Below are 72089 nucleotides of genomic sequence, written 5' to 3'. Positions count from 1 at the left end.
AAGCAGCTTAGGCTGATAACATAAATCATCCCCGGCCTTCTATGACCACAGGAGGAAAAGGTCTAACAGGTCTCTTTAGCACGGGTGAATATAATCTCCATAAAATAATTTGTCTCCTGCATGCAAGGTACAATTTTGCCACTTAAGATTGCTGCACCCAATTGAGTGATATAATATTAACCGCTTATTGTCACAAGTTGGCTTCAATTAAATTACTGTGAAAAGCCCCTCGTCGCCACATTCCGGTGCGTGGTCAAGGAGGCCGGTACAGGAATTGAACCCGCGCTGCTGGCATTGTTTTGCATTGCAAGCCAGCTATTTAGCCCACTGTGCTAAACCAGCCCCAGACACGCCAAAAGGCAAAGCTCATGAAATCTGGAACAAAAATCTAGTGGATCACTGAGATGAAGGGTCATTCTGACTTTCTAAATGAACAGCACTTCAATGGAAACTATGTATTGAATACAAGCAGCTCAGCTGGCAGCAAACAGTCGGACTTAAGGGGAGTGCAGAGGGGCGATAGCACTAGAATAATAACCCTGGTTTCCTGTTCCCTTCTGACACAGCTCCCCACAGGAGAGGGAAACGCAGAATGACATTGTGCACATCCCATCTGACAGCTGCAGAATGCTGGCTGACAGACTTGTAAAAGCTGTTCAGCTACTATACACCACGTACTTCCAATCACACGGTGCCGGAAATGTTGTGCCAACAAAGTCAGAGGTCGAAAGCAAAATACTGCGGATGGTGAAAATCTGAAATCAAAAACAGAAAACACTGGAAAAATCAGCAGACCTGGCAGCGTCTGTGGAGGGAGAAACAATAAAGTTTCAAGTCCAACATGACTTCTTCAGATAAAAGCAAATTACTGCGGATGCTGGGATCTGAAACAAAAACAGAATATACTGGACAATCTCAGCAGGTCTGACAGCATCTGTGGAGAGAAAAGGGAGCCAACGTATCGAGTCTGGATGACGCTTTGCCAAAGTCCATGTTGTGGAAATTTCAAATGGTAGAGTTCTGAATGGAGTCGTGCGAACTCAAAACATTAGGAACAGTGGGGGAGATTTACTGGGTGGGTCACTGACTGGTTGTGTTGATTATATTTCTTGTTTGGTGATTAATCTTGGTTTGCCAATGTGATGTGGAAATTTCAAATGATCTTTGACAACTGGAAAGGGGACTATATCCTTCTGTGGCTTTCCCACAGCTGACAGTCACATCGAGGCAAGTCTGTTTTTACTGGGTCATCCTGTTTGTTGCTCATCTTAACAAAACTTGTAGCTATACTGCTAAAGCAGCAGAGGAACAGTGAGTATAAAAGACTTAAAACAAACCCATTTCAACCAGTTCACCTTCTACACTTCGGGTTTTTGACTCATTAACATCAACTTTTGTGCTTTTCATTGTATATGTCAAAAGAGTTGTGCGAATCAGTATATACAGTCTGATTAACAACCGGCCTGATGAATGTTCCTTTCATGGCCATAATCATCTTTGTGGCAGCCAACTGCATGGTTTACCCCACGCAGCAGGGGTAGAGGAGGAACAGGAGGTAAGAGATTGGGAGGAATTGGAGGGGGAGGGAGACAATATAGAGAGCTTGCCCCTGTTGCATAAAGAGATGACCTCCAGATACCCTCCAGGAAGTGGACCTCCTTCCTCTCCCTCACATCCTTTAACATTAGGTCCTGGTCGGCATTGATGAAGCGAGGAGTTGCCCTACCCCAGTGCCAGGCCGTCAGCTCTCCTTTGACTTCTCTCACTTCTCTCTGGTGAAGTAAAAAGCCTTAGCAAAATCAGCAACTCCCTCAGGATAACGAGCAGCCTCCATGGTGACTGCAGTGGAAAGTCAACATGTAGTCGCGCACATGCAAAAAGCTCTTGTTGTGGACAAGTTTGACATTAAAGGAATGGACGCTCTTTCCATTGATGGATCTCACTGGCCAGTTCCTTGATGGTCACATGGGTGCAGTTGATGATGTCATGTGCCTGGGGAATCCAGTGATGCGCCTGAATCCCAACCCATTCTCTCGCTGCAAGGCTGGGCCTGTCCTTAAATGGATGAGCTCCACTTCTGACAAGGAGACCATCAGTGACCAGTGAGTGGTGGACAGCAATGTTTGTGATTCCACTAAGATCCTCAACTGATTCTTGGAAGGAGGCAGAAGCGAAGAAGTTCAAAGTCACAGAATGGCGATTAGTGCTGTAAGATGGGATGTCTTTGGCGTCAATGTCTCAGGGGAGCCCCAGAAATTCAGCCCCAAAGTTTTCTCACTCAATTTACCTGGCCTTGCTGATCTAAATTGGCTCCTGTCCCACCAATTTCCTCAAATCTCTTCATGGCCTCACTGCCCCCTATCTCTGTAATGTTCTCAAGCCAACAGCTTTCTACCCTACCAGCTCTAGTAACTCTGGCATTTTGTGCTTCCTTGTTCTTCACTCAATCATTCATGACTGTACTTTCAGCCATCTTACCATCCTATGTATAGAGTATATATAGAGAATATATCACCCATCCTTTTTGGAACAAAGATAGGGGCCGGGATTCACCGATATAGCGGCCAAGTGTTGACGCTGGCATCAAAAACGGCGTGAGCGACGCCGCTGTCAACAGGCCTCCAGGCCCAGTAATTCTCCTGTTTTTCGGGGGCTCGAACGACGCCAGAGTGCTGTGCGCTGCTCAGGCGCTGAAAGCCGGCCCTGCACGGCCGGCGCTGGTCTGTGCATGCATGCATCAGCCGTCTCCACGCTGGCGCATGCGCGTGGTTGCCGTCGCCACGCTGGCGCGGAACGACATGTCGGCAACCGAATAGCGGGCCCACGCGGCAGGAGGTAGGTCCCCTCCAGATCGTGACAGCCCACCGATCGGAAGCCCCCGATCATGGGCCTGGACCCCGTGGAGCCCACCCACCCGGAATCAGATCCCCCCCACCCCCAACCAGGACATCCACATCGGCCGCAGGTCCGGGCTCCCGCTGGGTGGTACCAGGTCTGAACCACGGCGGCGGAACTCGGCTGGAGTTCGACATGTCGCGCACGGATAATCGCCGCAGGGGCCTACTTCAGCGGCCCTCAACGGGCGCTGCGGCAACCGCGCGGGCGCGTTTGCTGCCGATTCTGAGGGGGGGTGGTGGGATTATCACGTCCCCCCCCCCCCCCCCCCCCCGCGATTCTCTGACCCTTGGAGAATCCCGCCAGGGTATATAGATCCCACCCTATATGGAGAGTATTATAGCTCCCACCCTATATATAGGGTCTATAGCTCCTATTCCATATATAGAGTATTTAGCATCCATTTATATACAAGGCATATCGCTCCCATCCTATATATAGTGTATATAGCTCCCATCCTGTATATAAATTATATATAGTGTATCTAGCTCCCATCATATATATAGGGTATATAACTCACGTCCTATATATAGAGTAAAAAGCTCTAATTATATAGTTTCCATCCTACATCCTACATTTAGAGTATATAGGGAACATAACTCCCATCCCATATGTACAATTTATAGGGTATATAGCTCCTATACAATATATGGGATACATAGGGTATATAGCTCCCATCCTACACATATATATCTCCAATCCTACATATAGAGCACATGGCTCCCAACCTATATATCGGGTACATAGCTTAATCCTATATAAAGGGTAAATAGCTCACATCCTGTCAATTTTAACCACTCACAGTTTGAGAAAGTTTTTCCTCATGTTGCTCATTGTTCCTTTGCCAATCAACTCAATTATGTGGCCTCTGGTTATCGACCATTCAACCATGAGAAACTGTTTCACATTACTCTATCTAAACCATTTTATACATTTCTATCAAAGTTCCTGTTTGTCTTTTCTAATGAAAACACCTTCTCCAGTCTGGCCATGTAACTGTAATCCTTCATCCCTGCAATTATTTCAGTGAACTTCTTCTGTGTCAATGTCTCAGCAATTATATTGTTACATTTTGTTAATGTCACCTATATTGCTAAGAGAAACAGGTGATGTTTTTTAAAAGTCATTTCCAGGATTCTGAAATGCCACCTCATCCCCATAACCCCATGCATTGATCATAGTCAATCTACCTCACTTGGGTCAATCTACCTCACTTGGGTCAATCTACCTCACTGGTTTGGCCAATGTTTATTGGCCATCCATTGTCGCCCTTGGGAAGTTGGTGGTGAGCTATGTTCTTGAACTCCTGGAGTCCCTGAGGCATAGGTTCACCCATAGTGCTGTTCATAGAATCATAGAATCATAGAATTTACAGTGCAGAAGGAGGCCATTCGGCCCATCGAGTCTGCACCGGCCCTTGGAAAGAGCACCCCACTTAAGCCCACAAGTCCAACTTTTCCCCGTAACCCAGTAATCCTACCTAACCTTTTTGGACACGAAGGACAATTTAGCATGGGCAATCCACCTAACCTGCACGTTTTTGGACTGTGGGAGGAAACCGGAGCACTCGGAGGAAACCCACGCAGACACGGAGAGAACGTACAGACTCCGCACAGACAGTGACCCAAGCCTGAATTGAACCTGGGACCCTGGAGCAGAGAAGCAATTGTGCTAACCACTATGCTACCTCCAACTGCTGTTCGGGAGGGCGTTCCAGGATTTTGACCCAGCGACAGCGAAGGAACGGTGATGTATTTCCAAGTCAGGGTGTTGAGTGACTTGGAGGGGAACCTCCAGGTGGTGAAATTCCCAGGTATCTGCTGCTTTTGTCCTCCCAGATGGTAGCAGTCATGAGTTTGGAAGGTGCTTCCTAAGGAACCTTGGAGAATTCCTGCAGTGCATCTTGTAGACAGTACACGTTGTTCGTCGGTAGTGGAGGGAGTGAATGTTTGTGGAAGTGGTATCAATCCACGAATGTTATTTGCCACTTGTCAGCCCAAGCCTGGATATTGTTCAGGCCTTGTTGCATTTGAACATGGACTGCTTCATTATCCGAGGAGTTACGAATGGCACTGAACATTGTCATCAGTGAGCACCCTACTTCTGACCTTATGATGGAAGGATGTTCATTGATAAAACATGGATTTTTGGGTCCAACATAGTACCCTGAGGAACAGTGATGTTGATATCCTGGAGCTGAGGTGATTGACCTCCAACCACCATAATTATCTTCCCTTGTGCCAGGTATGCCTCCAACCAGTGGAGTCCCCCAATTCCCATTGACTCCAGTTTTGCTGGAACTCCTTGATGTCACACACTGTCAAATTGTGTCTTGATGTGAAGGGCAGTCACCTTCACCTCTGGCGTTTAACTCTTTTGCCCACTCTTGAACCAAGGCTGTGATGAGGTCTGGAGCTGTGTGACCCTGGCAGAACGCAAACTGTGTTCCTGAACGGGTTATTGCTGAGTTAGTGTCACCTGATAGTGCAATTGATGACTCCTTCATCACGTTACTGATGATCGAGAGTAGACTAATGGGACGGTAATTGGTCGGGTTGGCAGCACAGTGTTGAGCTTTGCTGCGGCACAGCACCAGGGACCCGGGGTTGACCTTGGGTGACTATCTGTGTGGAGTCTGTACTTCTCCCCGTGTCTGCAGGGGTTTCCTCCGGGTGCCCCAGCTCCCTCCTGCAGTCCAAAGGTGTGCAGGTGAGGTAGATTGACTATGATCAATGCATGGGGTTATGGGGATGAGGTGGCATTTCAGAATGTCAGTGCAAACTTGATGGGCCAAATGGCCTCCTTCTGCACTGTAGGAATTCTATGGTTGGATGTGTCCTGTTTCTTGTGTACAGATGGGATTCAAACCCGGATCCTTACCCTGGGTCTCTGGATTACTAGTCACCAACAATATCACTGCGCCGCAACCTCCCTATGTATTTGAAGACAGATGAATAGGGGAAGATCTATGCCCATGCCAGTTTGAAACTGTTTCATCTTGTTTGATCTTAATAGCGAATTAACTGAAGAGCCAGGCCTTAAAGGGGCAGACTTGGCACCAACAGTGCTTGGATGGGAGAATATCAGATGCAGATAGCCTTTGCTACCAGCAGAGGCCGCTCACATCATCATTCTCCACATTCACTCTGCTCCACAATGGATGCACAACCTTGCCCCCTTCAGGCCTGGCTCTTCAGTTAATTGGTTTAATTGATTATCTGACTTACTCAAAAGAATCAAAATAGGGGATGGCTGAGACACTGGATGCATGTCTGAAAATACTTGATCACACCTGACCTCTGACGCTAAGCAAACTCTGGTCTGTTTAGCACTAGGGTGGGAGATTGCCGATACTGGAATACTGGGTACAACCGGCTTTTACCCCTCTAAGGGTCTGTTCCCTTGTCAATTAGTTTGTTTGATTTGCTTTTCTGTTGTTTTTAAAAGAGTGACACTGGGTGTGAGTGAGGAATGTTGACACTGAACAAAGTCATTAATCCCTCTCAACAAGGGAATTCTCTGTGTCTTTGGGAGCAGTCTAACGGAAAAGCTAGGGGGAAATGCCGGGTTTTACCCAGCGAGGCCGTCACTGGTATCTAACGTTAATTAGGGCACTTAATGATGCCCCACAGGCTTCACACCGTAAATGATGGTCCTGCCGGCTGATTCACCGGGATCGTGCTCGGCAGCTCCCCGCTAATGAGGGGAGAAACACTTAAACCAATCCTGCAGAGCAAACCCAAGACAAGTATGCAGCCATGCCACAGCGCAGACCAGCTCCACAATTCGGCGATGCCGACCTGGCCAGGCTCTGGACACAGTGGAGTCGAGAAGGAACACCCTGGCTGGATTCTCCAAAAATGGGGTTATGCCCCCAAGCCGGTGGAAAAACCCTGGCGTTGCACTCCCGAGTGTCCTGGAAAAAAAACAACCCGATTCACTTACCTTCAGGGGCCTAGCAGGGACCTGGGAAGATTCACTCAGCTTTGGCTGCAGATACGGGCCCCCTCCATGGCAGATTCGGACTGCAGACCAACACAAACAAAATAGGTCTCCCCGATCGGCCGCGCGCTGCTGCATTAGAGCAGCCCGATCGCTGCCCCGGCCGCCCATAAGGCCCCCCCCCCCCCGGTGCTCGTTCCCCCCACCCTCTACCAGGGCGGCCATGGAATGAGTCCGCAGCTGCCGCGCGAGAGTCCCGATCGGCCATACCATATTAGTTCCACTCCGTCGGGAACTTGGCTGGTCTGGAGCAGAGGATCGCTGGGAGGGCCTCTGACAATGGCTCCCCCAGCTGCGCGAGCGAGTTGGCATCGGCCCCTTGGCACAGGTCCCGCCTGCTGCCCCCGGAAGCCATCACCCCCCCCCCCCCCCCCATCGACCCTGCAACTGCACAATACCACAACATGCCCCAGCACTCCCCAGCATCCACCATCACACCCTGCCCATGCCCAGCACCCACCTGTCCCCCACCAGGCTCCCCTCCCCCGCACCCATGATGCATGAAGCGTGCGGCTCACAATTCTCCCTCTAAGTCCCGCAGGAGAAGAATGGCTCACAACAGATGGCAAAGGGCCCAAACTGGCAGCGGGATGCTGGACCTCAGGGTCCTTACCCCCGCAAAGGAACGCGCCCTGGAGGTCACAGGCATGGCTGAGGACAGAATGGTCACTGCCGTAGAGATTGGCCTACGCTGCAGAGGTGAGTATCCAGCTGCCCCCCACCCAGATGACCTGTCACATGTAGTTGTTCATGCCAGGATGACGATCCTTCCCTCCGACTGACCACATTTCCATTCTCCCACAGGATTTCCATCCGATGATGGCGGTCCATGAGGAATAGCCACACCCCCGCCAGCACCCTAGTGAACAGCTCGGAGGAAAGCTCTGAGGATGCCACCATCAATGTGTCATGGCTGTCATCCCCACCCTCCACCAGTTCAGAGACACATGCCTCGGTGGGCAAAAATAGTAGGCAGACTTCTGGGGCTCATTCTGGTGAGCAACACACAGTTGCAGATGCACAACAGGTGGAAGCAGGAATGTCCAGGCGAGGCAGCAGTGGGAGGTCTGCAGGATCTCTGGACCCTCTGAGCCCCGGTCAGATGCTGAGCCTCTGGACCAGTCTATCCCACAGCTGGTGCGGCCGTGAGATTCAGAGGGGATGTCGGTGACACTCCAGCAATCTATAGATGGGAGGAGTCCGAAAGGCAATGGGCGCAGGAGATTGCGCCAGCAAAGCATGGCACCGAAGCCAACATTACGAAGGTGGCAACCGCAGTGGAGAACCTGGAGCACGATATCAGCAGCATGAGTGCTGATGTTGAAGACGTAGCTCAGACAGTGAGGGCCACAGCTGAGTGCCTCAACAGCACGTCTGAGTCACTGGGGGATGTGTCCCCGAGCCAGGTGGACCTTTCTGAGGTGCTGCAGAGCATGTCTCAGTCTCAGGTGGGTATTGCTGAGTCGCTGCGGAGCACTTCCCTGTCTTTGGAGGAACATGTCTCAGTATCAGGCGGACCTTCCTGGGATGCTGCGGAGCATGTCCCAGTCTCAGGTGGGCATTGCTGAGGTGATCCAGAGCATATCCCAGTCACTGAGGATCATGTCTCAGATGCAGGTGGACATTGGCAACGCACCGCAGAGCATGGCGTGCTTACAGAGGGGCATCACTGAGGGTGTCAACACCATGCTGCAGACATTGGGGAATCACCAGGGCTGGCAGAGCCAGATGGCGCAGGGGCATCCAGGGTTTAATCCAGCTGCCCCTCCGTCCTGAGATGACCACCAGGGCCCAGATGGTGAGGGGGGATCACTGCTGGCCAGCGCAGAGCCACCCTCAGCATGACGACCTTGTATATTAGCCCACTAACAATGCCGACACAGACCCATCACTGGAGTGATGTAAGACAGATCCTGGGAGGGCAAAACAAGGCAATTAGGTGGAGGGGGGTGGGGGTGCAATGGGTGGGTCGGGAATGGTCGGGTGGGAAAGGGAGGAGGTAGGGTGAGGCAGACCAGGTGGGTGGGGTGGCACAGATCGGAGGGGGTGGGGCAATGGGTGGGAAGGGGAGAGGGGGTGAGATGACAGATGAAGCCACATCCTATGAGAAGCAGGCGAGGATGAGGGCCTTCCTGGTTCTCCGGGCATTCTGGACCCTTGCCACACTGCCTGTCCTACATGCTCAACACGTGTCGCTGCTCCTCCCCAGGCTTGTCCTCCAGCTCCTCTTGGGCCTGCTTCTCCTCAAAAGTGGTCACATGTTCCTCCTCATCCACTTCCAGCACGTTGCCCCGCTGCTGTGCCGAGTTGTGGAGGGCACAGCAGACCACCACAAAGCAGGTGACCCTCCGGGGGTGATGTGTTATGTACTCTGAGATAACACAGGCTGCAACAAGATGCAGCTTTGACCAAAAGATACTCCAGACTTTGAAGTAAGTTCAATGTGATTTATTGAACCATTAGCACAGTTCTCTATGAGTTCGACTCTCCTGCTAATCTTGCTATAGTAACTCAGTCTAACTAACCAGTCTGCCCTAAGCCACATGGTGGGTGTGATACTTCTGATCTGCCCCTGTCCTTCTCTCAAAGTGTCACCTGTGGAAAGAGACAGAGCATGTGTGCCCTGTCCTTATATATATAGGCTGCCCCCTTGTGGTAGTGTCTTGATGGACTTGGCCCAGGTTAAAGTTTATGTAGTCTACTGCCTGGGCAAACAGGGCATCCGTGACTTCACAGAAGCACTTGTGGGCTGTTGGCTGGCATATGCCACACAAGTCCCCACTCCAGTCCTGGAATGACCCTGAGATGTAGACATTCAGGGCTGCAGTGACCTTGATGGCCACCTGGAGTGGGTATCGTCCTCCTCCATGTGGTGCCAAGTCTGCAAGGACATGACACAGATGCCGCACCATCTCCTTGTTGAGGCAGAGCCTCCTGCGGCACATGCTGTCCGTCATCTGTTCGAAACACCAGCAACGCCTGCACCACTTGGGCCATCGCTGGCCTCCCCATCTGGGTCGCTCCCTAGCCTGCTGGGTGACCGTATCCTCATGGTGTGGGCTGGGCCCTAGACATGGGACACTCCCTCAAGCCTATTTCAATGCTGCTGCCACCACTTCTCCAGCCGCCTAGCCTGCCAACGCTACTGTGGGGGCAGCTTCACGGGTCCAAGATATCATTCATAATGTAATATCTGTAAGGAGTTGGAGAGGGTGTAAGAATGAAGATCAGTTATGGCTGCCACCCTGGTACCCTTGGATCCCATGAGCATCCCCCACTCTCACTTCCCCTGCCATCCCACAGGGTGCCATCCAACACACCCTGCACATGCACGCCTGGCTGCAGCAGTATCTCCTGGGCACCGGACCCCAGACCCTGTACCCCAGATGCCCGCAGGAAAGGTGACATGGACCAGGCACTGGTTCCCTCCCTGGTGCACAAACCTACCCTCTGGTCATAGTGATGTCCCCAGTGCTGAGGCCCAGTTGTTGGGTGTTCTAATATTGGCTGCTGTCTCTGTGGTGTTGATGAAATCTGGAGTTCAGTCAAAGTGTCCAGGCCTCACAACCTGATTGGGATGCTAGGCAGTAACAACCGCCTGGTCATGGGAAGTGTACTCACTGAGATTCGCTCGGGAGCTGTGAAGTGCTTGCATCACTAGAACTGCCAATTGCCCATCATCAATAACCTTCAGCTGTGCGGCCAGTGCCTGTCACGGTCAGTGGGAGTAAAAGTGACCATCACCATATTCCCACAGGCAGGACTCTGTCATGGGGGTGTTTGGTGGGACAGGCATCAGCTGGAGCTGTCCCAGTTATAGGCATACTCGACCCAGGGGTGGCATTGCTGACCTCCTAGCCTGGGGTCGACCCCATCCCCTCCTGCTCAGCCCCCTCTCCCCCCTAGCATTGGTGCCCTCGTGACCGATCGCTGGCGAGGTAGTTAGATCATGGGAGGCCGTTTGATAGGTTCCCATTATTGGGATGGAGATCGGTCTTAATTGGTGGTTGTTGGATTCTCACCATGCCACGATGGGATCCAGATCTCGCCAACGGAGCGAAACCAATCGGCGCCTGGCGTGGTTCACCATTTTGACGTCTCCCGCTATCTAACTGGCGCCCAGTACGATGTTTTCGCGCCCAGAACAATGCGGCTAGTAGATCGTGCCCTTAATTTTTACTTCACCAAATGCCATGAATCCTGTTAACTTTCTGGAGTATAACTCCTGTTGCCTTGAACAACCAACAGTTTTCTTCATTGAACTTCAATCTATGCACTGGACCACCTGTCATCAAAATGAATGGAGCATCCCAAGTATATATCTTGAATCTATCACATGCTGCTATGTTGGGCCACGGTGATAATACTGCATCGATTTGGTAATCCTACAGTAATTCCTTTAAAAAGGGCCAAGAGTATGTTAGCTAAATAATGGTGTCGGTGTTTTAATGTCATGATAATTAATTAATAATCTTTATCTTTATTCTCACAAGAAGGCTTACATTAACACTGCAATGAAGTTACTGTGAAAATCCCCTAATCGCCGCATTCCAGGGCCTGTTTGGGTACATGGAGGGAGAATTGCGGCTGTCCAAATTACCTAACGACACATCTTTCGGGACTTGTGGGAGGAAACTGGAGTGCCCGGAAGAAACCCTCGCAGACAAGGGAGAACGTGTCGACTCCACACAGATAGTGACCCAAGCCGGGAATCGAACCTGGGACTGTGAAACAACGCTGGGCAGTGATATGTTTGGGATGTGGGCTTGTGTCCTAGTTTGTAGCAGAATATGCCAGGCCAAGGGAAAGTGCATGTTCCATAACCACTATAACTTGCACTTACATAACAACTTTAATGGAGTTAGATATCTCCATGGCCCAAGATCATCATTAGAGCCAAATAATTGACACCAAAACATAGGAGGAGGAGTTAGGATATTTGACAAAAAAACTGGTGGAAATAGCAAGGTTGAAGCAGAGCCTCAAAGGAGAAGAGGGAGGCATATAGGATTTGAAGAGGGAATTTCCAGAATTTAGGGAGCTAACACTTAAAGCACAGCCACCAATAGTGAGGTCAAGGGAATGGGAGATGCACGAGAGGCCCGTGCTGGATGAAAATGAAGCTCATGATGGGTTGCACAGGCTGGAAGAGGCTATGGGGCAGGGTGGGGTGAGACTACATAGAGATTCAAAAAGGAGAATGAGAATTTGTTAATCAGAGATCAGAGTGCCAAGACTGAATCAGGTCAGCCAGCACAATGGTGATCGGTGAAACAGGGCTTGGTTGTGAGTTAAGACATAGGCAGCAGAGTCTAGGATGAACACAAGTTTATGAAATGAGTCCAGCTGGAACAGCATTGGAACATGGAATCTAGATGTAACAAAGGTGATGGAACCATCAATTCACCAGACACGTGCTTTCCGATATGAACAGTGGTTTTAATCTACTTACTACAGAGCCAGCCTGTTATCCGTTGATGAACTCTCGGTGAACTGCAGGCTGGCTCTGGACAATGGTATTTATACAGCAGCACAAGGGGGAGGAGTCGTGGGCGGAGCCAAGGGTGGAGCCCCGTACAAACTCCTGAGCATTCCCAGAGCTACTCCCCCTGGTGGTCGGATAGCGCTACTGCGCTTACAAAGATACAGTGTGAATTACCAAGTTACATTCACCACAAAAGGCATGGATGAAGGTTTCAGCAGCAAATGAGCAGAGCCAGGGTCAGAGATGGAGGTTCGGAAGAACAAGAAAAAAACCAATGCCATGACTGAACACCTCAGTGAGTTTCCTGTGACTGCTGTGAGCTGCATTGCCTAAGCTTGGGGGGGTGATGGGAGGAGATTGAATGCAGAGACAAAAAAACAGATCATTTTTTGAAAAAAAAACCAAAATTAGTGACTTGTCAAATGTTCGTCGTACTCACCAACAAGGTTTCCCTCCCCCTTAATGTTTGGATTTATTTTTGCTTATTTTAATTTCACAGCTGTAGCTTTGAATATGAAAAGAAGAAATGTCCAAGTTTCCAGGTTTATCTGGGGGTTGTAGCTCTCACAGAACATTCTACAATTTAACCTATAATTAAATGTTTTCTTCATGAGGATTTGGATGAAGGGAATGATTGCAACCTAATAGCCTCAAAAATGTCCAAAATGATCGTTCCATGATCATAACAGGAGGTCATTCAGCCCATTTCTGAAAGAGCCCTCAAATTATTCCCGCTCTGCCCAACCCCCACCCTTTCCTCAAAGCCCTCCAGTATTTATCCAATTCCTTGTTGAAAGTTACTGCTTCTACCAACCTTTCAGGCCCTTGCTCTTTAGTCATAACAATTCACTGCTTAAAACAAAATTCTCCTTATCACCACACCCACCTCACCAATCCCAGGTTTTTGGCAATTATATTATTTTTTCAAATTCCGACATCCCGGAGTGGATAGGCTGATCTTGTCATTTGTCTGGGCGGGAAGTTGGCCAGGAGAAGGAAGGTGATACTGCAGAGAGGACGACAGGATGGGGGAGAGGGGTAGGCCTTCTGAATTTGACGTGTTATGATTGGCCGGCGAAAGCAGAGAAGGCACAGGTATGGAATTATGAGATGGGGATTTTGTGGGTGAGGATGGGATCGGGTGCATGTTGGGGTGGCGGGTGCTGGCAACAGCTCCGGCAACCGATGGCCCCTCGGAGGTATTCAGTGAGTCCAGTAGTGGTGGCTACGCTGAGGATTTGGAGGCAGTTTCGTCAGCATTTTAGTTTGGGAGCGGCGGAGGGAGGGCAGGGGAAATCTAAGGTTTGAGCCAGGGAGGATTGATGCGAAGTTCTGGGGATGGGAAGACAAGAGGATTAGGGAGATGGAGGATCTCTTTTAGGGAGGGCGGTTTTCAAGCTTGGAGGAGCTCAATGAGAAGTTTAGGTTGGTGCAGGCTTTCTGGTATATGCAGGTGCAGGACTTTGCAAGGAAGGTCTTCCTGACCTTCCCGATAGCGCCCACCTCCTCATCGTTGGAGGTGGTGCTGGCAGCGGGGGGTTTGGAGAGGGGGTCATCTGAGCGATTTACAGGTGGGTTTTGGAGGAGGATGGGGTGTCCATGGAGGGGTTAAGGCAATGTGGGAGGAAGAGCTGGTGGTGGTGTTGAAGGCGGGATTGTGACGTGTGGTGCTGCGAAGGGTGAATTCCTCGGCTTTGTGTGCAACAAAGTCTGGGATGAGCTGGCTGTTCGAGGGGTTGGAGGATGTCTATGAGCGATGTGGGAGGGGCCTTGCGAACCATGTACACATGTTTTGGTCCCGCCCAAAGCTAGAAAGGTTTTGGAGTTTTTCAGCACCAACTCGGGGGTTCTGAATGTTGATGTGGAGCCCAGTCCCCTGGAAACCATATTTGGGATGTCGGACCGGCCGGAGCTGCAGTTGTCTGCGGGGGCAGATGTGTTAGCCTTCACCCCACTAATTGCTTGCAAGCGGGCCTAGTTGGGGTAGTGGTCAGCTGCTTCACTCTGTGCCTCGGCACGACAGGGGGACCTGCTGGGGATTTTTGGCCCTGGAGAAAGTGAAATTTTCTCTGAATGGAAAAAGTGATGTGTTCTGCAATAGTTGGGGTTTGTTCATTTTGCATTTTGGAGAGTTGGTTGCTGTTGACTGCTGAGGGAGGGGTGGGAGGAGGGGGAGGGGAGTGAGGGGGGAGGGGCTGGTTTAGCACACTGGGCTAAATAGCTGGCTTTTAAAGCAGACCAAGGCAAGCCAGCAGCTTGGGTTCAATTCCCGTACCAGCCTCCCTGAACAGGCGCCAGAATGTGGCGACGAGGGGCTTTTCACAGTAACTTCATTTGAAGCCTACTTGTGACAATAAGCAATTTTCATTTTTCATTTGTATAGGTAGATGTGGGGTTTAATGTGTTGGGTGTGTTTTGTGATGGTTGTAAATTGTAAAAACGTTGAAAATTTGGAATAAATATAGATTTAAAAAATCATAATGCACTGTTGTTAAATTGTTCAATAAAATTTTTTTAAACATCCATCACTAGAAAAGCAGACACTGCTTCATGACTATCGTATTACAATCGTATTACTTATTAATTACCCAGAGCCAACACACTTATTGATCTCAAAGATTAAAAATTTGAAATATACTATGGGCTGGATTCTCCATTCCTGCGTCTAAGTGTTGACACCAACGGAGAATCTGTGGAGTTACGCGTCGGACAAATTAAGCACCACACCCGCATTGATTCCGCTACCGGTGAGGGGATGGTACTGGCGCCACGTGGAACACCCACAGAACACCCGAATAACGGTGGGGGAATCGCCGGTTCTATGATGGACATGAGCAGAGCTGACAAGCTGCACCCGCACATACACTATACACCATATACACACACGCACACACACAGATCGCGCCGAAAAATTGGCGGCAGTTGTGCTGGACCGTGTACCCATCCACCCCAGCCTCACAGCCAACCTCCTGGCCACTCCCTACTACTCCCCCCAGCCCCGGCAGAAGCCCCAGGCCAGCGGCACGACTGTCGGCAAAGTATGGCGATGCCTGTCCGTACGCCCTCTCTCTCTCCGCAGCCACCATGCCAGGGTCACTACTATTGAGATCACACATGGACCAGCACTTAGGCGCAGGGAAGTCGGCCCATCGGAGGCGGAGCATCGCGGGTGGGCCCATTAATGAGACGCAAATGTGATGATTCAGCATCAAACCAGCACCTGCCGCGATTTTGGCGTCGGGAGCTATTCTCTGCCCGAACGCTGTTCCCGATTTCAGCATCAGGCAATGGAGAATGCTGCCTCAGATTCCTTTCAGCAGGGTTGAAATGGAAACAGTTAATGTGCCAATACCATATTCCCATGTGTTCTGTTTTTTTTAATGGAGGCAAGTCAAAGAAACAGGAGATACATGATGACCGCCTTAACCCACTGGTTAGCCCTCCTGTCTCCGCAGTGCAAATCAGGAATTCAACCCACACTCCATGAGGTTTACTCACTTAATCTCGACTGACGTCCTGTGCAGCAGGAGCCGCACTGAGGGTGGTGAGCATCTGGAACTGGCTGTCAGAGGCAGTGGTAGAGGCGGGTACAATTTTGTCTTTTAACAAGCAGTTAGACAGTTAAATGGGAAGGGTGGGTATAGAGGCATATTTGCCAAATGCGGGCAAGTGGGACTAGCTTAGTGATAGAAACTGGGCGTCAGGGATAAGCTGGGTCGAAGGGCCTGTTTCCATGTGTGAATGTCTATGACTCTATGTAGGGAGTCGCATCCTTAAAATTGAGGCCCAGAGCAGAGGAGTTCTTCCAAATGCCTGGACCAATATTTATCCCTTTACCATCATCACAAAAAACATTTTAAGTGATGCCCACCTGTGTGGGGCATTGGTGTGCACAAATTGACTGCAGCATTATCCTACATTTCAAATGTGTCTGTACTTCTAAAAGTACAAAATTAGTTGTCAAGCACTTTGGGATACCCTAAGGTCATGACAGATGATACTTAGTTGTAATTCTTATTAAAAAATAGGCACATACAGAAATGTAGCGTGAGTGAATTGATCGTTCATATATGAATTTCACTGACTGGAGTTTCTAAATTCACTAGTAGAAGTAATAGATGATATCATATAATCAAAAACTTTACTTGTTAAATAAAGCTTTAGACCCCAAACCTTCAGGACTGAGGAGCGTGCAAATGTGGGCAGCACAGTAGCACAGTGGTTAGCATTTTTGTTTTACAGAGCCAGGGACAAGATTCGATTCCCGGGTTGGGTCACTGTCTGTGCGGAATATGCCCGCTCTTCCCGTGCCTGCATGGGTTTCCTCCAGGTGCTCCGGTTCCACCCCACTAGGCCCGAAAGATGTGATTGTTAGGTGAATTGGACATTCTGAATTCTCCCTCAGTGTACCCAAACAGGCGCCGGAAAGTGGCAACTGGGGGATTTTCCCAGTAACTTCACTGCGGTGTTAATGTAAGCCTACTTGTGACACTAATAAAGCTTATTATTATTATTAGATTATCCTTGGCAGAGGCTAGAATTTAGAGCAGATCCTGAATTTGTCAGAATTCTACCCCATATAATTCCAATTATCTTCCCACAACTAGTAGGACACTAAGGCAGACTTTTGTCTATTTCCATATCTAGTAATTCCTGGAACAAGTTGCTAGTCTTGTCACCAGAGGGTTATAGTTTGAGGGGCTCCCCTCTGCATCAAGCCTGAGTGGCCACGAGTCTCTCCCGCTCTTACCGCCAACCATTGATGCGTTGGAAGGATTTTGCAGGTTGACCCTCAACCTGTTTTGCCGCGTTATGAATGTACCTTCCTTGGCTATCAAGTGGGGTGGGTGGGAAGTGAAACTGGAACATCTAAACTCAGAGGTAGCGTCACAAAACCTCCACCCCCATATAATATGCATTGGAAATTCCTGTCAATGGTGGGTACACAAGGGAAATAGCTACTGTGGACCACCCTGGCAATTCCTTTTATCAATATGCCCATTGACCAAGGGTAGCTGAGTGCTGATGTAATATTTATAATGGCCTTACTAAAATAAATAAATCATCCAGAAGGGATTCAGGTATTTTCATGTGATGGTAATATTTCCTTTGGCGAGTTGAAGAAAATATTTGGCTGCTCCACTCAGGTCACTGTCCACTCAGAATTTCCAGCAATCATTCAGGGCGGGCAACTAAAACTAAAATACTGCAGATGCTGGTCATGTGAAACAAAAACAGAAAGTGCTGGATGAACTCAACAGGTCTGTCCTATCTGTGGAGAGAGAAACACAGGACGGGATTCCCCAGCTTCCGAGACGCGTGTTTCTCTGCAGCGGGAGAAAGCGCGCCGTTCTGGGCCACGGAATTCTATGCTCCTGCCGCTGACAGTGGAATTTCCCATTGAAATCACCCCATGCCACCTGATAATCCCGCCTCCAACGAACGGCCATAGAATTCCCCCACCATCAACTTTTTGAGCCCATGTGATCTTTCTATGGAACTGAGGGCTGGCATTTTGTTGTGTCAATACAGACATAACCACCTAAATCAAACATGGGGCCCTATCTCTCAGCATTAGGTATAGGATGTTGGTTGCATGTAGACAGGTAGTTGTGGCCCTTGGTGTTTACCATATTTGTCACATTCTACCTTCACCTTGAATATTTAAGCAGGACCCCAGGAAAATGAATAAAAGGGTCATTTTTTCTTACGTTTTTTTTAACAATGTTTTCTAAAGTATGCCTTTTGCCTTGATTTTTCAATAATTATTTGCCTTGATTTTTCAATAATATGATTACTTTATGATTTTTTTTGACCCTTTAAAAGTTTGCTATTGAAACTCTTATAAATTGCTCCCAATCAGGCATAACAGTTCTTTCCAATGACTTAAAGGCCATTTCTCAGTTCTTTGTGTTTTCTCATAAGAATTTCAAAATGTCTATTTTGGCAGAACCGAGGGATTATTGTTTCAGGTGCTGAGAAAACAAACATTGAAACACGGTGGGGGGCAGTGTTTGGCCAGAGATCCTCGCCCTTGTGCTTTTAAGATTTTATGAAGTAAGGGTGGACATGCCGATTCCACTGCAGAGTTCAATGGTTCGAACTTTGTCCTCCTCTCTTTGCTGAATTCAAGCTTTTAAATCTCAACCTTGTTTTTAAAGTTCAGTCTCAGTCCCCTTTTAAAAGAGTCAGTCTGACATCTGTTTATCAACCCTCTGCTTGTACTCTGTAGCCAGACATTTGGGACGATCTGGTCGTTAGTAAAACACTGGCAATTTGAGTACCCCTGGCCCCCCGCCCTTCCAGCCAGTGAGCTCAGCTGGAGCTGTGTTCACAATAAGAGCACTCTGCTTCCTCCTGCAATGATTGATGAGTAGGAACATGTGTTTCTTGTCATTTATGGGGTGTTTAATGATGCTGCAAGCTACTTCGCAACATGGTCTACCATTGAAAACACTGTTACAGTGAACAGACTGGCACAGGTCAGCATATCACCTTGACCTTTACAAATTACTCATTTTGATTCATTACGCTGCAATAAATTTCTGGGTCATTTTAATGAGCTTGTTTGGAAGACGTTGCCACCCATGAAACCATCAACAAATGCAGGATTTTCCGTGGCACTGTTTTTTTTTAAATCACCCTCACATTGTGGCAAAGCTGGCATTTACTGTCCAGCTTTATTTGGCCTGGGAAGGTGGTGATAGGCCACTTTCTTTAACTAAATGACTGGCTTCTGGCTTCTTGGACATCTCCCACTTCCTTCACATAACCAGCTGGTGTTACTGCCTTGAGCTGAAGGCCCAGGCTCTGTAATTCCCTCTCTAAAGCTCTCCATCTCGCTCTTCTTTAACATACTCCTTCAAACCTACCTCTTACGCTAAGCTTCAAATCACCTGCCCACTATCTCCTCACATACACGGGTGTCAAAGTTTGTCTGGTAAAGCTTCTGCAAAGTGCTATGAGACATTTTACTGCACAAAAGGAGTTATATAAATGCAAATTGTTAGCCTGTAACTTCCCCAGAGTGGCAATCACCGATGGATTACCACGATCGACGGATTTACCCCCGCTGGGATTCCAAAGCTCTTTCCCACTCAGGGTGGGTGAGACAGGAGGAGGGAAGCGCACCCCCAGCTGCATTGGAGTAGAGGAACTGGGGTGCAGAGAGGTAAGAAAGTCCCCTTTTTGCAGCACTAGCTGCCGTGAAGGAAGATTTTAAAGAGACAGTTAAAAGGTAATTGGTTCAGACAATGGGGTAGGGGGGAGGATCGGACTGAAGGGGGAGGGTCGAATCAAATTGGGGTATGTGGTATCGCGGCCCCTTTAAGGGGCAGGACTTCATGGACCACGTGACCGGTTCAGGGCCAATCACATGGGAGTACACGAAATCTGGCCAATAGGGGGTTTGCAGGGAGCCCTGGGAGCAGGAACCGGGGCAGTGTGGACCCCGGAGCCAAAGTGTTAAGACAATTGTGTTCTGTGTCGGTTTGAATTGCCTTTGCTTTTCATCAATAAACCCCATTGTTTACTATTGGAAGTCTCCAATCTGTGTCTCGAGCCACCATAGTGGCGACGAGGTAAACGTTTTGATCACAGCTGACAGATGTTGTGAATTGGGGGGGGGGGGGGGGGGGGGGGGGGTGAGAAAGTAGAAAATCTCCAGCAAGAGTCAGGAATCATTAAACTGTGAGAGAATATGCCTATCATTGGTAAGCTGGACCCATTTGACCAGGGGGCTAAAGATTGGAGTCAATACATTGAATGACTCCACTATTACTGTGAGCGAGATCACAGGCGTGGATAAGCAGAAGGTGCTTATCTGAAGGATACTTCAGACAGTTTGAGGATTAGATTAGGAACCTCACGTCCCCGAGGCACCCAACTCAAAGACCTTTGACCTGATAGTGAAATTGGTTAAAGAACACTTCAACCCAAGGCCCTCGATTATCCAGTAACATTATAAGTTTAACTCTATAGTGAAGGACCATGAACAATCTGTCTCGGTATTCATACCAGGCTTCGTCAGGTTGTGAATTCGGGACATTGCTTAGTGTCATATTGCGCGACCGGCTGGTTTGTGAGATCCGTAACCTTAATATAAAGAAGAAGTTAATGGCTGAGCCCACAATAACATTGGACAAAAGCGATTGAGAAAGCTCAGGCGACGAAGTGCACCAAACAAGGTGTCACTGAGCGCCAAAGCATGACTGAAGGGCAGGTTAAATAAGCATGGGACGGTATGGCTGTGAGGTGCATGGCAGGATCTACAAGCACATCAGAGAACCACACACAGTCTTCAAGAACAAACCAGATTCAATGGGCCCTGCAAAAGATGGAGCATTAACCCAAGTCAGAGGTGAACTGCTATCGCTGAGGGGGAGACCATCCCCAGAAGACATGTCATGTTTGGGGTTTGGGTGTTTCCGATGTAATCGAAAGGGGAACATTCAAGCATGTTGCCGCGCTAGGCACAGTGCACCAATGCAAAACAAAAAAACAACAGAGGCAGCAGCAGCCCACAGCACCACTACCACTGCACATAGGGAGAAGAACTCTGAAGAAGAGCATGCAATGTATCGGTTGAACAGAGAGCAATTGAATAAGATGGCCCCAATTGAAGTTGTCTTAAGGGTAAACGTCAAAACTCTCAAAATGGAAGTCGGTACAGGGGCTTCAGTGAGGGGAGTGGAGGGGGAGGAGATTTGAGAGAAGAGTAGAGTGGGGAGGGAGGGAGTGGAAAGGGTAAAAGGAGTGGAGGGGTGAGGGGTGGAGCTTTGAGCAGGAGGGAATGGAGGGAGGAGTGGAGTGGGGAGTGGAAGGGACGGGATGAGAGCAGCAGAGAGGAGAGTGTACGGGGGGGTGATTTGAGGGGGAGGAGAGTGGGAGGAGTGGGGGCGAGAGGAATGGAGTAGAGAAGGGAACAGGAGTGGAGGGAGGTGGGTGAGGGGAATGGAGAGGGGAGTGGGAAGGGGCAGCTATGAGTCAATTAACTGGTGTGGAACTGGAGTGACGTGTAGTCCAAATCAGGTAAGCAAGGTATGGTTCCTTTGGCACGGTGGCACAGTGGTTAGCACTGCTGCCTCACAGTGACAGGGACCCAGGTTCAATTCCGGCCTTGGGTGGCTGTCTGTGTGGAGTTTGCACATTTTCCCCATGTCTGCACGGGTTTCCTCTGGGCGCTCCAGTTTCCTCCCACAGACCAAAGATGTGCAGGTTAGGTGTATTGGCCTTGATAAATTGTCCCATAGTGTCCAAGGGATGTGGAGGTTAGGAGTGGTTGTAAGGGAGTGGGCCTAGGTAGGGTCCTCTTTCAGAGTGTCGGTGCAGACTCGATGGGCCAAATGGCCTCCTTCTGCAGTGTAGGGATTCTGTGGTTCTATATGTGGTTCTGTTAGATCTTTATGAAAATCAAATCAGCTTCATAGACACTTTTAGCGAACCTGCTTTTTATTTCCAGACATTCTTCAGGAGTGAATTCCGATTTTTACATTGTCTCACATTTTCAGCTAGCTGATAATATATATTAACGGTTCCCTCAAACTGCCCAGAGTAGCCGTGGATCTGAAGCAAAGTTCAGCTGACCAGGCTCCTTAAGGGTCTCTGTGACAATCCAGATTTGCATAAATTCCTCGGAGTTAGATTAGGAAATAATTTTAGTTGTAAATTAATGACTGCGGGTCGGGACCCAGGATGAAATTCCCGGCTTCACTTCATTTGCAATGAAGTGTGAGATCTGGATAGCGACAGATACCCACTCGATGTAATATCTACATTATCTTGATTGTCTCAAGATGCTGCTTGCAAGATGTAGATGTTTCAAAACAAGTGGACTTGTGACACGTATGATTTGACAATTTTTCTTCAAAATTGACAGCCTGTTTGCCCATGTGTAAATGTTTTTAAACTATATCATCCTGCAACCCCCCTGCACCCCCCCCCCACCCCCCCCCCCCCCCCCCCCCACCCCCCCCCCCCCACTCCCCCCACTCTCCATCCGTCAGATTCACTGATCAAGTTACATATTACACCATGGGGGATGATGGGGTGGGCAATGGAATCTGGTTGGTATCATTTTAAAAAGTTCCAACTGTCCTGTATAGACTCCATAAAATATATTTACAAAATCCCTGACCTTGAACTGAGAAGGCAGCCTGACTTAAGTGACAAAAAAAACTTGGATTTGTATAGCTCTCTTCAGGATCGCTGGATGTCCCAGTTTACTTTATTGCCAATTAAGTGCTTTTGAAGTGGACATTTATAAATGTGGACAACAAAACAGCAAACTCTGACAAGTGTAATCATGACCAGCTAATTTTCTCTTTGGTGCTTGAGGGATAAATATTGGCTGAGGCACCTGGGAGAACATTCTTCCTCTTCTTTGATAAAGGGTTTAGGGATATTTTACTTCCATCAGAGCAAGCAGACAGGGCATTGGTTTAATGCCTCACATGGAAGGCAGCACCTTCCACAGAGCAACACACCCTCAATACTGTACTGGAGTGTCAGCCTTGACTTTTGTGCCAATGTGCTAAAATACCATTTCTTCACAAGCGATGATCTCGTAACCATTTCCACATCTTTCATTCACCCATATATTGGAATGTGGGGCACTGCAATGTAAAGCCATTTGAAAGTGTTCAGAAAAGAGCTTGAAAAGTCAATCTTGCGCTTAATTGCCCTGGTTACTCCGATTGTATTCTGGGGTCACTCGAGTACAGGCATGAGCAATTCTGTGACATTGCTGCTGAACTCCAAGCTTCACAACTTGTTGCCAGCAGACAGCTCTCACAGTGGCTGCCAGCTAACTGAATCAAGATGCTCCATCATTCGTGGCTGAGCCTTGGGTTGCCTAGGCCCCAATCTCTGGAATTCCCTCCCTGCTCGTCTCCGCCCATCTACCTCGTTTCCTTCCTTTAGGATACTTCTTAAAACCTACCTCTATGACCAATCTCTTGGTCCTCTGACCTTTTGGGCGGGATTCTCTAACAATGCCCATGCCGGCGTGAAAACCGGCGCCAACGACTCCGGCGTCAACGGCCCCCGAAAATGAGGAATTCTCACCTTTCTTGGGGGCTAGGTTGGAGCCGGAGTGGTCCCCGCAGCGCCAGACGGCGCAGAACGGCCGCGCGGGTTCGCGCATGCGCAGAACGACCAGCGTATTTTCGCGCATGTGCGGAATGGCCACAATGATTCATCACATGCAAGGGGGTTCTCTTCTCCGCACCGTCCCCCAGGCAATATGGCGGAGCCCGACAGGGGCCCACTGCAGAGTAAAGTAGGCCCCCACGGAACCAGCCCGCCCACCCACCGATCAGTAGGTCCCGATCGCGGGCCAGGCCATCATGGGGGCCCCTTCCCGGGGTCGGATCCCCCCGCCTCCCCTCCAGGATGGCCCCCGCACACTCACCTTCCATGTCCCGCCATGTGGGATGTGAGTAATCCACGCCGGCGGGACTCGGCCAAACTCATCGGCTACTTGGCCCTTCAGGGCCCTGAGAACCGCCGGGAGGGCCGCAGTCAACGGCCCCTGACCGGTGTAGTGGCGATCCCACTGGCGCCCGAAAAACAGCGTTGGAGAATGGGGAAGCCGGCATCGGGGCGGCCCAGTGCCGGGTTGGAGAATCCCGGCCCACATCTTCTTATGCGGCTCAGGGTTATACTTTGTTTTATAATGCTCCTGTGAAACATCTTGAACAGCTTCATTACGTAAACTGCTACATAAATACAAGTTGCTGTTGTAAAATGAGAATAGTCAAGTGGCCATATTTCATCCCCACAATCAACAGACACCACTGACTATTAAACTTTGAACCCTGATATCATAAAGACCCTAATATAACGATCTCCACAGCTGGAGTTGATTTTTTATATAAATAAACTTTTAACAAAAAGCCTAATAGTGCAGCTTGAATCCAGAGAATTATGATTTGAAAGTCCTACCAATTAAGCCATAGTTGACACAACAGAGTGTGTATGACACAGGCAAGAACAGTAAGATCTCAGAATTGTTACAGTGCAGAAGGAGACCATTCAGCCCCTTGTTTCTGTGCCAGCTCTCTGAGTGAGTATTTCACTTTGTGCCATTCTCCTTGTAAACCCGAATTTTCATCCTTTCAGATAGCTGTCTAATACCTTTTCAAATGCTTTGCTGGAGTCATTCTCCACCACATTCTCAGGCCAAGCATTCTAGACTTTAATCACTCGCTGCATGAAAACATTTTGTTTTGTTTCTTTTGCCAATTATTTTAAGTCTGTGCCTTTTTTGTTCTCGATCTTTCCACCAATGGGAACAGTTTTTCCCTATCTACTCTGTCCAGACACCTCACCATTTTGAATATTGCTAGCAAATCTCCTTTCAGCCTTATTGTTCTCCAAGGAAAAGAGTCCCAACTTCCACAGTCTATCTTCGTAACTGAGGGTCCTTGGCACTGAGTTGTGAAACTTTTCTGCACTCTATCCAATGCCTTACATATTCCCTAGAGTGTAGTGCCCAGGACTCGATGCAGTACCCAGCTGAGGCTGAACTAGTATCTTATATTTCATGTATCAGGGCTGCAGAACATTTTTGGTGTCTGCAGTCATCATTTTAACAGCCACAAGCCATTTGTCAACGATTGACTTGACTTAACCAACCTGTTGTATCGTGCATAATTCTTCATCAGATTCGTCTGTTGATATCTCTCCCATGGCCATCTGCATAGTTTTGCCTTGCTTCTTTATAGCTGAGAACATGCTTTTGCCTCTTGCAGTTAAAACAATGCTTTCTCCATGCAGGACAATCCTGCTTTTCCTGTGTGTGTTGTCCTCCACAGCATTTGCAGCCTGCCCATAGTTTGCAATTGCTCCATTCTTCCAGCTTGGGCTGTCACTCGGCAAAACCTATCCCCTGATCTGCTCTGCCATACATATACTCTAGCTGGCAATTCACAACTTCTGTATTTTCATCATACGTTTTCCTTTGCATCATCTTTCAATAGACTTGCTTTCACTGAGGCGTTTCTCATACCTATGAGTAATTTATCTTAAATCAGATAATCTTTTAGCTATCGGAATTTATATGATTCTGCTAGCTGCCATACTGCAGTCATGTACTGTTCAGTGGACTCATCTTCACCCTAAGCTGTAGTGTTGAATACATATCGTTCATATGTAACATTCACCTGGAGTTCAAAATGTACGTTCAAAATCCCTGCCGTCTGTTTTCTCTGCTCATCATTTAGGCTTAGGGTAGTATACACTTTGCAGCAGTCCCTGCCCAGATGTGTTAAAAATGTAGCTGCTCTTACCTTTTCAGGCTTGTTAATGACGTTTGTTGCAATGTTTTTGTCATTGTAAGTGAGAAAACTGCCAGGTTAGCCATGCATCTCTGTTAAGTTAGACTGCTAATGAGAAAGGAAAATGTACTGCAGCCATTTTTACTCACTTAGTAATTTTCTAGCAGTCTTTATCTGAATTCCCCTTGGCCTTTCATTCTACTTTTCTGTTGTCCTTTTTGCAGCAGCAGATTTGAACATTTCTGTGATCCTAGGTTCTCAGTATCCTCTCTGCATCCTTTCCAGAGTTCAAATATTTTCTTTCTTTTCACTTCTATACGCCATGTGTCATGTATATGGACTGCCAATCTTCATTAATGTCTTGTTTCAGTGAGAGTATTATTGAACTGTTCTTAAGATGTCTGCCTCCAAAGGCAGCCTCATGGCTTCTTCACATGACTACAGAATGCCAGATGTATCAATCATTTCAAAACCCAAACACCATCCTTCCTAAAGTGCGCCACCTAGAACTGGATGCAATACCCCAGCTGAGTTGAACTAGCATATCATACAAGTTCAGCATAACTTTCTTCCTCTTGTACTCAAGCTCCTATTAATGAGGCCTAGAAACTGTATGCTTCATTTCTGGGCTTTCAATCTGTCCTGCAACCTTATGCACATATACCCAGTTCTTCTGCTCCTGCACCTACATTATTTCATATTGTCTCTCCGTGTTCTTCCCACCAAAATTATTCACTTCACATTTCTACACCTTGAACGTCATTTGCCACTTGTCTGCACATTCCAATAACTTGTCCATGTCTTTTTGAGGATCTACAATGACCTCCTCCCAGTTTACAATGCTTCAGGGTTCACATGATCCAAACATTTTGAAATTATGCTCTGTACGTCAAAGTCTAGGTCATTAATATATATCAGGAAAATACCAGCCACTGGGAACTCCACTAACAACCTTCCTCTGGCTTCGTAAAACATCCATTGACAATTACTCTTGGATTCCTGTCACTCAGCCAACTTCATACCTGTGTTGCTGCTGCTCCTTTTATTCCAGGAGCTGTAACCTTGCTCACAAGTCTGTTGTGCGGTACTGTATCAAATGTTTTTTTTGGAAGTCCATGTATATCACATCAACATCATTCCCCTCATGAACCCTCTCTGTTACCTCTTCAAATAATCCCACCAAATTGGCTAAACATGAGTCTCCCGTCAGAAATCCATGCTGCTTTTTCTTAATTAACCTTCACACCATTGATTTTGTCCCAAATTATTCTTTGTAAAAATATTCTGAAGGGTCTTGACAGGATAGATGCTGAGTGGATGCTTTGACTTGTGGGGGAATCTAGAATGAGGGGTTACAGTTTCAAAATAAGGCATCTCCCGTTTAAGATGGAGAAAAGTAGGAATTTTCCCCTCAGCGGGTCTTTAGCTGTGGAATTCTCTTTCACAGAGAGTAGTGGAGGCCAGGTTACCGGACACACTCAAGGCCGTGTTAGACAGGCCTATGAAGGATTCAAAGGGTTGTGGGGGACAGGCAGGAAAGCGGAGCCAAGGCCGCAATCAGATCAGCCATGACGTTATTGGATGGAGGTGCGGACCTGAGGGGAGGAATGCCTCACTCCTGATCCTGTATTTCTGGCTTCAATTGCCTGCAGTGGGACCTGCATGATTGACCATTTAACATATCTTTGTGATTTTATGCTTCAGTCTCACTGCCTTTCTTTGTGCGATGAACAAATTTGCTCTTTACTCATTATCTAAATGTAGTTAATAGTTAAGGCCCCGACAAAAAAAATTCCTGTGGGAAGGCAGGCTATGCCAACTGGGCCAAATGACCTTTCTCTGAGTTTAGACTCGCTGATTCTTTGTTACATTCACCTCCCTCTGCATTCCAATGCACATCTGGAAAATGTGACAGGAAAATCTGCAGTTCACATGGAAATAGCGAGTGGCCAGCTTGAATACAAGGCTGAATAAAAGAAGACACACTTCAAAAATATCTGAGTGAGTAAGAGCCATCTTCTGACATCTTCATCCTGTAATGACCTAACATATTGAGCACGGTACAGCTGAACGCAAGTGTTTTTAACACTTTTTGAGCCTTCCTTGGCCGAGATGTCCAATCCAATAGGTTATTTTCAAAGTGACAAACTTATGGAAGCATGTCGGATTTTTTTGCAATATGTATTTTATTAAATGATCAAATATAGACAGTAATATATATTTTGACAAATACATACACATATTACATAAACGAAAAGGACGAATGAAGAGTAAGAAGGTAATTAATGAGAACAATGGAACAAGAACCCCTATTACTAAACTAAGCCCCACGAACCCAACCCCCTAACCCTCAAATAGAATTATGTAAACTAATAAATGGTATGGAAAATAGAAATATTACTTCAAATTGAATTATGGAGGGACTGTGTAAGAAATGTGGCAGCCAAGTTGTACATGGGCTGAGCACAGCAAGATCAAGCAAACAGCAATCAATAGAATCCCTACAGTGCCCATAGAGTCTGTACCAACCCTTCAAAGAGCACTCTACCTCGCCCCACTTCCCTGCCCTATCCCCGTAACCCCACCTAACCTGCACATCTTTGGACACAAAGAGGCAATTGATCAAGGCCAATCCACCTAACCTGAACAGCTTTGGACAGTGGGAGGAAACCGGAGCACATGGAGGAAATCCATGCACACACGGGGAGAACATGCAAACTCCACACAGACAGTCACCCAAGGCCAGAATCTAACCAGAGTCCTTAGTGCTGTGAGGCAGCAGCGCTCACTAATGTGCCACCATGCCGCCCTGTGATAATGGTCAGAGGGATATGCTCTACATCACTCTGGTTGAAGCATAAAAACGTTGATCCAGAAAATGGGGTGAATTTCCCTGCTAATTCATCAAAATAGTGCTCTGGGATCTGTTACAGTTTCCTGAGAGGGCAGACAGAGTTGCTTTGACATTTTTGCTGAAAGGCAACCTTAGCTGAGAGTATAGTATTCCCTCAATAGAGCGGAGAGTCAAACCAGAGTCCCAGCTTAATTCCCCGGAGGATGATTTGACCCGATGACCTTTGGACTCGGATAACTGTGTTACCAGCAGTTACAGCTTTCAACGTTACTCTTTGAAAAGAGTGCAAAGCAGCTAATGATACAGGACAGCTGGCTATACAGATGGCTAACAGTAGAGATCTCACCAACAGTTGGAGGTCAGTGAGCAGAGCTCCTTGCCAATAAATAGTCAGCTGTAGAGATCTAGTTTGCTTCATAAGAGAGGGGTTCTGAGCTGACAACACAATTCTATACTGCCCTTTCATAGTGCTTCCAAGAAAACCATGACTTCATAACAGGAGTACAAATAGGCATTTCACGAGGAACACTAATGCATGCATTACATTAAACCCTCTAATTACGTGATTTATAATATAGCATGGATGTCACAAGCATTATACATAGATATATAAATGCAAAACCATTTGCAAATCCTTTGAATTAAAAACAGCTTCCACCTTCAGAACAAATAGAATGAAGTATTTCTGAAGAATAATCACTGTTGTGATGCAGATACACATGGTGCCATTTACAAACAGTAAAATCCCAGAAATAAAATGTTGGACAAAAGCAATGAGTCAACTGCTGGACAGAACACTGGGAGAACTCTCTGTTCTTCTTCAAATATTGTTATGGGATCTTTAACGTCCGACCTGACCAGGAACATAGAACGGCTCTGCCGAATAACTGCCCTTCCACCGTTCCCTCAGTGTCACATCAGGACATCAACCTGAAATACATGCTCAGGGTTTGATGTGGGGTTTGATCTATTGACCTTGGTAAGTCAGAGGTCAGCATGTTTGCACTAGCCAACACTGAAATCATTAGTTAGCGCAGGCTAAGCCATGCGGACAATAGAGGTATCATGGTTGAAATTACAAAGGTCATAATTTAATTGGTGAACACAATCTCAGCTTTTCTGCCCATATTGAACAGCCTTTTCGTGACTTTATGCCATTGCCATTTTGTGTGATCTTGCACGAGGGGTGCATATGTTTGGGGTTGGTTGTTTCTATTGTGTTTAGAGAGGACTAAGGCATGAAGAATAAATAAAACAGCAGCGGTTGCTTACTAATTGGGGCCTTGTAAGGTAGAAAAAGCTTTTAAGTTTTAGTTTAGCTCATTTGATTGCAATAGGAGATAGGCAGAGAGAGAAGGCAGCTCTCACAGCTCATCTAGAAGCAGTTGGTTTATAAGCAAACATCTTTCTCGGCTTTGCTAGAGGAAAACCCATACAACAGTTAAGAAAACAAGTACAGAGATCTGTAGAGCAGTTAATAATGGAAACTAGAGGAAACAAAAGGAGAATTTTCAAAGCTGTCTGAAGTTAAAAGTACTAGAACAGGGCACATAGTGGCGCAGTGGATAGCACTGCTGCCTCACTGCGCCAAGTCCCAGGTTCAATCCCAGCTCTGGGTCACTGACCGTGTGGAGTTTGCACATTCTCCCCATGTTTGCGTGGGTTTCACCCCCACAACCCAAAGATGTACAGGGTAGGTGGATTGGCCACACTAAATTGCCTCTTAATTGGAAAAAATGAATTGGACACTCAAACTTATTTTAAAAAGTACTAGAACAGAGAACTGTTTAGTAATGACATGGAGAGTTAAAAAGGTATTGGATCGTGGGAGGCCAGAAATATATATTTAAAAAAATTTAATTTAAAATACCCAATTCAATTCTTTTCCAATTAAGGGGCAATTTAGCGTGGCCATTCCACCAATCCTGCACATCTTTGGGTTGTGGGGGTGAGACCCACACAGACACAAGAGAATGTGCAAACTCCACATGGACAGTGACCCGGGGCCATGATCAAAATGGGTCCTCAGTGCCATGAGGCAGCAGTGCTACCCACTGTGGAACCATGCCCCCCTGGACAGAAAGGTATCTGATGTGATTTTTAGGTTTGTGAGATTTTACTACAGCCTGTGGAACATAAGGTGAAATAGCTATGGAAACAGTTTTGGAGTTTGTAAAAGAGTAATCAAGACAAAAGAAACCTGAAAGAGGAGGTGTAAAATTCTGGACTGGATTCTCCGTTAAAGTTGAGCGGAGGCTTTGTTTAAAAGTGTCATTTTGAAAACGTGGTCTTGATTTCAGAATGCAAAACATTAAGAGAAAGCTTACTTATGAGAGAAGGGGCACAATCTTCCCAAAAGGAACAAAGTCCCTGAGCGAATGCGTTTAGCCGCGTGTTTCCTGACACTCACAGTGCCGAAAAACACATGGCTATTCAACTCGACTCATTTGAATAAGGGGCCTAAACGGGGAACACGTGGCCGAGGCTGCACATAGCCCTGATTTTTCCAATGGGGAGCTCTGCTCACCGGAACTCCCTGTTGTAGCGAGAGATCAGGACACCATTTAAAAATGGCGTCCCGTTCAAATAATCCCGCACCCCCACAATCCAAACATATCATGGGAGAGTCCCCACCCCCACCCCTCTACACCCCCCCAACACCCACAGCGGGCAACCCCGGCCCGATCACGTGCGCGCAAAAATGCCAACCTGGCACCTTGCAGTGCCAATCTAGTATGCTGGCAGTGCCATCTGGGCACCTTGGCCGTGCCAGGCTGACACCCAAGTGGCACTGCCAGGGTGGCAGGCTGGCAGTACCAGGGTGGCAGGCTGGCACTGTCAGGGTATCCAGGTGGCACCAGCAGTGCCAGGGCACCACCCTGCCCAAAGGGCATTCAGTTGGGGGCTTCCAATCTGATCACCTTGGAGACCCCTACGAGTGCCGTTCCATCTTGTTTCAATTTGTGGGGACCAGTACCAAGTGGCGCTCGCCTGAGGTCCCTGGTTTTCAACGGCCGCCCTGTGCCACGGCGACATGCTTTTCTGACCCAAGATTTTAAAGTGTGTTTGCGGGTTGAATTTGGAAACACACATGGCCATCATCTGAAGGGATTCTGAGGAGACACCCACAAACATTCCCTTGAGGAGAGTGTATTTGACCACAGTCATCTTGTGAGCTGAAAAGGGACTTGTATTAAGAGGACCATTGTAGATTAAATTGTACTTTGTAATCTGTGTTATTCCTAAAACCTATGTGTAATTGTTAAAGGTAGTGGGACTAAAGGAATATTGTATTATAAACCAATTTTTCCATGTTTAATAAAGGCTTTTATTCTTGTTGTTGAAACTAGTTAGTGGTCGTGTAATTCTGTTCCTCCATGTTTTATTAAAAAAAGTAAAACGTCACAGTCTTTTGAACCAGGGTTGCATTCTGGAATCTTCGCATCCAGTTATAACATCAGCTGGGATCATAACACCAGGAAAAGTATATTGACAAATTATTGATGCTCAGGCTCATTTTAAAGGGAGGGAATGGGAATGATGCATACGGGCCCCTCAGCAGCCAGTGAATCTGGGGACATGGAGACCCAACTCTTATTACCAAGAAGCACTTCCTGGCCAGTGGGGGGATCAAAGATAAGACACTGCAGCAGGGGACCCACGGGATCATTCCCTGAAAGTCAGGACAATGTTACTGGGAGGGGAAATGGGTGGAGGGCTGCAGGGCTTGACCAGTCCACCTAATCTGCACAGTTTTGAGCTTTGGGAGGAAACCGGAGAACCCAGAGGAAACACACGCAGACACAGGCAGAACATGCAAACTCCACGCAGACAGTCACCAACATCGGAAACAAACCCGGGCCCGGGCGCTTTGAGGCAGCGGTGCTAACCACTGTGGCATCAAGCGGTCCTGTCACTTCAGTCTCTTCTGCCCCGTGAATAGCCAGGTCTTCCCTGCTGGAGAAATTACACTGTTTCACCACTATAGCCTCAGATAATAATGGTCGTTCAGGCTGTGGTGGCATTACCAGGACCCCATCTTTAGCTTTAAAGAAGTGACGCTCCTGTGACTGCAAGGCCGAAGGGAGGAGTCCCAAAGCCTCCTGATGTAGGAGATGTTGCCGGCAATGCTTGGCACCCAGGATAACATTATTGTACAAGTGACATCCACATGGAAAGTTTGGGGCCCAAGGTCATATCCATGGCGGAAGAACGCCGAGGCATGGCTCAGTCCCTGAGAACCATGACTGAGAAATTCAACTGCAGTGATCTGCCACTGGCCGAGGATGTAGCTGTCATGCACGCTCCCTGGGAAACGGGCACACACGTGCATGAAATGCATTTGTGGTAGTATACCAGCTGGACATTGAGGGATTGGAACCCCTTCCGGTTAATGAAGGGAACCCTGGTGCCATGAGGTACGGAGAGTGACATGGGTGCAGTCTAGCTCTCCCAGTTATGTGCCCAAACCCTGTAGCCCTCTCATCCTGCTGTGGTCAAAGTGGATGTGTCCAGAGTGTATCCTCATGGATTCACTTCTATGCAGATGCCTGCGATATCCCTCAGAGGTTCCCTGTGGAGCCCGGAAGGACCCAATAGTGTATAAATTGAGGAGTGCTGTGACATTGACAGCAACAGAGAGCGGGTGTCCTCTACCGCCATGTGGTGCCAAGTCCCCAAGGACATAGCACAGATGCCGCACAGTCTGCTTCGTGAGTCAGAGTCTTCGATTGCAGATGGTGTTCGAAACGTCCATGAAGGACACATGAATCCGGTAGTCCCTTGGTTTTCTGAGGAGCCTTCATGACCCCTGCACAGCCCCTAATCCTGCCCTGTGACCCTCTGGTCATGTTCTGCAAGATCTTCCCTCGGAGCCGCTGCGCATTGCTCCTGGAGTCTGTGCTCCTCGAACGCAGTAATCAATCCTACAAGGGATGAGAGAGCAAGAGAGAGAGAGATTCAGGTTGCTGTCATTGCTGCTGATCATCATTATCTCCCCTGACCCATTCGTCTTCCTGGCCTGGGAAAAGCTAATCCCAGAGGCGCAATGGCAGCGATCGCCATGCACAGATCAGATATCCTCCCATCTCCAGATATTACTGACCCCAGCTCACGGCCACTCTGGGTTTTCACAAGAGGGTCATGTGCTCCCTCATCTCGACTATTAAAAGTCAACTGGATAGTTATGTCCACCTTGCAGGGGGGCATTGGGGTCCCAGCAGAGAAGGGACCCATTGCCTCTTGATCCCGTGCCACCAAGCTTTGAACCCTGAACCCTGAGCATTCATCTCATTCCTTGACTTTGAGACTGAGGCAAGCTGACATTTCTCAGAGTTAACTCTTGATGGCCAATTATTTTGGCAAACATGAGTCTCAGGAATGCTAAAGGGCCCAATTTATTTCTGCTTCAAGGAGAGGCAGAGCTGAAAGGCACTTTTCTTATTCAGGTGGCATAATTCGGAGATCTCATTGCTGGCATGCCTCAACATTTAAACCTCCTGGACAGCTACTCTGTGGGTTGAGTTCCCTCCCCTCCCCCTACCCCACCGAGTGGGCACCGCGTTGCCTTACCTTTTGGGGTCTCATCCACCGAGCCGATAAGGGGCCTTCACTTTCATCGCACCCCACTCCCCACCCCATGTGCCCAGCCCCAGACTCACATGCCACAGACACCAACCGCATCCCCTCCACCTCGCCTCACCAGTACAGCTTTATGCCCGCGACAGCTGCTCTCCTCTTTCTCTCACCCCCCCCCCCCCCCCCCCTCGGACAAGCCCCTCCATCCCCCAAACACACCTGACCCCCACCCCACCCCCTTGACTGCACAGTATCCTTTGTCCACTTGGACTCCCTGGTGTTCAGAGGTGGTCATCTCCTTCCTCCCTCTTGGAAGCCATGGGGCCTGGTTCCCATTTTTAAAAAGCAGCAGTAATTCGAGCCGGTATGACATCACGCTTGGCAGGTGGGAAGATTCAATGCAACGTCAATCCCGTTATGTAGATGCTAATGGATTGAAATTCATGTTATTACGGGTGCAAACCTCATTGCGTCATCAGGGAGGGTCGGGAATTGGAGTGGATTGGATTTGTTTATTGTCACGCGAAACGAGGTACAGTGAAAAGTATTTTTCTGTGAGCAGCTCAACAGATCATTAAATACATGGGAAGAAAAGGGAATAAAAGAAAATACATAATAGGGCAACACAAGGTATAGATTACAAGGGAAGATCATATTTCTGAAATCTCGACAGTGCAAGTCCCGTTTTTGGCCTCTCGCGATATTTAATGGCCATTATGGGCCCCTAAATTGCACCCTCCACCTCTAAACAGCCACAGATATTAGACTGCTCAGACAACTGTGATTCTCATTAAACTCTCTGGCCGGAAGTGTTGACGCCGGAGTAAACACCGGAGTGGTGTACGCCGGCATCAACGGGCTTCCTGGCCCAGCAATTCACCGGTCTTCAGGCGCTGGAGTGTACGCTGCTCCAGCGCCGAAAGGTGGCCCTGCACGATGGGCGCGGGTCCGTGTGTGCGCGCGCCAGCCGTCTTCGCACTGGCGCATTCGCGTGGTTGCCATCTCCGCACCGGTGCATGTGCGTGGCTGCCGTCTCTGCGCCGGCGCGAGCAACATGTCGGGGACCTAACAGCGGGCCAGGTGGAAGGAGGTAGGCCCCCTCCAGATCGCGGCCGCCTGCCGATCGGAAGCCCCCGATCGCGGGCCTGGACCCCATGGAGGCCCCCCACCCCCCCCCCACCCCCTACCCCCGGAGTCAAATTCCCCCGCTGCTCCACCAGGATGTCCACCGCGGCCATGGGTCTGACCTCCCGCCGGGTGGTACCAGGTTGGAACCACGCCGGCGGGACTCGTGGGAATTTGATGTAAGTTCGGCCGGTCACCCGCGGAGAATTGCCGCGGGGGCCTTTTTCAGCAGCCCCGACCGGTGACACGGAGACCGGATGGGCGCGATTGGCGCCGATTCTCTGGTCGCTGGAGAATCGCGGCCCGGCGTCGGAGTGGCGTGGCGTGAATTTCCCGCACTCACGGCGATTCTGCGACCTGCCGCAGGCTCGGAGAACCCAATCCTCTACCCATTAAAATACAAAGAGCAGGACACAAAAACCACCAAGTATAAATAATGATAAACATCAAAGGAAGACCCAATAGAAATGTTCTTTAATTGTGAAGGATTCAAAGTAGTAAAGATGTCACCACTTTTTGGGAAGACCAAAACCAGGAGCCATAAAGGACCATCACCAATAAATCCAAAGAAGCATTTCCTTACCCAGAGACCAGTTAGTCTGTCCTACCGCACGGTAGCACAGTTGTTAGCTCTGTTGCTTCACAGTGCCAGGGACCCGGGTTCGATTCCCGGCTTGGGTCACTGTCTGTGCGGAGTCTGCACGTTCTCCCTGAGTGTGCGTGGGTTTCCTGCGGGTGCACCGGTTTCCTCCCACAAATCCCGAAAGATGTGTTGTTAGATATATTTTTGCAATCTGAATTCTCCCTCTGTTTACCCGAACAGGCGCCGGAATGTGGCGACTGGGGGCTTTTCACAGTAACTTCTTGCAGTGTTATTGCAACGCTCCATGTGGTAATAATAAATATTATTCTTATAATAAAGACTATTATTATTATTGCCACATGAAGTGCTGGAGGTGAGTGGCAGAGATGCCTTTAAGGTGACGTTAGGTACGTACTTGAAGGGTTTATGGATTTGATTAGTTAAAGTACGATGGAAGGTAGCTTGTTGGAGCATAGACACCAGCATGGACCAGGTGGGTCAAATGACCTATTTCTGTGCTGTGTAATAATAAATAGGAGCACTTTCTGATATGTCTATCAACATTTGGTACTATGCTAAACATGTAGGAGAGAGGAAATGTCCATCAGCTTCTAACATCATCTTGAAGACAACTATTTTCTTGTTAAGGGCGACAATCACAACAAACCTTGGAATGTTACGAATGTGAGCTTCAAGATCAACCAAATGAGGCCAAACCTGAATGAGTTCTAACTTGGGTTATCAACTTTTCTATCCTTTAATTCCCTCTGCCATTAATAGAAATGCCACAACAGCTACCAAGGCCGTCCATATAAACGATACAATTGTGGATTGAAATCAAATTTGTCGGATTACTTTATATTAGAATTAATTTCAAGAGATTGGGAAAGCAACATTTATGGGGCCAAAATATTGAACTGACAAGATAACAATGTTCATAGTTATTTGTGTACGTTGCCCAACGTATTCATTTTCAGACAACTGGTAGCAAGGAGGGGATACCCCACAAGTTATTAGTCATCACAACTGACTGCTGATTCGTGGTAATGTAAAGTCACCATAGCCCCAGATGGCCACACTGCTTTTGCCTTGGAGCAGGGAGAGAGAGAGGGGGGGGGGGGGGGGGGGGGGGGAGCTGACTGGTGGTGATTTAACCTGAGGATCATCACATCTCTGGGGAGGAGTAAGGTTGAGATGGCAGGGCCTTCATGAATAACCTCAGTATCGGAATTGCACCTATGCTGTTAGCCTCACTCTGCATAATAAACCAGCTGTCCAGCTAACTGAGCTAAACCAGCCTACTCCATTGTTACAAAAATGTCTCCCAGGGTATGCAGAGGCTGCTGTATATACACGCCAATAGGCCACTAAACTTGCCACAGAAAGTGAAGTCCAGTAATTAATTGCATAGGTCCCCATTTAATTCTGTGATAATTGTTATCAACTGCCAATAAACCTTGTTTGCCTAGAATGTGAACAATTAAATGTGTAGAGTCTCAATCCTTTCGGTTGTGAATTATTGTTGGAGATTTTTAAAACGTCAAATTTAAATTTTTGGCATTGTTTTCTTACTTTTCCTTTCTGTTTCTTTTTATCTCTCTTAATTCAATATTTCCTTCCATCTCTTTACTTCTCTTTCTGTACCTGATTTGAATACACTCACGCCAAGCCACGCTCCTCTTTTTGTTGAGGAGATAGTCTGTTGTATCCATTGTGCATCAAAGTCGCAAATACCCTGTTGCCGTCACTGCACCTTCATCAGATTGCACTTCCAGCAACTTACGTGGTAAAAATCATTTTAAAACCTAAACGCCAACAAGTCCGATTAACATCTATTACAAGATGTCCAGCTCCTGCAAAATCTTGCCCAATGTGTAATTATTCTACACCAGAACAGATATTTACCATTATTAGATTATTACCATTAATTTTGTGACTCACCCTTGTTTTTGGGTGGAGGTTGTGAGTTCAAGTCCCTCGGCAAAGAATATAAGTTGGCACTCCAGTGCAATACTGAAGGCAGTGCTGCACTGCTGAAGGTGCCAACATTAAAATGAGATGTTAACTCTCTCAGATGGACAATAAAGATCTCTTGGAGCTATTTCAAACCAGAGCTGGGGAGTTTACTCCATTATTCTAGTGACTATTAACCCCTCAACAAACCAAACTGAAACGGATGGCCTGATTATTATTTTCTTGCTGTCATTGGTCCTTGCTCTGCACCAATAGGTGGCCCCATTTCCCATTTTAATTTGATTTGATTTATTGTCACATGTACCGAAGTACAGTGAAAAGTATTTTTCTGCGGCCGAGGAACGTACACAGTACGTACATAGTAGACACAAGAATAATCAACAGAGAACATTGACAGATGGTACATCGACAAAACAGTGATTGGTTACAGTGCGGCACAAGGGGCCAAACAAAGCAAATCCATGAACAAGAGCAGCATAGGGCATCGTGAATAGTGTTCTTACAGGGAACAGGTCAGTTCGAGGGGGAGTCGTTGAGGAGTCTTGTAGCTGTGGGGAAAAAGCTGTTCCTATGTCTGGATGTGTGAGCCTTCAGACTTCTGTACCTTCTGCCTGACGGAAGGGTCTGGAAGAAGGCAATGCCTGGGTGGGAGGGGTCTCTGATAATGCTGTCTGCCTTCCTGAGGCAGCGAGAGGTGTATACAGAGTCAATGTGGGGGTGGCACGTTTCTATGATGCGTAGGGCTGAGTTCACACAGTCTGCAGTTTCTTGCGATCTTGGACCGAGCAGTTGCCATACCAGGCTGTAATGCAGCCAGATAGGATGCTCTCTATCGCACATCTGTAGAAGTTTGTGAGAATCGATGCAGACATGCCAAATTTCTTTAGCTTTCATAGGAAGTAGAGACGTTGTTGGGCTTTCTTGGCTGTTGCATCAACGTGAGTGGCCCAGGACAGACCGTTGGTGATGGTGACCCCCAGGAACTTAAAGCTATCGACCACCTACACTTCTGAGCCATTGATGCAGCCGTGAGTGTGTGTCGTGCTGCACTTCCTGAAGTCGATAATCAGTTCCTTGGTCTTTCCAACATTTAGAGAGAGGTTGTTTTCGACACACCATGCAACCAAGTGATTTATTTCCCGCCTGTAGTCTGATTCATCGTTGTTGAGATACGGCACACCACAGTCGTATCAACCGCAAACTTATAGATTGAGTTGGAGTTAAATCTTGCCACAGTCATATGAATGGCTGCACTTCAGAAGTATTTCATTGGTTGTAAAGCACTTGGGGGATGTGAAAGGTGCTATGCAAATGTAATTTCAATCTTTCTTTTCTAACTGAACAATTATTGATGTTTACAGGAAGGCCGAATCCATTAGTATCTGATATCCATGTATTGGGGATCTCAGAATTTTAGAGGCAGAAGAGGATCAGATCAGTGCATCCAACACCCAACTGTAACTTTGTCCAAAGTCCTTCAGAAGCTGCCGTTTGCATCTCTCCTTCAGAGGCTTTCAGCTAAGGTTTTGGTGGGGAGTTTTTGGGAGCATCCATGTGGAGATTCCGGCTGAAAGAATCTTATAAGGTAGGAGCTAGGCAATCAACCTGTTATCCCAGCACCCACTCTCTGAAAGACATTTTCACTCCCTATCCATTCAAATGTTTCCAATTTTTATTTTGGAATCTACATTAGATTCTTCCCCTCCATAGTATTTTTGAGGACATTCCCCTGATCTTCAAAAACAATGGGCGGGATTCTCCGTCCCCAGTGGGATTCTCTGTCCCGCCAGCCAGCCAATGGGGTTTCCCATTGTGGGCAGCCCCACGCCATCGGGAAATTCCTGGGCTTGGGTGCGCTGCCGGCGTAATGGAGGATCCCGACAGCGGAGAATCCAGCCCGTTGTTTTTCTAGCCCCTTCCTTCATTCTTTCAGTGACAATCAAATCTTTGCTGGCTCATCAACGAATGTGTGAGACTTGGACCCCTGATCTTTGGAATCAGAGGTAAATGTTACCAGTGAATCCTAACCCCAGTCAGAAAATATTTCTGCTTCTGTGTCCATCCCCCAGGCACACACTCAGAAAAATAAAGAGGGACAGGCTATTTTCTGAAATAGGCCCCTGGTGGATGGGGCTGATCAGCGCAGAAGTGGAAGATATGGGGCAGCATGGTAGCATGGTGGTTAGCATAAATGCTTCACAGCTCCAGGGTCCCAGGTTCGATTCCCGGCTGGGTCACTGTCTGTGCGGAGTCTGCACGTCCTCCCCGTGTGTGCGTGGGTTTCCTCCGGGTGCTCCGGTTTCCTCCCACAGTCCAAAGATGTGCGGGTTAGGTGGATTGGCCATGCTAAATTACCCGTAGTGTCCTAAAAAAAAAGTAAGGTTAAGGGGGGGTTGTTGGGTTATGGGTATAGGGGGGGATACGTGGGTTTGAGTAGGGTGATCATTGCTCGGCACAACATTGAGGGCCGAAGGGCCTGTTCTGTGCTGTACTGTTCTATGTTCCATGTTCTATATACCCTATTGAGAACAATTGGCAGACAGAATCCAGAAGCAACTTTTGTCTGAAATGATTAGTCTACGTAAAAATAAAATTCACTCGTGAACTGTTGAGTTTAAATTTTCATTATGTTGTATTCATTTTCTCATGAGCATCTCATCTTTCGGTTGGGCATGTTGCAGCCTTTAGGACTCAATGAGTTAGGCAACTTTAAATTTTGACCTTTCTCCTCCATCTTAAACCCCCCTTTTTTTAGATATCCCACACATGTATTGCCTCAGTGCAACCACCACCCCCCTCCCCTTTTCACACAAAGCCATCCGTCTGTTGTTCTTAATGTTGTGGTTCTATAGCCCTGATACATTCTCCCTCCTTTCTGTTCTGATGAAGAGTCAAAGGACTCTGGGCGTGATTCTCCGCTCCCGCGCGGCATCGGGAAGGCCGTCGTGAACTCGGCCGAGTTTCACGACGGCGTCAGAGGCTGCTCCTCGCACCCTATTCACTGCACACACCCCCCCACAGGAGGTTAGGAGCGGCGTTGTGAGAAACTCGGTCGCCGGGCCTTGACGCTTGTGTCAAAGCGGCGCGCGAGAATGACGGGACGGCGGCGCCTAAGTGACGTCAGCCGCGCATGCGCAGGTTGGCCGGCTCCAACCCGTGCATGCGCGGTTGCCGTCTCCCCGTCAGCTGCCCCACAAGACATGGCGGCTTGATCTTGCTGGGCGGCGGAGGGGAAAGAGTGAGACTCTTAGAGACGCCGGCCCGACGATCGGTGGGCACCGATCACGGGCCAGTCACCTCCCGAGCACGCCCGCGGTACTCGTTCTTCTCTCCGCCCCCCACAGGCCCCAAACTTACCTTTGGCGCTATGTTCACGCCGGCAGTGACCAGGTGTCGTTGGTGCCGGCATGAACAGGTCTGGAACGGCAGGCCGCCCGGCCCATGCGGGCCGGAGAATCGGCGGTCGCCGTGAAAAACGGCGAGCGGCAATTCCACGCCACGCCATTTTGGGGGGGGTGGGAGAATCACGGGGGTGCCAGGTCGGCGTGTCGTGATTTGTCCGGCCCTCCCGCGATTCTCCCACCCGGCGTGGGGAACAGAGAATTGCGCCCTCTGTTTCTCTCCTAATAGATGCTGTCAGGCCTGCTGAGTTTTTCCATCATCCTCTGTTCTTCTTGCACATATTAATGATCTTTATTAGTGCACAAGTAGGCTACTGTGAAAATCCTCTAGTCACCACACTACAGTGCTTGTTCGGGTACACTGGGGGGCAATTCATATTGTCCAATTCACCCAACAACCACATCTTACGGGACTTTGAGGGAAGAAACCGGAGCACCCGGCGGAAACCCACGCAGACACGGGGAAACCGGGAATCGAACCCGAGTCCCTGCCGCTATGAAGTAACAGCGCTAACCACTGTGCTACCATGCCGCAGTAAAAATACTAATCTTTATTATTGTCACAAGTAGGCTTACATAACACTGCAATGAAGTTGGTGTGAAAATTCCCCAGCCGGCACATTCCAGTGCCTGTCCGGGTACACAGAGGGAGAATTCAGAATGCCCAATTCATCTGACAAGCGCGTCTTTCGGGACTTGTCGGAGGAAACCAGAGCACCCGGAGGAAACCCACGCAGACACGGGGAGAACGTGCAGACTCCGCACAGACAGTGACCCAAGCCGGGAATCGAACCTGGGACCCTGGCGCTGTGAAGCAACAGTGCTAACCACCATGCTACCGGATTTTGGTTTCCAACAATTTGTCAATCATTGCCCAGTGGGTAATACTCATGTGTCTGAAAGCTGCGGGTTCAGTTCTTACTGCAGAGGCCTGAGCACATTACCCATACTTACATTCAGTGCAGTACTGAATAGTGCTGCACTGCTGGAGGTGCTGTCTTTCAGGCAAGGTGCTAAGCCCAAGACCCAGTTTGCCCTCTTAAAGATCCCTCGTCACCGTTCAAAGAGAAATGGGCTCCTGGTGCTGTGTCTAACATTTAATCCTCCCACAGAACCAATAATCTGGTCACTTATTTCATTCCGATTTGTGGGACCTTACTGTGTGAAGATTGCCTGCTGCGTATTGTACATTACAGCAGCAATTGTTCTTCAAAAGCTGTAAAATAGTTTGAGACATCCTGAGGTTTTGAAATTCATGAAATAAATGCCAGTCCTTTTTTAAGGTTAATTTTTTATCAAAATGCTGCAGCAACTGAAATGTCATTGCTTTTTCCTCTATTTAAATTCTCCACAGTGGCTAAAATCAATAAAATAATAACTAATTATCTTTCACATCAGTTTTTGTCCTCTGTGAGGCGAATCCATATCCATACAGATCAGAGCTGACCCAAGCTGGGTTCTTCTCAACTAAACTCTAAGTGATTCAATGTCAATTATTTTGCGTCCACAATTTGGTTTGTCTCTCATCGATACAAGTCAGTGATAATCTTGGCTGGGCATTTGAAGACGTAACCCACGCTCATCTTTGCTCTCCTCGAGGATTGCGATGGTAAGCCAGGACAAAAGATGTGCCGAACGAAGATGCTGTCACTTTTCCTGGCTTAGACTCAATACATCCCTGGCAGAGAAATGAAGCAGTGTGAATGTGTGGCTTACTTACAAGACTTTACAGGACATGGGGCATTTTTATTTAATTGCACTTTTTAAATTTGATTCCTCTTGTGTCGCAACCAACAAAATGTCCAAACATAACAGCTACAATGGGATATAATAGAATTACAGAACCATAGAATTCCGACAGTGCAGAGGGAGGCCATTCAGCCCATCAAATCTGCACAGACATCTTTTTGAAAGAGCGCCCTACCTAGACACACTCCCCCATCCTATCCCCATGACGCTACCTAACCTGCACATCTTCGGACACTGAGGGGAAATCTAGCATGGCCAATCTACCTAGCCTGCACGTCTTTGGACTGTGGGAGGAAACCAGAGCACATGGAGGAAACCCACGCAGACAGGGGGGAGAATCTGCAGACTCCGCACAGACAGTCTCCCGAGGCTGCAATTGAACCCGGGTCCCTGGCGCGGTGAGGCAGCAGTGCTAACACACGCGGTGCAATGAGTGTTGTAATTCTCATGAGAAGTCTCTCGCGAGATCTACCGGTCTCGTCGCGTCACCAGGCAGGTGCGGCAAGGTCGTTCAATCGTGCCCCTTGTCTGTTGGGGCCTTCCATCTTGTTGTCGGGCGCACAACAGTACAGCACTCGTCCTGACCTTCAGTCAATTGCACCATGAAGTACCGATGATGTCAAAGTTTCGTGGCTTCGAATATTAACAAGATCCCTGCCTGCCTTTCTCAATGTCCTATTTTGAGGCAATAAAATAGGCAGAAAACAAAATTAATGTTTGTGGTTGATGACCTCTCCTCAGAGCTAAACTTTGAATCAAAAATTTAAATGGCTGGGGAGATTGGAGTCAGAAAGCACAACTTTTACATTTTATCCCAACGCCTGCACAATTTTCACTTGGTATGGCCAGGATTGGGGGAAGGCAGGATATGAAATGAAAAAAATGAAAATCGCTTATTGTCATGAGTAGGCTCCAAATGAAGTTACTGTGAAAAGCCCCTAGTCGCCACATTCCGGTGCCTGTTCGGGGAGGCTGTTACGGAAATCGAACCGTGCTGCTGGCTTGCCTTGGTCTGCTTTCAAAGCCAGTGATTTAGCCCAGTGAGCTAAACAGCCCCTGTAAGTTACTGAGAAAAGTCCTTAGTCGCCACATTCCGGCACCTGTTCGGGTAAGCTGATACAGGAATTGAACCCGCGCTGCTAGCCTTGTTCTGAATCACAAACCAGCTGTTTAGCCCACTGAGCTAAACTCTAGTGTACTTGAAGTAATTGGGGTAAATCAGAGCCAGAGTGTTCCTCAGGTATTTGCAAATACTGTGCAGAGAACCAATGATTGTTTCATAGTGGCCTGGACCTAGCCAATGGTCAAAACCTCCAACCTTCATATTGAGTACTATGATAGCATGAACATTAATGTCACTGTCGGTGCTCTGAGAGGCTTTTTCTTTGGCCGACAATTTGAGCAGACTAATGTAGTTGACAGATTGGCTGCCTTTGGGCTGTCTTTGGAAAAGGGGAAAAAAATGTAAACTTAATTATGTATGAACTCCCTGAGTATCAATTGCGCAAATAGACCTCCACTTATTATAAAGGTTTGGGTTTCAGCTTCAGAGAGATTGTCCCAGATCTTGAATATTTCAGAAAAAGCTGTAAGATTGGCACTGATCCCACAAAAAAGATGCCTGTGATTCTCTGAAATGCTAGGATAGTAAATGCAGTCTGCCTCAGCGAAACACGAGGGGATGAAGATTCATCATCAATATTTCTCTTCCTTAGGGACATACAGTAGACATGGGACATGGACACATCTGACAAAAAATCTCAGTGGAATTAGATAAAGGCTGTAACTAAATTAAAACAATCCAAGGCGCCTGTGAGTAGACTGCCAGTTATAAATTAAAATATAATTAAAGGATAATGGCTTGTGAATATCTTTCAAGGCCTGCGGATATCCTTAATGCCAGTACTTTTGAGATATAACCACTGTTGTAATGTATCAAACGCAACAGCCAATTTGCACAAAGCAATAACCCACAAACTCCAATATGATAATAACTAGATAATCTGTTTTACAGATGTTCGTTGTGGATAGGTTGTTCAGGATAACAAGATCATTTTTTCTTCAATAGAGCTTTGAGTGCACAGGCAGAGCCCAGTTTAATGTCACGATTGAAAAACAGTGGTTGTATTTAATAATTGCGGTGAGGTCCCATCCTTTTTTTTTGAGTTTTTTTTTAAAATTTAGAGTACCCAATTAATTTTTTTTTTTCTAATTAAGGGGCAATTTAGCGTGTTCAATCCACCTACCTTGCACATCTTTGGGTTGTGGGGGCGAAACCCACGCAAACACGGGGAGAATGTGCAAACTCCACACGGAGAGTGACCCAGAGCCGGGATCGAACCTGGGACCTCAGCGCCGTGAGACTGCAGTGCTAACCTACTGAGCCACCGTGCTGCCCCTTGAGGTCCCATCCTTACCGGGAAACCTGTATCAACCCACTGTGGCCATTTTTTGGGAGGTCCAAAGGGATTAAATCCCAATCGGGAATTTACCTACCCATCGTCGGACTTACCAACTCTTCTGAGGCACTGCGACACCCGTCCCCACATCCAGAAATTTAGGTGCACAGAGGATGTCCCACCTCCAAGAGCTACTAGCCAATCAGAGGACAATAGCGCTCCAGCACCAGCAGTGCCACTAAGAATTGTGGTCATTGCCGGTATTGCAGTGTAGCTGACACCACCGATTAATGATGGAGCCCCGTGCACAAGTGGGTTGGGGGAGTACCCCGTGCTACCAGGCCTCAGGCTGATACCCATCAAGGAATTGCTGCAGTTTGTCCACCTGGTGTGGCCACCAACCACCACTGGCTGAATATCAGGGGTGGAAGATGATGCCCTTCAGTGGAAACGTAAGGACTTCAATTGGCCTCAGGAGGTGAATGCCATCCTCAAGCCTACCCAAACCGGGCTCAGTCAGCAGAAGATTGGGTTCGCCACTCTGACCTTCCCGGCCAATCACATGGCATCCCCGTCTCTGAACCCACATCCTCGTCCCGGGGTGTGGGGGGGGGGGGGGGGGGATGTGACAGCTCCGCCAGTTACCTCAGATGCACAGCAATTCATTAAAAATGGCAACCAAAATGTTGGGCAGAATTTTCCGGCCCCACTACCGGCAGGCATCATTGTAAGCGGGCGAGAAGTGAAAGGTAAAATTTTCCTGTCCCGCCCGTCATGATGCCTGTCGGTGACGGGACTGGAAAATCTCGGCTGCTAGATAATCTATTTTTTAGATGAAGAATTGGAGGTGGAAACGTTGGGGGGGGGGGGGGGGGGTGAAATTGAAAACCTTTCCTCAGATGAAACACGGTTCGAATGTAGAAATCTCTGCCACAGGTCGTTGAGTCAATGGGTTATTTTAAAACAGAATTTAGATAGTTTCTTTAAAAATAGAAATATTAAACGCTATGGGATAGGAACAGCAGAATGGGATTAGACTCAAATGACTTACACAAAGTGAAGCATTTACACCGACTTGAGGGACTGAAATGATGGACTGAATCTTCTGGTCATAGACAATGTTCACGTGTCGAGACTGCTCAAGCCTCTGGAGTGAGATTTGAACCCACAACCTTCTCATCGAGAAGTGGAAGGGCTGTCACACTATCTTCATTCACCGACATGGGGAGCTTGTAATTCTCGGTTGCCTTCTCCATGACAAAATCTTGGCTGATCAGACTCAACTTGCCAACGAATCAGCTAACATTCTTTCCTCGACTATGAACCCTCCATATTAAATCCCTAAACCTGCTGTGAACCAGGCATGTGGAGTGTTTAAATATCAGTAATGAGGCACTCACTCACAGAGCCATCCTGCACATGTGCCCGCACACTATTTTAACAGACTGATTTTGGACAGCTTGTGAGAGCCTCACTCCAGCAGGTGAGGCCCTCATTGATATTCAAAGCTCAGTGTCGGATGACATAATTCAGATACTGGCCACAATGCCAATCAACAACAGAGCCGTTGGCATATCGTGCCCATTCAAACAGGGAAGCTCAATGCCAATGAAGGAGCTACAGGCGAAGAAGACGATTGAAAAGGTATGTTATTTTCATTTTTAATGGCTAGCTTGGGGGCTTGGGCATCCTGGAGTCCCCTGGCTGTCACTACCTGTCAGGTTTGGTTGACCTAATGTCAGTGACACTGGGTTCAGGCAGGTGTTGGATTCAGTGGAATTAAATGAGTGCTGGCCATTTTAATAGTCCCAGGCCTCGATTTGGCCTTGATGCACTATCAATTACAACGAGATGAGAGTAGAGTGTAATCGAGGCTTTATTGCGCAGAGATCTGTAGTCTCCCGCAGTTGCTGCTGAAATGTTTGCAGCTCGGAGAGCCCACACATTTATACTCTGCCTACGGGGCGGAGCCAGCAGGCAGGGATCTACCCCCATACCTGTAGTATAGGAGCCTTACCGTAATACACCTCATATGCGCTATATACAACACAACAGTGGTGACTACCACATTCACCCCCTGTTAAAAAAGAGTCCAGCGGGGGTGGTGGAAGACAATTTACATGCAGATGTTTAACATTTTAGGAAATTCAGATGATCAGGAGCCTTGATCCTTCGTGGCGAGTGCCGCAGTCCCTGTGGTGACGCAGGCGTTGATTCGGTCGCCAGTGACTCCGGGAGCGTGTCGACCTCATCTTCATCCCCGGGTGGGACCAAGGGGAGGCGGATCATCCTGGAACGGGGGCTGTGGTGAGATGCTCCGGGGGGAGGGAGGATGGTGCCAGGGCAGAGAGGGGGTGGGGTGTGAGCTGAGCTGGCACCAGGTCTCTGAGGGAGACTGTGTCTTGGCGGCTGTCGGGGTACGCCACATAGGCGTTGTGCGGGTTTGCATGGAGTAGCTGCACCCTCTCGACCAACGGGTCCGCCTTGTAGAGCCGCACGTGCTTGCAGAGGAGGATATGGAGCTGCCAGCCAAATTGGGAGCGAAAACCCGGAGGTGGACTTTCTGGGGAAGGCAAAGAAACGTTCATGGGGGGTTTCGTTAGTCGCAGTGCAAAGGAGCGACCGAATGGAGTGAAGGGCGCCGGGGAGGACCTCCTGCCAGCGGGAGGCCGGGAGATTCCTGGACTGTAGGGCCAGCTGGATGGCCTTCCAGACCGTCCCATTCTCCCGCTCCACCTGCCCGTTTCCCCGGGGGTTGTAGCTGGTCGTCCTGCTCGAGGTGATGCCCTTGCTGAGCAGGTACTGGCGCAGCCCATCGCTCATAAATGAGGCTGCCCGGTCGCTGTGGACGTAGGCGGGGAAACCGAACAGAACGAAGGTGGTGTTGAGGGCCTTGATGATGGTGGCAGACGTCATATCGGGGCATGGGACGATGAAGGGGAATCTGGAGTATTCGCCATCCTCGTTAAGAAAGTACGTGTTTCGGTCAGTGGAGTAGAGGGTCCCCTTGAAATCCACGCTGAGGCATTCAAAGGGGCGGGAGGCCTTCACCAGGTGCGCTCGGTCTGGCCAGTAGAAGTGTGGTTCACACTCCGCGCAGACCTGGCAGTCTCTGGTGATCGCCCTGACCTTCTCGATGGAGTAGGGCAGATTGCGGGACTTTATGAAGTGAAAAGCCGGGTGACCCCTGGGTGACAGAGATCGTCGTGCAGGGTCCGGAGTCGGTCCGCTTGTGCGCTGGCACATGTACATCGGGATAGGGCACCGGGGGGCTCGTGCAGCTAACTGGGGAGATACAAAATCTCGTTATTGTCGGTGGAGAGCTCGATCCTCCACCTCAAGATCTTATAATTTTTCATCTTGCCCCGCTGTGTGTTGTTGAACATGAAGGCAACCGACCATTGATCAATGAGGAGAGTGAATCTCCTGCCGGCCAAGTAATGCCTCCAATGCCGCATAGCTTCTACTCTGGCTTGGTCCTCCTTCTTGAAGGAGGAGTGCCAAATTTCGGAGGCATGGAGGGTGCGTGAAAAGAATGCCACGGGTCTGCCTGCCTGGTTGAGGGTGGCAGCCAGTCAGACGTCTGATGCATCGCTCTCGACCTGGAAGGGGAGCGTCTCGTCGACTGCGTGCATCACGGCCTTGGCGATGTCGGGCTTGATACGGTTGAAGGCCTGTTGAGCCTCAGCCGTCAGTGGGAAAACGGTGGAGTGAATGAGTGGGCGGGCATTGTCTGCATAGTTAGGGACCCAATGGGCGTAGTGCAAGAAGAACCCCAGGCATCTTTTGTGGAGGAGGGGGAGTTCCATGAGGAGGCGCATGCGATTTGGGTGGCCTCAGAACTCCATTTTGAACCACATAGCCGAGGATGGCTAATTGGTTAGTGCTGAACACGCACTTCTCCTTGTAGGTTAGGTTGAGGAGTTTGGCGGTGTGGAGGAATTTGGAAAGGTTAACGTCGTGGTCCTGCTGGTCATGGCCGCAGATGATGACATTATCCAGGTACGGGAAGGTGGCCCGCAGTCCATACTGGTTGATGTATCATCAATTGGACACGAGATATGATGATGATCCAAACTGTGGCTTTAATCAGCTAGTTGCTAGCCCGGTGGTCGACTACAGAGAAAGGCCGACCGCTGGGAAACCTGGGCACTTACTGCCTCCGCACCAGCCCGCATGCTTCAAATGCGTCTGCAATCTTTAAACATTGGCAGGCGTGTCTTAACGGTTACCTGACAACTGCAGCCGGCAAGCCCACCAAGGAGCAGAAACTCCACATCCTCCACTCATGCGTGGGCACGGCGGTATATTCAATGATTGAGGATGAAAGCGATTTTGATGCGGCCATGGAGATTCTCAAAGGACACTTTCTCCGGCCGGACAACGGAGTATACGCACGGCATCTCCTGACAACTAGACAACAGTTCCCTGGTGCGTCACTCGACGAGTTTAACCAGGCCCTCGCAGCTCTAGGGAGAATGTGCGCCTGTCTCCAAGTTTCGGCGACTGAGCACATGGAACAGTTAATTAGAGACGCTTACGTTGCTGGCATGCAATCCCCTTCTATCCGCCAACGATTGCTGGAGAAGAAAGCCCTCAGCCTAGCTGAGGCACGAACCCTTGCAACCTCCCTGGAGTTTGCTGACCTGAATGCCCGCGCATACGCCCCCGGCCGCGCAGCAACCCCCTGGCACGTGCCACCTCCGTCCTCCGTGGACCCCGACCCCCCCCCCCCCGCGTTGCGGGACGCTCCAATAAACTAGCGGGGCCCCGCTGCTATTTTTGTGGCCTCTCCAGGCACCCCCGCCCACGCTGCCCGGCCCGCGCCGCTCTGTGTAAGAGATGCGGGAAGAAGGGCCACTACGCGGTGGTCTGCCAGACCAAATCGGTCGCTGCTGGGCCTTGGACCCAAGATGGCGGCGCCCAGGACCCGCACGTGGAATCGGGGTCCCAAGATGGCAGCGCCCAGGACCCGCACTTGGACCCGGGGTCCCAAGATGGCGGCGCCCAGGACCCGCACTTGGACCCGGGGCCCCAAGATGGCGGCGACCATGGCCCGCACATGGCGTCCGGGGCCCAAGATGGCGACGCCCGTGGGAACCTCGTGGCGGCTGGGAGCAGTGTCAGCGGCGTCTGCGGGCCGGTCGGGTCAGCTGGGAGCGCGGGTCGGGAGGACCGTGGGGCCGTTGCGGGAGCCGGGAGGCGGGCCGGAGAGGTTGATGCGTGGCGCGGGGCCCTAGGGAGGCCCGGGGGGGGTGATCCGCGGTCGCTGCGTGGAACAGCAGCGACCGATTTGGTAGTAGTGGCCCTTCTTCCCGCAGCTCTTACACAGAGCGGCGCGGGCCGGGCAGCGTAGGCGGGGGTGCCTGGAGAGGCCACACAAATAGCAGCGGGGCCCTGATAGCTTATTGGAGCGTCCCGCAGCGCGGGGGGGGGGGGGGGGGGGGGGGGGGGGGACGGGGTCCACGGAGGACGGAGGTGGCGTGTGCCAGGGGGTTGCTGCGTGGCCGGGGGCGTATGCGCGGGCGTTCAGGTCAGCAACCTCCAGGGAGGTTACAAGGGTCCGTGCCTCAGCTAGGCTGAGGGCGTTCTTTTCCAGCAATCGTTGGCAGTTAGAGGGGGATTGCATGCCAGCAACGTAAGCGTCTCTGATTAACCGTTCCATGTGCTCAGTCGCCGAAACTTGGGGACATGCGCACATTCTCCCTAGAGCTGCGAGGGCCTGGTTAAACTCGTCGAGTGACGCACCAGGGAACTGTTGTCTAGTCGTCAGGAGATGCCGTGCGTATACTTCGTTGACCGGCCGGAGAAAGTGTCCTTTGAGAATCTCCATGGCCGCATCAAAATCGCTTTCATCCTCAATCATTGAATATACCGCCGTGCCCACGCATGAGTGGAGGATGTGGAGTTTCTGCTCCTTGGTGGGCTTGCCGGCTGCAGTTGTCAGGTAACTGTTGAAGCACGCCTGCCAGTGTTTAAAGATTGCAGACGCATTTGCAGCATGCGGGCTGGTGCGGAGGCAGTCAGACTTGATGCGTAGCTCCATTCCAAAATTCTAGCTGATTAAATTGATGTACCATCAATTGGACATGAGACACGATGATGATCCGAACTGTGGCTTTAATCAGCTAGTTGTTAGCCCGGTGGTCAACTACAGAGAAAGGCCGACCGCCGGGAAACCTGGGTACTTATACCCCGCCTTGGAGGCGGGGTCTACTTGCCTCTCGACCAATTGGTGAGCAGTCACATGACTAGTCCCAGCCAATCGGACGAGAGGCACATGACCAGCCAGAGCCAATGGGGAACCAATGCTCTGCACCAATGGCAGTGCTCCCATTCATACCACCACACTGGTCAACCATTTGGTCTATCTCCCGTTGGAAGACCGAGACCCCGTTAGTGATGCCGAATGTAACCCTAAGGAAGTGGTAAAGGCGGCCGTCCGCTTCAAACGCGGTGTACGGGCGGTCCGCCGTGCGAATGGGGAGCTGGTGGTGGCAGATTTCAGGTCCACTGTCGAGAAGACTAGGTACTGTGCAATCTGAATGACCATATCAGATATGCGTGGGAGGGGGTACGCGTCTAGCTGTGTGTACCGATTGATGGTCTGACTGCAGTCAACGACCATCTTGTTTTTCTTCCCAGTTTTCACAACTACCACTTGGGCTCTCCAGGGGCTGTTACTGGCCTCGATAATACCTTCCCGTAGCAGCTGCTGGACATCGGACCTGATGAAGGCCCTGTCCTGGGCACTGTACCGTCTGCTCCTGGTGGCGACGGGTTTGCAATCCGGGGTGAGGTTTGCAAACAGGGAAGGCGGGTCGACCTTAAGGGTCGGGAGACCGCAGACAGTAAGGGGGGGTAGGGGCCCGCCAAATTTCAGGGTTAGGCTCTGGAGGTTGCACTGGAAGTCCAGGCCGAGTAGCAAGGCAGCGCAGAGGTTGGGGAGGACGTAGAGCCGGAAGCCGCTGAACTCTATGCCCTGGATGGTGAGGGTGGCGGTGCAGTACCCCTGCATCGCCACGGAGTGGGATCTGGGGGCCAGGGAGATTTTCTGATTAATGGGGTGTACCGTGAGTGAGCAGCGCCTTACCGTATCGGGGTGGATGAAGCTCACAGTGCTCCCGGAGTCCAGAAAGTAAGGTTAAGGGGGGGTTGTTGGGTTACGGGTTTGGGGGGATACGTGGGTTGAGTAGGGTGATCATGGCTCGGCACAACATTGAGGGCCGAAGGGCCTGTTCTGTGCTGTACTGTTCTATGTTCTATGTTCTAAAGCATGATATCTCGTCCTTCACTGTCGTCGACGCGGTCACGAGGTTGTGCGGTTGGGACTGGTCGATCGTGATAGAGGCGAGACGCGGCTGGTGTTGGAAGGCCCCTGGCTGGTCGGCGGCGGTTGCAGGCGATGAGCAGCCCGATGAGGTGCCCGACGAGCAGGAGTCCTGGGGCGGGGAAGATGGCGGCGCCCACGGGGTGCATGTGGCGGACGACATTAAAGATGGTGGTGCCCACGGGCCGCACGTGTCCTGAGGCAAGCAAGATGGCGGCGCCCACGGGCCGCACATTGTCTGAGGCGAGGAAGATGGCGGTGCCCACGTGTCGTAAGTGGGGGGGTTGAGGGACAATAGCAGCGATCGAGCGGGCCTGGCACACAGCAACGAAATGTCCTTTCTTCCTGCAGGCCTTGAAGAGCGCACTCCGCGCCGGGCTGCGCTGCCGGGGGTGTTTTTCCGTCCACAGAAGGAGCACTTGGGTCCCCCGGGGTTGGTTGGCTGCCGCGCGGCGCAGGCTTGTGGTTGGCTGGGGGCGGTTGCTGGTGGGGTCCACAATGGGGTGTTCGCTGGCAGGGTCCATGACGCCCAGGAGGGGTGGGCCGTGCGGTCGGGGGCGTATGCCTGTACATTGCAGGAGGCGACTTTGAGTGAGATCGCGAGTTTCTTGGTCGCCGTGAGGTTGAGGGTAGCCCCTTCTAAGAGGCGCTGGCGGATATACGCTGACCCTATGCCCGGAACAAAAGCGTCTCTAATTAGAAGTTCAGAATGTTCAACGGCTGAAACAGCCTGGCAATCGCAGTCCTTCACCAGGGCGTGCAGGGCACACCAGAAATCTTCCACAGACTCACCGGGGAGTTGATGCCCCGTGAACAGGAGGTGTCTGGCGCAGGGTTTGGTGGTCTGCTGAGCGTAGTTCTCCTTCAGTAGCGCCATAGCCTCAGCATAGGTAGGCGTGTCCCGGATGAGGGGTAAGATATCGGAGCTCAGCCGCGTAAAGAGGATCTGGAGCTTCTGTGCCTCTGAGGGTGGTTCTATCGCAGATCCGATGTAGGCTTCAAAGCAAGCTAGCCAATGTGCCGACTTGGCGTTGTCTGCTTCAGGGTGCAGCTGCAGGCGATCAGGCTTGATGCAGAGATCCATTGTTGTAAAATCTCTGCATAATAAATTGATGCACTATCAATTACAACGAGATGAGAGTAGAGTGTAATCAAGGCTTTATTACACAGAGATGTGGAGCCTCCCGCAGCTGCTGCCGAAATGGCTGCAGCTCGGTGAGCCCACACATTTATACTCTGCCTACTGGGCGGAGCCAGCAGGCAGGGATCTACCCCCGTACCTGTAGTACAGGAGCTTTACCATAATACACCTCATATGCGATATATACAATACAACAGTGGTGACTACCACAGGCCTGAAGTGCTGAATCCTGGACATTTTGACTTTGCCTTTAACCCCACTTATCAGCTACTCTGAGTGTAAAATCGTGGCGTTATCCGTCCAAATGATCAAATATACCATTTCAAAGTAGTCATTTTATCTTGACTAGCATAACGACCATGCTTTTTTCCAGCTTCTCAAAGATACCTTGTCCCTGGCTTTCTCAAATGTCCGGTTGGGTTTTCTCCTTCCGTCTGAAACCAGCCTATTCAAGGCCCAGCTACTCACATTAAGCCAGTCAATTTTTGTCTTCAGCTGACATTCAATGCAAGTGGTGGTATTTACAAAGTATAATAATGCAGTCTTCAATTGTTTGCAGTACAGAGCCACATTATTGCTTTGCCACACAGATTCCGAGCGAAATTTAACCATCGCGTTGCACTTGGTGTGAATCTGGGCACACTGGTTAAATCGGCGGAGAGGCCAAAATTGGGATCCGTGCCAGGCACAAATGGGTTCGCTATCTGACAGGCCTGCTCCCAGTGACGGGTTCCGGATCCTGCCTGAACATGGTGAGAAGATCATTGACACCAATTAAGACCAATTACCACCTCAGTAGCGAGATGGAAGTCCAATGTAATGGCCTCCCGGAAATTACCCAGCTCCCCAGTGAGAGATCATAGGTCGGGCATCGACCCATATGAGCCCAGAAGGCAATACGGTTTGAAGCAAGGGGACAAGTGGAACCTGGTGCGTGACATTGATCCAATTGGGCCACCTGATGATGCCATTGAAGACATGCTTTTGCAGGTTGCTGATGCTTTTGTTGCTGGTGTGGTGAGTGCTGCGTGTAACTGGCACGTTACCGTGGGTTAAACACACTGGAAGTCAAGGATGTTCAACTGCACCCTGAGCGCCAGTGGAATATGTGGATGACAGGATTTGGTTCCGGTGAGATTGGGCTGGGTGTTAGGACGTGCACAGCTGCGGCTCCTGGATGGAGAATGGCACTGATACATGGAACAAGTCAGACATTGATGGGCAGGTCATTTCTACGACAAAGTTCTGGACATGATAACACATTCTCAGGTTCATCCTCTATGTCTGTTGAGGACCCTACAAGGGTTAATACCCAGCATTTGTTTTTTTTGTTGTAAAAATTAGCTTTGTATGGGTACCAATCTGGAGCAGTGATGTTTCCTTATAGTTTAATGGTTGGTGCAATATGTGGAATGTTACGTAGTTAATTTTCAAATCTTTGTTGCTGTTGACCGTTTAATTCTTGTGGGTACATGTGTCATGTCTCAGGCGCATGTTGTTGCCTAGTATTCCGATCAAACTGTAAGGCCTGGACACTTTGCCTGGACCCTGGACGTGTCAGCACCATAGAGGCAGCAGCCAATGGTCAGACTCTCAGGTGCAAGGCTTCAGCGCTAGGGATATCCCCATGACCAAAGGGTAAGTGTGTGGATTAGGGGAGGACACCTGAGCACAATCTTACTCATATTCCCAGCAGGTCCACTGGGTAAATGGGGTCGAGGCACCTCTGCTGTGGCTGGGGGTGAGTATGTGGAGCGAGGTATTCCAGCACAACTGGCTCGCTGAATGGCACTCTGAGAGAAGGCGGGACACTTAGGGTGGGGGAGGTTTGGGGGATTTGAGGGTGCTGGGTGGAAGCCCAAACTGATTGCCAGTCTTCCTCCTCCAATTCCTTACAGATACCACAATGGACGGTGTTGTCGACCCCACAGCGGCTGCCCTCGTGGTGCTGTTGGAAGCCCAGGCGGCCAGTGGCTGAAGAAGGCAGCAGCGTTGACGCAGCCTAGAGGCGGCACCCCATGTGCAGGGAGCTGCTGTACACCCTGCCGACCTGGACGTCCATCAGGCCGGGGAAGGACCCAAAGGGGAACGCCAGAGTAGGCCCAAGTTGTACAGGCATCGTTGGTCATTCGAGGAGATGATGGACAGCATGTGGCGCAGGAGACACCATCGCAACAACGAGACAATGTGGCCACTGCGCCTCATCTCGCAGACCTGTCACCCCATGGAGGAGGAAGATGCCTGCTCCTGGTTACCGTGAAGGTCACCGTGCCCCTGAACCTTTATGCAATGGGTTCATTCCAGGGATCTACATCCCTCAATCTACAGCCCACAAGTGCATCCATGAGGCCACGGGTGCCCTGTATGCCTGGGCATCAGAGTTTATCAACTTTGAGCTGAGTCAAGTCATCGGGATGCCCGGGCAGCAGGATTCTCCACCATCTCCAGGATGCCCCAAGTCCACGGGGTAATTGATAGCATGCATGTCTTCTTGTGTGCACCTGGGCATCAGGGAATGCCCTTCATCAACAGGAAGGGGTTCCAGTCTCTGAATGTTCAACTCATGTGCGATCACCACCTCCGGATCATGCACGTGTTTGCATGCTTCCCAGGGAACGTGCATGACAGCTACATCCTGAGATACTCGGAGATCCCTGGCATCTTCAAGGACTACTCCTGGATGACGGTTAGCTCGTGGGAGATAAGGGGTATCGCTGACAATCTGGCTAATGACGCCAGTGCGGAGGGCAGAGACCGAGGCAGAGAACCTATATAACGAGACACATGTTTCTACCCATGCTGTCATTGAGTGGTGCAACAGACTGTTTAAAATGCGGGTCCGATGCCTGAACCACTCTGGTGATACACTGCAGTACACCCCCCAGAGGGGCTCCCGTTTTGTGGTGGTTTGCTGTGCCCTCCACAACCTGCCAATGAGGCGGCATGCTGGAGGAGGGGGATGGGGGGGGAGAACATATGGCCTCATCTGAGAAGGATTAAGAGGAGCCGGACCAGGAGGGGCTGAAGGACGAGCCTGGGAAGGACAGTGGGAGAAACTGGAGGATGGAGGACAGGAGGTGGCGAGGGTCCGACATGTTCGGAGCGTCAGGGAGGCCCTCATCCTATCCCACTTCTCATTGGACAAGGCTTTGTTTGTCAACTCACACACTCTTCTCCCCTCTGACCCCCCCAACCTCTCCCCTCTAACAACCCATTCACCCTCTCCCTCCATTGACCATCTCTACTCCATCCCCATCCTAACCACCCATTCCCCAATCCTCCCACACCCCCCAATGACAATGTGCCACACTCCAAAGGTCTGTGTAACATCACTCCAGAGTGAAGGGCCTGTGGCAGCACCATAAGCAGTGACAATATACAAGGCAGGAGGGTGATGATAACCCGCTCTGAGGTGAGCTCTGGTGATCTGCAGTTTATGCCAAAGTCTGACTTCTGTCTGTTTGCTCACAGCACTCTCACACCCATCCTCTGAACTGGGTCTGCACGGGGTTCTTCATCTTGGACCACTGTCCAGTGGCTGGGGGGATCGGAGGGTAACAGGGGGTGGGGGTACGGTCAGGCCCGCTTTGAAGATTAGCATTATAGAAGCATGACAATCTTCTATCCGTGCTAATAAACCATTCCTAACACCATGGTAGTCTTTTGTGTGGCACCTTTTAAAAATCGGGTGTATGGCTTTTAAAAATCGTGTTAGATCTCGCGAGGTGTGGCGAGCCAGGCAGATCTCGGAAGTGGGATGATCCGATATCTACTGGCCATGCCGCGCTGCCTTTCATGCGTATCGCAGCCGGTAGAACACACCCATGATGTAAGAATCATTAATTAGCCAATCACTAATTATCTCTTCTCTCTATTCCAGCAAGACAAGGCCAAGGAAGATGACTAACAAGTGCCTCAGCCTCAGTCCCCAGAGCACCTGAGATGAGGCAGGAGAGGACGCATCACTGAGTTCCCTTGCACCCAGATGTGAAAGGCCTCCCAGCATTATTTCAAAGAAGAACTGCTTATCTCTCAATCACCAGCAGAGGAAACAGATTACGTGCTCATTATTACATTGCTATTTATGAGGCCTTGCTGTGTGAAAATTGGCAGCTGCATTTCCTACATTACCACAGTGAGTACTCTTCCAAAAATACAGTTATTCATTAGCTGTAAAGTGCCTCGAGATGCCCAGTGGCTGTGAATAGTGTTACGTAAATGCAAGCCATTTCTGCAGCAGAAACTGGAATAAAAACTGAAACACTCACGCGAGCAGCTGAACTGCAATATTTCTCATCTACGTATTCCAATATAATAACTGCGCTGAAAACCCTATTCATCGCAAGGACAGCTGGTAAGTATTTGGAATTCCAATATTACACAGGCCTTGCTGTCGTGTGAGTGGGTGACGTGATCAAACAGCTGGAGAAGCTGATGCTTTGGAAAGGCCAGCAGTGAACAGCTGCGGATTCAACTGCTGCATTGTTTAAGCATTTGCTGGATTCCGCGAGCCTGTGTGTTTAACAAAAAAGCGAGTAGGTTCATCAGAATCGCTCTTCAGCTTCAACTGCGGCAAGCGGTCGGTGCTGAAACGCAGATGGCAGTTCTGTTTTCTTGCCCGTAACTTGTCAACGGACAATAAACGCCTTTCTGATTAAATGCAATAAATGACGACAGGAAAAGTAATCCTTAAATTACGCGGCAAGACTGGGTTGACAAAGCGAGCATTTTCACGAGCTCTCAGTACTCGTCACTGAGGTAATCTGCAATTGGTCCTGCCGGATATGGTGACACCCATCAGGAGCTGCATTTATCAAGAGTGTCGGGAACGCAGACTGGGAATTCCCACACCTTACAGTTTAACAGGATCTGTTACCCCTCAAAATATTAACACCGATCACAAATCCCAGGGAAAATGCAATCAGCTTTTAAAGATGCAAGGGAAAGTCTCACTTTACTTGATTGCAAGCTACCCACGAGCCAGGCCGAAGCTGGCCTTCAGTAGCTGCGTGCAGTGTTAAGGGGCAGGAAGATTCACACAGCTCCATATTTCTTGCCAAATCCCTTGGAACGTCCATACTGAAGTCTGCCTTTCTACCAGCAACTTGGCAGCAACACACTAATTCTCAAAAACAAGGAAGATCAAAGCGATCAGCAAACCTTTGTTTAGCATATGACTAGAAAGAGGAGAGTAAAAGGAGAATTTTGGCCCATTTAAGGTGGATGTAGATGAGACTATAGAAAATGGCAAATTTATTAACTGAGTATTCCAGCTAACTAGGCAGAGGTTTCATCTGCTCTGCCAAACAAGGTAACTTCCCTAAATGTGGAGATGGGAGGTGCAGGAGAACTGTTCGGATGTCACATTGAAAGATACTGTCCCCTACAAATCCTAAAATCCCCTACGCCCCTAGCTCCAGGTTCGGACCACCATGAACATCTGACCCCAAGTGCCTATCCCCACACCATTCTTCTGTCCTCAAATCTCTCCAACCCTTGGCCTCGAAACCCATTCTCAACTTCAACGTCTTCCTGGCCCGACCCCTATCCTTCCCTGGTCTGTTGGTTCTGACTCCCTATGCCTCCAATCTCCTAGTTTCAACCCGCCATCAACACCTGTCCCAAATCACCTGGCCCTGTCACATCCACTATCGATCCTTAGCTCCATTCACCTTCCCTGGGTCTGCAATACCTGGATCTCACTCGTTATTCTGGCCCTGACTGCGGGTCACCATTCTCCCTGTCCCCACTGCCAATCCCCTAGCCTCCAACCATTGATCTCCCTCCCCTGATCTCCTCTCCCCGATCCCTACCTTCTTGATCTGTGATCCTGTGATGGTGGGTTTTACAATCCCTCAGTTCACAATTCCTAGGCCCCAGATCCTTCAATATCCAAAACCATCCACTGGATCCCCATACCTGAGGCCAGCTACAATACCAGCAGTTGCCTGTTTTTTCACTCTGTTGCTCATCAGCGTTTCTGCTGCTCCATAGGCTTCATCATAATGAGGCCGCACGACCCAATACCTCGCATTCGTCGAGGGTGCAGGAGAAAATCAGAACTGAGGATCCACTACAGTCTGGAATGAGAAAGGGCCTTTTGGCTCTTCCTGTCAAAGCTGATGCACAAATTACCCTTCCACAATTCCAAATTATTGATTGAAATATGAAAAGTCCAAGGCTGAAGGAGAACATTGGGCTTACCAGTGCTTGTTGGTGCTAGCTCATCAACTGGAGCAATCTATAGGATTCTATGGCCATAATTTCAAACCCCCCCCGCCGATGGCAGAATTTTAGGCAGGAGTGGTGCAGAGGGGGAGTGCCAAATTGAAGAATTATGATTCCCTCCTGTTCCCTTTGGGTTCCTGTCTGCCTGTCCATGCAGTCATTTTAGACTGGGGCTGGCAAGGCCTCGGACAGGAAGCCCGCCCTTGTCCCAATTGAGGTCCTTAAGTGACCAATTATTGGACCATTTCCAACCCAGCCTCAATTTGTAGGCCGGTGGGAGGCCTAACTTGGCACGGGGGAAGTCGAAAAAAGATCTAGAAATCAGGTGGGAAGGAAAGGGAAAGATCCAATAGAAACCCCCTCTGACTGAGGGCTCCTCTTCCCTAAGCTCCAAGTCTTCCGCTCAGCCGTTCTCTGGACAGCCCATTTGCGCCCGACCCCTCCCACCAGACAGCCTACCCGCCCTTCCCTTGGACCTCTCAAACTTACCTTACCCTCCATTGCCCTCCTTCAGTTTCGGCATATCGGTACACGTCCTCTAAAGTCCACTGCAGCTTTTGTCGAGGGGAGGGGCGTTGGAAGCCATTTAACACTAATTCAAGCGTGAAATGGCTGGGAGGATTCAGAGTCGGCGGAGAACTCTTCAGGTGGCAGGAAGGGAGACAACACCATCTGAAAAATTCTGGCCTATGATTCGACGATATTTAGCCAATTTCCTCCTGGCCATTTATGATCACATTCCATGTTGCAATAACGCAAAGCTCTCTTTTAAATTCCCTTTTCATTCTTCTGCTCGGACCGTTGATCCTATTCTATTTTTGTCAAACAGCTTTGCATTGTATTACCTCTCCCAAACTTTTGTTACCTTGAGAGTCTTTGTTAGACCCCGACTTCACCTCGTTCACTTGAGTAAAAAGAAAAGCCCAGTTGTTGAGGGCAAGTTCCATCAGAGTTTTCTATTCCAGGAATAGTTACACATTATTGTCCAACGTTGACCAGAACTTTCAGCGCAGTTTGCACAGCAATTGTTTTCTCGGATGATATATTTGCGAAGCCAGCAGCAGATGATCATAATGCTCCAAACAGTATTTGATGAACTCTAATTGTTCTTATTTCAATGGCCTTCAGTCCTGTACATGATTAAAATTTGAGGTTTGTCATTCTAATTTTTCCTTTACCTTTGTCCATGTTCGCTGCCAGTTTCCATCCTCTGCTCCTCAACTAGATGCACAAACTGCTTGTTGGGGAACGGATGCAAGGGCACCAGTGAGCGTTGATTACCTCACTCAGTTGGCCACTGTTCACATGCAAATGCCAATAGGTGACTCAGACAATGTCATACCACTGGGCCAAGCCTGCTCCTGTCCTTGCACTCAGCAGCAGTTCCAGCAGGAGGTCCTGAACAGCAGCCAGGAGCCAGAATACTGACTGATGTATTCTACACTAACCCCAAAGAACTAATGAAAGCTTTCCCATTGACAGCCTCACTATTTGGAGCTAACACAAGACAGGGAAATTTGAATGCCGGTACTCATCTGCAAAGTCCAACTGAGCCATTGAAGGATTGCCTGGCGTGATGTTCCTTGTGAAGTCTCTCAAGGTGGCTAAAGGTTGTAGTGCTGACAAACAACATCTGTATTTCAAACAGAGCTAGTTTATTTACACTACTTCAAATGATTTGCACACCTTACTAAGTAATGGTTAAGAAAAGAACAGTATTAAATCTATGCTACAGAAATCTATAATATCTCTCTAATACAACTAACACCCTGGGCTGGATTCTCGGCCGGCGGGATGCTCCGTTTTGCCAGCAGTCCAGGGGTTTCCCGACAGCGTGGGGCCGCCCCCAATGGGAAACCCCATTGATCGGCCGGCGTAACGGAAAATCCTGCCGGCGTGGTGAACCTGAAATGTGGTGCCGCGGGGCGGAGAATCCGACCTCCTATCTCAATCCTTCTCCAGCACCTTCTCCCAGAACCCTAGGAAGCACAGTATATTTAAATGACTACTCTATGGTGCTATCTAGTGCTGAGATACATGAACATCACCTTTACACTCCCTATACTACACATACCATTGCACCTGGGACCATTAATAAGAACCAACTAAGTCACATGACATGCTGGCGAGAGAGGCATTCACAATAATAATGGTTATCTGCTTAACCTGGAGGAAAGGAAGACCCAGTACAGTTCAATACGGCTGCCAACTCACTGGGCGATTGCCTTTCCAGTGATCGAGGGATGTTTACTTTATTGATTTAGTTTAAATCCCCTGATGTTAATCCCTCTTTCATTTCATACCAGATATATTCCCAGGTCTTTTAAATGAGGATGTACTATCCTTCACACTTGGTTGGTTTGTAGCTGCGCTGATGAAGAAAAATGTTCCACGGTAAGAAGATTTACAACCAGCTTGAAAGGTCTCAGAGGAACTGTCTTTATTTTAATGGTACTTTGTCATCAGCTACCCCTGTCATGTAATTACTGACTGGCACAAATGCGAGTTTGCTGCAGTTTTGTGCACTGATTTGGGATGCTCAAAACAACCTCAGCTCCGCAGGAATAGTCATCACTGAAGTAGAAACCGCCAAGGATTGCTGTTATGCTGGCTTGTGTACAGCAGGTGTTCCAATTATGACGCTAGTGCTCCCTGTGAGTCCTGACTCCCTGGAATGCAACCTGAAGCCCAGTTATTCTCTGTTTGCTGGCTAATCCGCATTGGACTTTTGTGTACCAGGTTTGGTAAGGGCTCTTTAAGCACTACTTTTCATTTGACTGAAAATAGGTGACCCAGTAAATATTGTGCATTTTACACGACAGACGAAGAACATAGGGACATAAGAAACAGGAGTGGCTGTCGGCCATTCAGCCCCTCGAGCCTGCTCCACCATTCAATATGGCTGACCTGACTGTGGCCTTTCTTCCCCTTTCCTGTCTGCCCTCCTTAACCCTCAGCTCCATAACTGCCAATCAAAACTCTGTCAAACTCAGCCTTTAACATATTCAATAGTCCAGCCCCGCCAACCCTGCTCTCTGGGATAGAGAAACCAAAGACTAACAACCCCCTGAGTGAAGAAATTTCTCCTCGTCTCCATCTGAAGTGGGAGACCCCCTATTTTTAAACTGTGTCCCCAGTTTTAGATACCCCCACGCAGGGAGACATCGGCTGGGATTTTCTGCCCCCAACACTGCCCCATGGCACTGCCCTTGGCACTGTCCCCTGGCATTGGGGAGGGGTGTGGGGGGAGGGGGGGGGGGGGTTCAATGGGATGTTCGATTTTTGTTTCTATTTTTTAAAGTGAGGCGTTCTTTAAAAAGGATTTTCTGAAACCTACGTTGATTGAACCCGCCCTTCCGGCATGACGTTGTGGGACCCGGCTCTCCCATTTTTTTTGGTAAAACTGTTGGAAAATTTGTTGAGTAGGGTGGCAGTGGTTAGCACTGTTGCCTACAGCGCTGAGGAGTTTGTGTGTGTGTGGAATTTGCACATTCTCCCCGAGTCTGTGTGGGTTTCACCTCTACAACCCAAAGATGTGCAGGTTAGGTGGATTGGCCACCCTAAATTGCCCCTTAATTGAAAAAAAATAATTGGGTACTCTAAATGTTTTGTAAAAAAAGAATATTAGGCGAGAAAACCCAGCAAGGCAGCTGACAGGCTGCCCTCTGCTGCCTTCCGCCCAAGACAATATTTTACCAGAAGCATCAGAAAATTTCAACCATCTCAGCATTTCAACTAAAGTCAAAATTACGCCCAAAGTGTTCAGGCTAAGGCTGAAATATTCTCAGAAGAGGTATGTCTGGACGTCGGGAGTCTTTCGGGTGGCCAACATACCAGGCAGTGTGGGGGTGGCCGGATTTCACTTGCAAAAGTGACAGGAGGAGGTAATCCATAAGCGGCAAGTTAGGGAGGTAACCAATTGAGGAAAATGATCCTTCCACATTACTGGCCCAATCACAGGCCCAAAGATCTGCAGACTCAGCAGCATTACAGTGAGAGATGGCAACTACTGAGGCTCCAGGGGAAACATGAGGGCACTTCCATTTCGAGGTGCTGTCACAGGGGTAACAGAAAGCTGGCCTTTCAATTGCAAGGTCCAGGCAGGCAGGAATCAGATAGGAAATCCTCCATGAGCAACTCAGAGCTGCAGGAGTGGCGTCTTCTGCTGACTGCCCTCTCCTTGGAGCCAGGAGCTGGTTCGTCCCCCCACCCCAGGAAACTACTGCCTCGCCATGCAGCCAGGAAAATGCCAGGAAAATGACTGTCATTGGGCATTTAATTATTGAAATTGGCCACCCTCCTCTGATAGATGGGCAGCCAAACGGCGGCCATTCCCGCTGTTGGGAATCTTCTCCAGCAGTGTGAATGCGTCAGGGAGCGGTTAGAACATGGCTCCCCGCCATTTTACCGGCCCACCCACCTCCCAGCTGTCACTCCACCCACCCATGTGAAGTGGGGTTAGAATGTTGAAGACAATCGAACTGGGAAAACAAACATAGCTTCAAAGTCATACATTTCATCCGTACTTTATATATTTATTTGATTTGACATTACTTGTGGTTAAAAAGCAAAATATGACGGCCGCGATTATCCGCTCCCCACGCGGCGTGGGAGAATCGTGGGAGGGCCCCCCGACAAAATTCATGCCCCCCTGGCGAACCCGTGATGCCCCCCCCCCCAACCTGGCTTGGAAGAATCGCCACTCACCATTTTTCACGGCAATACTCCCAACCCGGATGGGCCGAGCGGCCTGCTGTTCGCAACCATTTCACGACGGCGGCAACCACACCTGGTCACTGCCGTCGTGGAAACGGCGAGATATGCCCGTTTGAGGCTTGTGGGGGGAGTGCAGGACTCTGAGCACCACGACTGTGCTCAGGGGGGACAGGCCCGCGATCAGTGCCCACCGATCGTCGGGCCGGCGTCCAAATCGGACGGACTATTTGCCCTCCGCCGCCCCGCAAGATCAAGCCGCCACGACTTGTGGGGCAGCTGAGGGGAAAGACGGCCACCGTGCATGCGGGGGTTCGTGCCATCAGCGTCGTGACGTCAGCCGCGCATGCATGGGTTGCAGCCGGCCAACCTGCGCATGCGCGGCTGACGTCACATATGCGCCACCGTCGCGTCATTCTCGGCGCGACGTCTTGACGCCAGCGTCAAGGCCCAGCGGCCGAGAGTTATGGAGCGCCGCTCCTACCCCCCCGGGTGGGGGTGAATTAGGTGCGGGGAGCGTGCTCCGAAGCCGTCGTGAAAGTCGGCCGATTTCACGACGGCCTTCGCGAGAATCGCGCCCAACAGTCTAGGAATCAAAAAGGTAGAGTTCGATGAAGTATAAAATATAATTGCATTGCAGACTAAGGAGTGTGGGGAACTAAAAGTGAGTTCCCAAAGCACCAATACTGACAAGATGGTGTTGTTACTTTGTAACAAGTTGACATAGGCAGTTCCCATTGTAAAAGTGAACATTAGAATTTATAATGGTTGATGCACGATCAGTTGCACGAAGGACTCAGATTGGTACAACTGTGGCTTTATTACAGTCAGATGCGTGGCCTCCTGCTGCATCTGGCGAAATGGCTGATCAGGATGAGGTCATGCATATTTATACGGCTCCTTGTGGGCGGAGCTAGCTGGCAGGGGCTACCGGCGAACCTGTAGTGCAGGTCCTACCTTACATCCCCTAATACAGGTGCACACAGTGGATCACCACATTCACCCCCTGTTAAAAATGAGTCCGGCGGGGGTGGCGTGGAACTATATACAGATTTTCAAATAATTTACAGAGAGGAGGGGAAAAAAAATACATGCCCATCTTGTAGTTTGGTGCCTGTCAGAGGTTAAGTCTGTCCGGTGGTTTGACGGTTCGCTGGGAACGGCATAGGGGTGGTAGCGATGTCGATGCTGGCGGCATTGGCGTCGATGATGTCGGTGCTGGCGGTGTTGGTGCTGGCCAATAGTTGGATGACTCCAGGAGCGGGCCAAAATCTTCCTCGTCCTCCAGTGTTGGCAGGGGAAGGAGGGATGGACCTGGTGGGGCTAATGCTGGGAGCGCTGGGGGAGGGAAGGATGGCGCGTGGGTGGGGAAGTGTGTGGGAGTGGAACCCGAGGGAGCCAGGCCCCTGAGTGAGACCGTATCCTGGCGGCAGTCGGGGAACTCCACATAGGCATATTGGGGGTTGGCGTGGAGCAGGTGTACCCTGTCCACCAAGGGGTCCGCCTTGTGGAGTCGGACATGCCTACGTAGAAGAACTGGTCCTGGAGCTGCAAGCCAAGTCGTGAGCGACACCTGTGAGCGATGTGGACTTCCTAGGGAGGTAAAAACACGTTCATGGGCCGTGTTATTTGTGGCGGTGCACAGTGGAGACCGGATGGAGTGCAGGAGGACCTGCTGCCAGCGAGAGGCTGGGAGGTTCCTGGACCGCAGGGCCAGCTGGACGGCCCTCCATACCGTCCTGTTCTCCCTCTCTACCTACCCGTTTCCCTGGGGGCTATAGCTGGTCATCCTGCTGGAGGCGATACCCCTGCTGAGCAGGAAGTGACGCAGCTCATTAGTCATGAATGAGGATCCCCTGTCGCTGTGGATGTAGTTGGGGAAACCGAACAGAGCGAAGGTGGAGTTGAGGGCCTTGATGACGATGGCAGACGTCTTATTGGGGCATGGGATGGTGAAGGGGAACCTGGAGAATTTATCGACCACACTGAGGATATATGTGTTGCGGTCGGTGGAGAGGAGGGGCCCTTTGAAATCCACGCTGAGGCGTTCAAAGGGGCGGGACGCTTTCACCAGGCGCGCACGGTCCGGCCGGTAGAAGTGCAGCTTGCACTCCACACAGACCTGGCAGTCTCTGGTGACTGTCCGTACTTCCTCGATGGAGTAGGGCAGATTGCGGGCTTTGACGAGGTGGTACAATCGAGTGACCCCCAGGTGACAACGGCTGTCGTGCAGGGCACGGAGTTGGTTTACTTGTGCGATGGCACATGTACCTCGAGAGAGGGCATCTGGGGGCTCGTTGAGCTTGACGGGGTGATACAAAATCTCATAATTGTAGGTGGAGAGCTGGATTCTCCACCGCAAGATTTTATAATTTTTGATTTTGCCCTGCTGCGTGTTGTTGAACATGAAGGCAACCGACCGTTGGTCAGTGAGGAGAGTGAATCTCCTGCCGGCCAGGTAATGCCTCCAGTGCCGCACCGCTTCAACGATAGCCTGGACCTCCTTTTCAACAGACGGGTGTCGAATTTCAGAGGCATGAAGAGTGCGGGAAAAGATGCCACGGGTCTGCCTGTCTGGTTTAGAGTGGCGGCGAGGGCAACATCTGAAGCGTCGCTCTCTACTTGAAAGGGCAGTGTCTCATCTACTGCATGCATCCAGGCCTTGGCTATGTCTGCTCTAATACGGGCGAAGGCATGTTGTGCCTCGGCCGTGAGGGGAAATTGAGTGGACTGTATAAGTGGGCGGGCCTTGTCCGCGTAGTTTGGGACCCACTGGGCGTAGTAGGAGAAGAATCCACGGCAGCGTTTGAGGGCATTGGGGCAGTGGGGGAGGGGGAGCTCCATGAGGGGGTGCATGCGGTCGGGATCGGGCCCCAGGAGTCCGTTTTGGACTACGTAGCCGAGGATGGCTAAGCGGTTGGTGCTGAACACGCACTTCTCCTTGTTGTAGGTGAGGTTGAGGAGAGTGGCGGTGTGGTGAAATTTGGCAAGGTTGTCGTCGTGGTCCTGCTGATCGTGGCCGCAGATGGTGACGTTGTCCAGGTACGGAAACGTGGCCCGCAGTCCGTACCGGTCAACCATTCTTTCCATTTCTCTTGGGAATACCGAGACCCCGTTAGTGACGCCGAAGGGAACCCTAAGAAATTGATAGAGGCGACCGTCCGCCTCAAAGGCGGTGTATGGACGGTCCGATTTACGGATGGGGAGCTGGTGGTAGACGGATTTAAGGTCAATTGTTGAGAAGACCCGGTACTGTGCAATCTGATTGACCATATCAGATATGCGAGGGAGGGGGTACGTGTCGAGCTGCGTGTACCGATTGATGGTCTGGCTGTAGTCCACGACCATTCTGTGTTTCTCTCCAGTTTTAATCACTACCACTTGGGCTCTCCAGGGGCTATTGCTGACCTCGATGATACCCTCCCGAAGGAGCCGCTGGACTTCGGACCTGATGAAGGCCTTTTCCTGGGCGCTGTACTGTCTGCTCCTGGTGGCGACGGGCTTGCAATCCGCAGTTAGATTGGCAAAGAGGGAGGGGGGTCAACCTGGAGGGTCGTGAGGCCGCAAACGGTGAGTGGGGGTAATGGCCCGCCAAATTTAAGGGTGAGGTTCTGGAGATTACACTGAAAATCCAGACCCAGCAATAGTGCAGCGCAGAGGTTGGGGAGGACGTAGAGGCGGAAACCGCTGAATTCTACGCCCTGGACAGTGAGATTAACCACACAGAAACCTCTGACCGAGACACAGTGGGATCCGGAGGCCAGGGAGATCCGTTGGTTGGCGGGGTGGACCGCGAGGGAGCAGCCTTACCGTGTCCGGGTGGATGAAGCTTTCGGTGCTCCCGGAGTCCAGTAGGCAAGAGGTCACATGGCCGTTGATTTCCACTGTCGATGAAGCGGTGGCCAAGTTGTGAGGACGGGACTGGTCCAGTGCCATAGAGGCAAGCTGCGGGTGGTCATCCGAGGATTCAGATGGGGAGCGTCGGCGACCCGGATCAAGCATTCCAGTCCCGTGGGGGAGACAAAATGACGGCGATGGCGGCATCCGGAGGACCTGTTGAGGAGAAGATGGCGGCGCCCATGCAGCGCACGGTGTAGGGGCGGGGCAAGATGGCAGCACCCATGGTGCGCACGTTGTGGGGGCGGGGCATGATGGCGCCGCCCATGGGCCGCTCGTGGACCCTGGGGGGAGAAGATGGCGGCGCCCACTGGTCGCATGTGGCCCCGGGAGCAGACGATGGCGGCGCCCATTGTGTGATTGGCTGGGGGAAGGGGGTGATTGCAGGTGCGATAGCGACGACTGCGCGGGCCTGGCACACCGCCGCAAAGTGGCCCTTCTTACCGCAGGATTTGCACGTGGCGGCGCGGGCTGGGCAGCACTGGCGGGGGTGCTTCTGCTGGCCGCAGCGGGGACCCCCAGGGTGCGTGGTGTGGCAGGCGGCGCAGGCATATTGAGTAGGAGAGGCCCCAGCCGGGGGTTCGTTTGCGGGGTCCAGGAGGGGTAGGAGGGGGTGGGCCGCTCGGCGAGCGTGGTAGGATTGGACGTTGCGAGATGCAACCGTCATGGAGGGCACTAAAGCTTTCGTCTCCGCTAGGTCGAGTGTGGCCCCTTCCAGCAGTCATGGTCGGATGGGGTCCAACGCAATCCCCGTCACGAATGCGTCACGCATGAGGAGATTGGAATGTTCAGTGGCCGTGATGGCCTGACAGTCACAGTCCTGTACGAGTGGGATAAGGGCCCGCCAGAAGTCTTCGATCGACTCACCAGGTAGTTGTACGCGAGTGGCGATTACGTGCCTTGCGAAGAGTGTGTTTGTCTTCTGAACGTAGTCCTCTTTAAGGAATGCCATCGCTTCCGTGTAACGCGGGGCATCCTGGATCAACGGGAACACACTGGAGCTCAACCTGGAGTGTAGAACTTGGATCTTCTGAGCTTCCGTCGGCGTGGGGGTCGCAGCGTTGATGTAGGCCTCAAAACAAGCCAGCCAGTGATTAAAGTCCTTTCTGGCATCTGGCGAGTGCGGATCCAGCTGCAGGCAATCTGGTTTGATCCTGATGTCCATAATGTGGAAAAATCCTCCTGCTGCAGCTGGTGAAATGGCTGATCAGGAGGAGGTCATGCATATTTATACAGCACCTTGTGGGCGGAGCTAGCCAGCAGGGGCTACCGGCGAACCTGTAGTGCAGGTCCTACCTTACATCCCCTAATACAGGTGCACACAGTGGATCACCACAATGGTATAATTATTTTAATACTTTCTTGGAAAGTATAAAAGATTCCTTTCCGACTTTTTGGATTGTGCGGTTGTTTTGACATTAGAGACCCACGCATGGATAGAGTCTGCAGAGTTGGATTCTTTCACGAATTAGTAATGAAGAAAGCAACAGAGATGAATGTTTTATTCTGAACGTTTAGCAAGCTAAATTCTCCCTTAGGTGTCTGTTAAAGAGGGGATGTGGATATGGCACAGTACGTTAGGTGCTGGCTTGAATCTGCTGGGATTTGGCTTTGAATCCAGCCACGGATTATTGAACGAAAGTCTCCTCTATCTGTTGGCTTAAGTCAGTGTTCTTCAAAGTCGGCTGCAAGCGGCCGCAAACATGTTAAAAAAAAAATTCAGCCGCATTGCGCATGCTATTTTTTTAAACGGTTGAAGCTTTTTGTTTTACAAGTTCTGTAGTGATTTTTAATTCATTTATTCATTGATTTTATTCATTTAGTTTTTATTTTTTTCATTTATTTTATTCCATTGTGGTTTTTTTTTACAAGGGGGGGTTTTATTCATTTTTTTCATTTATTTTACTCATTTTATTTTTTTGTTTTACAAGTTTGGAGGGGGGTTATTTGATAAAATTTTACAGGAAAAAAATTCAGAACATTGGACAGATGGAGACTCCATACTTTCCGACACAGGAAGGCTTCACCTTCATCCAACAGGTTCCATTGGAGGAGCGTGTACGAGGGCCAAAGGAACCCAAAATCATTTCCTCCAGCAGCAAACAAGGTAAGAGAAAATGGTGGGTCGCGCAGGTTCGCCGGCGTGGGTCGCGAAGGTCAGCCGGCGTGGGTCGCGAAGGTCGGCCGGGTTGGGTCCTGAAGGTTGGCCGGTTGGTAAAAATGGGTCCCCGGAAAAAAAGTTTGAAGAACACTGGCTTAAGTGGTGCATACAAAGTGAATTTGATACAATCCATTTTCCTGGCACAAAAAGGTCTAAAATTTGACGCAAATTGCATGGCCAGGCCTTAAGGGTTGTTGTTGGAGAGACTGATGGAGGGGCTGTAGTTGCTGCAAGTGCTGAGTGTCTGTGTTTCTCTGGGCAGTGGGAGCTTTGTTTTGGAGCACCTGATAAATCATTAATATTGCTCTGCAGAAAAAAAATTGTCCAAATGTCTATCTTTCCGCCCACACATTTCTGCCTATCAGTTCCTGACGAACCAACCACGACAAATTTGGCCATGTTTCAAAATTCCTCATAATTTCAGATGCCAGTAGGGAGGCATGGTGGCAAGCGGTTAGCACTGCTGCCTCACAGTGCCAGGGACTCGGGTTCAATCCTGGCCTTGGCTAACTGTTTGCAGATTCTTCCTGTGTCTGCGTGTGTTTCCTCCGGGTGCTCCGGTTTCTTCCCACAGTCCAAAGATATGCAGGGTAGGTGGATTGGTCATGCTAAATTGCCCCATAGTGTCCAAAGATGTGCAGATTAGGTGGGGTTACGTGGATAGGGCAGGGCAGTGAGCCTAGATAGGGTGCTCTTTCAGAGGGTCCGTGTAGACACGATGGACCGAATGGCCTCCTACTGCACTGTAGGGATTCTATTTTACTACTTTAGTGGAAACCCCTTTGTTACTGGTTGCTGGTGCCTGGCACGGAGGTGGTCTGCGACATTATCAAAATACATGCCCAGAGCACAAAAAAATGATGCAAATGTCTTTCAACTAATTACATTCAACAGATTTACCACCACGCAAAGATTAGTACCAGTTGAAAACAATCATTTGCACCAGAGAGAAAACAGCTGCAGGACAAATAAATTGTCAGCAGCAAGGTTACAACTTAAGTGGTGAAGATAAATCATCTCTTTCCTTCTACTGACGAGACTTGTCAACGTTAGGTTGTCACTCGTTCCAGATAAACAAAGTTGCCATGTACAACTACAGCTGCTGAAATAATGGGCTGTATTTTAATGTGCAGACATGCAGGGAGTGAGGGGGAGGGGGGGGGGTGGAGGCTCAAGATCATGTGGGAAGACCAGGCAATCGCGGAAGTTAGTGACTTTTTAACGCAGCCATTTCATTTTCTTTCCAGGTTCCTGGTCCGGTTATCAGCAATGGGCCTGATGACGAGCTACGTGACTCA

Source organism: Scyliorhinus canicula, chromosome 11 (assembly GCF_902713615.1).
Source record: "Scyliorhinus canicula chromosome 11, sScyCan1.1, whole genome shotgun sequence".
In the NCBI taxonomy this organism is placed as follows: Eukaryota; Metazoa; Chordata; class Chondrichthyes; order Carcharhiniformes; family Scyliorhinidae; genus Scyliorhinus; species Scyliorhinus canicula.
The sequence above is the reverse complement of the archived record's forward strand: the minus strand, read 5'-3'. Positions refer to the sequence as shown.